Source organism: Harpia harpyja, chromosome 4, assembly GCF_026419915.1.
Source record: "Harpia harpyja isolate bHarHar1 chromosome 4, bHarHar1 primary haplotype, whole genome shotgun sequence".
Taxonomy (NCBI): domain Eukaryota; kingdom Metazoa; phylum Chordata; class Aves; order Accipitriformes; family Accipitridae; genus Harpia; species Harpia harpyja.
In genome coordinates this window covers 65,931,723-66,003,507 of record NC_068943.1, presented here as the reverse complement: position 1 = coordinate 66,003,507, position 71,785 = coordinate 65,931,723, and the positions used below count along the sequence as shown (strand labels likewise).

General features: G+C 44.7%; 2 protein-coding genes across 2 annotated transcripts in view; both read left to right on the top strand.

The window, feature by feature from the left end:
* Positions 1 to 2,757, top strand: part of CITED2 (Cbp/p300 interacting transactivator with Glu/Asp rich carboxy-terminal domain 2) — a 2,918-nt gene extending 161 nt beyond the window's left edge. Inside the window, exons 1-2 of the mRNA XM_052784533.1 lie at positions 1 to 109; positions 755 to 2,757. The exon at positions 1 to 109 is cut by the window's left edge and continues 161 nt beyond it. Of these exons, the coding sequence (XP_052640493.1) occupies positions 762 to 1,496 (735 nt within the window). The 5' untranslated portion in view covers positions 1 to 109; positions 755 to 761 and the 3' untranslated portion in view covers positions 1,497 to 2,757. The remainder of the gene's footprint in view (positions 110 to 754) is intronic.
* A 16,652-nt stretch (positions 2,758 to 19,409) lies between these two features.
* On the top strand, positions 19,410 to 57,755 carry TXLNB (taxilin beta). The gene is made up of 10 exons (XM_052784531.1): positions 19,410 to 19,561; positions 24,625 to 25,041; positions 28,161 to 28,252; positions 32,277 to 32,447; positions 38,840 to 39,034; positions 40,734 to 40,853; positions 46,112 to 46,186; positions 51,938 to 52,030; positions 53,162 to 53,257; positions 54,350 to 57,755. Exons 2-10 carry the CDS (start codon positions 24,639 to 24,641, stop codon positions 55,160 to 55,162), a joined length of 2,058 nt encoding a protein of 685 aa, XP_052640491.1. The 5' UTR covers positions 19,410 to 19,561; positions 24,625 to 24,638; the 3' UTR covers positions 55,163 to 57,755.
* The last annotated feature ends 14,030 nt before the right edge of the window (positions 57,756 to 71,785 follow it).

Here is a 71,785-nt window from a genome sequence, read left to right as displayed (position 1 = left end):
GTCACGTAAGCGCCGAGGAGAGAGCCGGGGAAGCCCTCTCTATGCTGGGTGACTTTTACTGACTGATTTCACCGCCACCTTTGAAGCAGAAGAAGAAAGAAGCCGGGAGGTGAGTGCGGCGGTTCTCGTAGCTGGTGCCGGGTGTCCCTTTTGTGTGCAACAGGAAAAACGGGACTGTTGAAACACGCGAGGAAAGGTGTTCCTCAGCTGCCTGGCTTTACCTCCTTATGCGTGCATTACTGTATTTTTACCGAAATAATTAGGACTTAATTCCAAAAGTTGCTGACAGCGGCTAGGTGGGACTTCCCAATTCTTACTCGTTCCCCGCAAGTTAGCGAGAGCGCCGTGGAAATCCGCTGCCTTCCCTGGCGAAGCCGGGGGGCTCGGCGCCTTTGGAACGTGCGGGGAGGAGGCGGCTGTTGCCGTATGCAACACTTTCCGCTGATAGGTATGCACAAGTTGGAGTGGGGAGGCGTGTGTGTTGCTCGCCGGATTAGCGGAGGGGACTGGGATTTTCGTACCGCAGGCTCCGCTTTTATTTTTCCCTTTGTACTCCACGGTAGAGCCGGGGTAGGAGATTTTGCGTTGGTTTTTCCACCCCCCCTCCCTCCATCCCTCCCCCCCGGGAAAGAGAGGACGGCGGGACCAGCGAAGTCGTTTCTGCCAGGGCCGGGCAGATGCAGCCGGTCCGGGCGAGGGCGGCTGGATGTCCGAGGGTGTATTTTCTTAACGTATTCCCACGCTAACTTTCCAGGTGGGCAATGGCAGACCACATGATGGCCATGAACCACGGGCGATTCCCCGACGGATCCGGCGGGCTTCACCACCACCCCGCGCATCGGATGGGCATGGGGCAGTTTCCCACCCCGCATCACCACCACCAGCAGCAGCAGCCGCCGCAGCAGCACGCCTTCAGCGCCCTGATGGGCGACCATATACATTACGGAGCTGGGAATATGAACGCGAGCGGCGGGGTGAGGCACGCCATGGGGCCGGCGAGCGTGAGCGGAGGGCACCCGGCCGGCAGCATGCCGCCCCCCGCCCGCTTCAGCGGCTCCCAGTTCATTGCCCCCCCCGTCGCCAGCCCGGGAGGGCAGCTGAGCGCCAGCATGCAGCTCCAGAAGCTGAACAACCAGTACTTCAGCCACCACCCCTACCCCCACAGCCACTACATGCCGGACTTGCACCCCGGCAGCCACCAGCTGAACGGCAGCAGCCAGCAGCATTTCAGGGACTGCAACCCCAAGCACGGCGGCGGCGGCGGCGGCGGCGGCGGCAGCGGCTTGCCGCCCGCCGTCCCCCACGTCCCCGCGGCAATGCTGCCGCCCAATGTCATAGACACTGACTTCATCGACGAGGAGGTCCTCATGTCCTTAGTCATCGAAATGGGGCTGGATCGCATCAAGGAGCTTCCCGAGCTGTGGTTGGGACAGAACGAGTTTGACTTCATGACAGACTTCGTTTGCAAACAGCAGCCCAGCAGGGTGAGCTGCTGATTCATTTAAAACAAAGGACTTTCTATCGGTGCGAATGAAAACATTCCCCTAGACACGGTGTCTCACTTTTCAGGGCTTGAAAAGGTGAGAATCTGGAAAGCAGAGTCAACTATGCGCTTGTATAAATTCTTTTTTTTTTTTTTTTCTCCTTAAATCGCTGCCACTTTTTTGTAGCTTCGACATTCACGTCCCCTCCCGTAGTAATGATTTCTAGTGAACTCTGCCTTTTTATGTTGGCCCCCCCCTTCCCTCCTCGCTCGTTTAATTTCCTCGCAGTAACGTGCCCATAATTCCCACAGTGCTGAACTGTTAGATATTAATCTTGGCAAATTGCTTAATCTTGTGGATTTTGTAAACCATAATTTCCAATGACTGAACTGCATTCAAATTCTGAGTGAACAGGGAAAAAAAAATTGCATTAGTTGGTTGCATGAACTTCGAAGGGCAGATAGTACTGCACAAATGCTGCCATCTTGCTTAATTTTTAACTATGCATTGCAGTGCAGACTAATAATTTTTTTTTTTTCTTGAATACGCTAAACTGGAAGCTTAACAGATGTGGGCCAAACCTTTCCAGATCAGGAAAAGTAATACTGTTACTTAAGTCTGCTACCCATTCCCCCTCCCCCATATGTACAGACAATAATATGGTGTGGATGGAATGTTGACTAGTGGCAAACATTTCACAGATTTTTTTTTTTAATTTTGTTTCTGTCTTCAGCATTTTGACACTGTGCTAATATAGTTTATTCAGTACATGAAAAGATACTACTGTGTTGAAAGCTTTTCAGGAAATTTTGACAGTATTTTTGTACAAAACATTTTTTTGAGAAAATATTGTTAATTTATTCTATTTTAATTTGCCAATGTCAATAAAAAGTTAAGAAATGCTTTAGTTTTTCTAGAAGTCATTTACCAGTATTTTTCTTCAAAACTCTTCCCCACTGTCCATGGTAAGTAGAACATCTATCTGTACAACCGTGTTGGTGTGCAAAAAGACATTCCAAAATAGAAAGTACACTACACCCATATATATGTCATGGTGAACTCGGTAGGTAAGCAGGATTTGAACATACTTACAGCATACAGCCTCATACGTAACATTGTAATATGCCTGTCAGTGTGGTTTTATGAAAAATAAAGTTGCCGAGGCGCAACTTTTTTGTGACTTGCCAACATATTTGCTTTAAATGTAGTTGTCCAGAGTTATGATGCATAAAGTATTTATTATATTTATCTATTAAACTTGTAATTTTATAAATCTGCTTTCATTTATATAGTAGACTTTGTTCTTTTGTACATTTATTATCTCTCCTGGAAGAGCTATGTAAAAAGACCAAGAGCTTAACGTGCAAGTATTTGTAACTTGGGATAGGAGGGTGGTGGTGGGTGTCGTCCCGGCCCTCTCACCTCACAGGGTTAACGCAGGAGATTGCTGCATCAATCCAGATCTGCGTTGCACCAGAACTGATAGTGTTTCATTTCCAGTGACTTAGGAGAAGGGGCATATACCCTTAAAATATTCCTCCGTGGGACATCTCTGACCCCTCTCTCCCAGAAATTGCTACCAACTAAGGCCACTGAGACAAATCCATACTGGTTTACTTTAAATATTTGGGAGAAAAATGCCCATTATTATAAAGCAATTGACATCTTTCTCCTTTACTGCCAACTGTTGCAGCCTTCTGCCCCCACTCAGCCTTTGGCAAAGCTCCCGCACAAGTTACTACTTCAGTGAGGACTGTGGGATCAGGACCCTAATAATAACAACACATAATCCCGTTTAGCCACGCTTCCCAAGTTCGGTAGAGGAGTGATACCACTGTGCTTTCTTTTTGCTTACTTTTCCAGCCACGTCTTCTGAATTTATTAGGAAGAAAAACAGCATGGTGGATGTAGTTAAATTTTAAACCTGGGCACGTAAACAGGGGAGGATATCACCACGCAATGGGAGTGTAAATAGCAGTGTTTTGAATCAAGCTGGGAAATTAAACTGATTACTATTGCTAAAATTGTCCCAGCTGGTGAGAAAAGTGATACTTGGCCTTCTTTGCCTTACAGACATGAAGCAGCTAATATGTTTTATGAACATAAAAAAAAAATAATGCTTGTATTAAAGTATTAGGAAAAGTAGAAAGAAGGAAGCGTACACTTCTGGGAAAACCTGACGACAAAATGCTCTCTGTAGGTGGTAACAGCCTGTTCTTAGACAACTCTCAGCACCCAAGAATTTAAAAAAACAACCTTTTGGCTTCAGCCAGTGATCGCTAATGTTTTGTGACAGTAAATTTAACATTAAATGGCAGTGAATCGTAACTTACCAACTCACCAATAATGTAAAAGAGTGTTTAGAAGAATACAGCTGTAGTTTTAAGAGCCATTGCCCAGCTTGCCACTATATAAATCCTTTTTCCATTTTAAGGCTGTTTGATCTGCACACGTTGCATTGCCCTCTTCTGCTGGAGTTTGGGAGGGTGATTTTCCTGATTCTAATCAACTTCTTATAAAACAGACTATCAAATTATGTGCATACCAAATTGCATAGATGTTTAAAGCCTCCACTATCTCCTAAAACAAAAGGGAATACTCTCGCTTTAATGATGAGTACTTTTGCTTCATAAAGTTGGTTAAACAACAGATTCTTCACAGTTGAGACATCACTATTTAAGTCTGTCAACATTAAATCCTTCCATATAAGCTTTTCTAAGAATAGGCAGTTTCACGGGCATGCTGGTAGAGTCTATTTGTGTACGACTCCTTGTAAAACTCCTGAGAGCTGCTGCCTCTAAACAACAGCAGCTACCGAAAGCACTGGCTTTGAGCAAGGCATCATCAAGGAGTTTTACGATTTCTTAAAAGTAGACCCTGGGGAAATTTGCAAAACAATCATATTGCCTACCTCGTCCCTTAATTTCTAATGAAGAGTCAGATCCCAGTGGATAGCACAACTACATTGTTTTCTTATTCATAATATCATCCACCAAGCAATATTGGGGGCCTGACCCTTATCCTCCCGACGTGAACCCCTTGGCAACGCTCCCACGGCTGAAACTGTAACAGGCCTTCAAGTAGATCCTCTCTAGCCTCCACACTGTTTAGAAATACGCTGAAGTAATTTATTATTTGAACTCAGCGATTAGTGAAAAATGCACAGCGACCCAGTTTTCTAGCTACCGCCAGATCCTCACGAAGGACATTGCAGTCTTGCGTCCCATTAAGTTGCTCTCAGTACAGGAAACTTGACCTCTGTACTTTGGCTGTTTTTCAAGAACTTCCAACATGGTACATGAGATCTGCTCCTCTTTAAGCCACGGCCATAAATAGATGCGCTGCTTTATTTGGAAGGGAGATCAGCCCTAAGCCGCCCCGCCGCTCAAGACACGCTCGGCGGAAAATTAGGTGCCGATTAACGCAATCCTCTGCCTTTTTTCCCCGGGAATAAAGGATTCACGGGTGGGCGCTGGGGCGGGAGGCCGCAGGGGGACAGCTGCCCCCTCACCGACAGGGCTCCGCCCCTGCACGCCGGGGCCGGGGGCACCGCGGGAGGCCCGGCCCGGCCCGAGTCCCGGTGCGGCTCCCGGCCCGGCCCGGCCCGGCCCGGCGCGGCTCCCGAGGCGGCTGCCGCAGCCACCTGCGCGGAGCGGCCGGCGGCGCCACGGCGCCCCCGCGTGGGCGGCCGCCCTCCCTGCCGCCGCCCTCCCGCGGGCGCTGCCGGGCTCCGCGCAGCCGCCGCCGGGCGCGGGGGGGGGGGCGGGGGCGAGGGGACCCGCGGGGCCGGGAGCCGCCCCTCCGAGCCGGGGAGCTTGGTCCTCGCCGCGGCCGTGGGCTGTGCGGGGCGAGAGGCCTGCACCGGGGCGTGCGGGAGGGAGAGGAAGGGCACGGCCCGCAGCGAGGGGAGCCGGCCGTGTGCCCTCGCGGCGCCGGTGCCCGCCGCAGCCCTGCCCGAGGCGCCCCGGCGGGTCCGGCGGGACAGCGGTGCCCGCGGGCGGCGGCGCTGCCCGGCACCCCCGGCACGGGGCACGGCACGACACGGCACGGCTCGGCACGGCACGGCACGGCGGCCCGAGGGGTGCGGGGCCTCCCGAAATTTCTCGGCGGGGGTTTAGAGAAGAAGCAAACAAACCTTGTGAAAACATGCCTGTTGGTCTCAGGTTTTAGTTAAAAAAAAGAAAAAAAAAGTTATATAAACGAGGATTATCCCCTGCTTATCTTGTCTTGCTAGGGGGATTGGAAAATTCCAACATCTGGATTTGCGGAGTTCCTTTCATTTGTTCCTTTTTTTGCTTGCTTTTTTTTTTTTTCTTTTTCCCCTAGGAGATGTTTTCCACACTCCAGATCTGCTAGATAAGTTGGATACGAAGCCCAGCAGATCACTCGTGTTTGGCCAAAGGCCATGGCATGTGTCTGTGGAGCCGCACCGTAATACTTCTTCAGGGCATGGGTAGCTTCTGCATCAACATCTTGGTATAGGAGCCTCCTGTTGCTCCTGCCCTCTGCCTCCGCTCCCTCCTGGCTGTGCGGCACAGCAGGGCTTAACCTGTGAGCTGGTACCCAAGGGACTGATAGCCCCTCGTATTAGAAACCTCAGCAAAATCAGGGTGGGCATGGGCATGGAGGGGAGGGAAATGAAGTCGGAAAAAGCAGTTCTTCTCCCTGACCGTACAACTATCCTTTCTGAAGCCCCCATTTCTTCCAAAATACTCTGTGCGGGGCTACCGCAGACAGGAATAAGAAATGCCAATGTTACAGATCTGGGCTACACACACTGACCTTAACCTGATCTATTTCTCTATCATCACTCATAGGGATAGCAGTGTGAACAAGGACTAAGTAACATTGGCAGGAGCTGTTTAAATGATAAGACAAAGTATTTTTTAGATAGTCAGGCAAATATATTTGTCAGATAACACTGCATGTGCAATAAAACTAAGATGAGGAATCAAAGGAATTTGGAACCCAAGGCAGCAGCATTTTCTCAGGGTTTCATGTATTCTAAGTGTATCATTTTGTCAGTACAGAGGAGGTGTTTTACATAGTTTCTGAAAATATATTTACACATTTCAATATGGCGGCACTATTGTGCTCGCACACAGGATAAAGCTGCGTCTCAGTAACTGCGACAATAATGAGATACCTCACATGACTGAACAGATGAGCCACTGTTGTGGTAGGCTCTCTTGTTACTCTCTTTGTCTCATTTTAGAAAGAAATTTGCAACACCACTTTTTTAATAGAGATGGATCAGGTATTGCACTCCCTCTCCATCTGCTGTGCCCTTCCTCCTCTTAAAAAATTACAGAGGGTCAATTTGATCACAAGACTGAAACAGATTTTGAAAGAAACATATTTACCATATTGAAAATAAACAAAAGATTCTCCAGCTTATCAGGCTCCCTAAAATGCTGACTACTCTTCTCACCTTTTTCTTTCACCGGGACATTTTGTTATCTCTGTCTATTGGTGTGTTCATTTGGCAATATGTTCCCTATTTTATCAGCAATAAAGTAAAATAAAAGACACTTTCAGAACTGTCACGCTCCTAAAACCGTGGCTGAAGTTACTAGTGTGAGTACACAGCATTTCTTAAGCTCAAAAGCTAAATATTTAGCAGATGCTCACCCCAGTAAGATGCTGAAGGCGCACCTACTTGTGTTTAGTTTTGCCCGAGCCTCCTAGCAATTGCACTGTGAGTTTTCTACTGCAGCCTGATTAGCTAACGCTAGCGCAGGAGAGGGTGGAGTTTCTGAAAGTCTATAAAAGTGTCTTACCTGCTGCTATTCAAACAGAACGAACACAGAGAATTTCAGATTTCACTCTCTCTCTCTGCCAGTATAAGTATTTAAAGACTTGTTACTCAAAATCTTCTCTCTTTTCTTCCAGCTACATTATTTGGTCTAATAATTGATACTATCTTTACAAACCTTGTACAGCTATATGTCCTCCATCAACTTTGTGTGAAGTAAAGTATGTATTTGAAGACAGGAATGGATTCCTGGGATTTTCCAATGATAGGAAATGACACCAAACCTCTGCACACATCTGCTTTGTACAGAAGCTATACAGTTATATTTTGGGTTGCTTATAGGATTATAAGCATTACATAGTGATATTTTGGGTTGCTTCTGGGTTGTTTATCAGCAGGCTGCACTAAGGCTAGCGTGTGATCTGACAGGGTGATGAAGGGCAAGGTATGAACACAGGTACGGAGATGAATATAAAACCTTTCTAAGTAGTAGGCAAAAAACAATTAGTTATGATCATCACTGAGAAGGTTTTAGGGATAGGTCTAAAAACCCATCAGCCCTAACCCACAAACTATAAAGAGGTGTCTGTCTGTGGAATGATGGGGACAGCTTGGTTTTGCTTGTCATGTCTGATGGGGCACAACATTGTACACTGGAGAAGTGGAGAATTTGAGAAAACGTGACATGTTAATCTTCTCCACAGTCCATTATTCACAACATAAACCCGAATTTGCTCTGGCGGAGATAAGTGAGCAAAGCTGCTGTCGGATGGAGCCAATGAAGCCTGCAGTCCTGTGTCCTCTGCCTTTGAGGACGGACACGGGATCCGTGTCTTTGCTCCTGGAAGACGAGTAGGGAGCAGTCCCATTCCCAGTCAGCCACCATGCTGGAAGCCGCTGTAGCCAAAACATGGACTTGAAGCCTGTGCTCAGTCCTGCTTCTAAAAACCACCTTCTCTCTTTTTAAATCTCCTGTAATCCAGTATCTCAGCCTCATCTGGTGGGATTCTCTTTCGGTGGCCAGGAAGCACCATGGGCCCTGTGCTTTCTCATGTCCTCACTTCAGTTTAATCAGGGCAAAAATAAGCCGTTGCAAGCATTTGAGGCGGTAGCATGTTTGCTTTGGGATGCGCGGTCAGCCAGGGCGGTGGTTTATTGCAGCCGTGCCCTAGGATGGTAGGGGAGGGTGACAGCTGGTCTGTCACAAGTCACCTTGTGTGTGACTTTGCCCTATAAGGACAAGAGCAACCTCTGACGGGCGTCTCGCCCCTTCCCCGGCTTCACAGATAGGGACCTGCTGCAGGGCAGCCCGCCATCCCATTGCATGGCTGCTTCTTCTTCTCTTTCTTAGCTCTCGCCTTTTGAGACAGGGTCCTCTTGCCCGACCTTTTAATCAAGCGCTTTATATGAAAGACAGCAGTGCGCAGATAATCACACAGGTTTTTGAAAGGAGCTGTTTAAATTGTTGATACTTACTTGGAGGTGCTTAGTTTCAATTAATGGGTTATGTATTGAAACAGAGCAGGAGGAACTTCACATGACAGATAAACGGCTGCAGAAAGGCTGCAGTACTGAGAGCTTGCCCACTAGGTGTAGCTGAAGCCTTGCCTTTCTTATTGATTAAAATCTTTAAAAGAGCAGCCTTTTAATTTGATTTATCATATATGTTCTAACCGAATGAAAGGTAGTCAGAGTGAACAGTGATGGATGCTTATGGAGTAGAGCCTTTACCTCATGCAAGAATTACGTCTTGGCAATTCCACAATGCCATCCCAAAAATTAGGTTAATATGCACAGCGACTCTTTACTCTGGTTCCTCTAGTCCAGAACTTCTAGTCCAGGAGTCTTTTTTGACATTGTTCGTTTTACATGTAGATATCGCAAGCAATGGAGTCCTCTACTAGGGGACCTGGGTTTGCTTGTGCGTTTTTCCCCCAGGCTCTATTCCAAGGACTGTGTTTAAGAGGAGGTTGGCTCCACAGAAACCAGTGAAGCAGAGCACTTCTAAATTCCAAAGCTGAACTCTCAGTTAGTAGTTTGGCCTAAGGAAGAAAGGAAGAATACTTTGCTTCTTTGCCTCGCCTTCAGATCTCTTTAGCTCTTTCTATACATAACAGCTTTGCCCTGAATGGTATCCTCATCGCTTTGATTGGAGATAAGGCAAAACAAGAAAAGACCTGGTGTGTAAGCCAAATTCAGGAGGTCCATTCTCCATTTTGTTGGGTTTTTTTATGGTTAGCTTTCAAAAGGCAGCAATCTTGATTTATAAATTGTGAAGATAAACTGGAATTAATGTTACTATCCACCTGTGATTTTCCCAGATAAGATTAATCATCAGAATCTAGGTCAATGGTGCTCTGAGTCTAGTTCTGACCTAGGTAACTGCTTGGCCAGTGGTGTGCAAGTCAAAAATCAACATTTGACTGATGGCTAACGCTGTATAGCCATACCCTTGGGGTCCCTTTCGGAGTGCAGGCAGTACTTTATGCCAAAACTGCATTGCATATTCTGAGTCTAATGCAGTTCTAGTTTTCTCCTAAGTCACCCCACCAGTGTCAGCGAGCCTAGAAGTGCTCTGAACACATTATTCATTTTAGGAGGACTATACATTGCTTGGCCAGGTTACATGATAGTGGTGTAAATCAGTCTCAGGTCTTGTAAGTCCTTCTTGAGACTCTGGAGTGGTGTTGCTGGAGTCCCTGCTTGGCCAAGTTAAAGCGTTGCATGAGCACAGCACTGCAGGTGCAGACGTGCACCATCCTCTGTAACTCCAAAACCTCGTGTTACAATGATAATTTCAGATTCGATGAAGGCAGAATTCACGATCACTATGATGACCAGAAGCCTATCCGAGGTCCTTATTAAGTTAATTCAAATATAACATCACGTATTTGAGTATATTCTTAATGTGGTGTTTAGGCCAGGAATGGATTAGGGTATTTTCTGATCCGGATTTTCCTCTGACATTAGCTTATTGGTACTGTTATAATCATTCTAATAATGATTTAGTGGGACTTTCTGATGACTTTTTTTCCTCAGCATAAGGTGAAATAACCTGAAAATGTCTTCTTTCTTAGTTTGGGGGGATTTTTTTGCATCAACCTGGTAGCAGGTGGCCTTTAACTACTGAAAGGGAAAGGAAGGTAGATGGAAAGGTGAATTAGATGTTTTCTGCTAAATCTGATTGACTAACATTTTCCTAATTTTCTTTCCTCCCCCACAAAAATGAAGAGCTCCAAACTGCTTTTAGTCAGTGGCTTTTGCCAGCCTCTTTCATTGTGAGGAAATTGCATGTTACTTTTTAAGGAAACCTAAGTACATGCATGCTGAGTACACTTTCATGTATGTCACATCTTAGGGGTATAGACACTTTTCTCTTTCTGGTTATTCTCCCAAAATAGGGAAGAAATAGATGTATATAGTATTTAATGTCCCAACCAATTCAGGCTCCCAGTAAAGCATCCATTGTTATCGAGGGAGGTTCGTACTTGCCTTTAGAAAGGTAACTTGCCAGCTTATGCCTGCTTGTGCCAGCAGTTACTGGGTTCATGGTTCCTCAGCGGTTTTGTCGGAGATGGATGATTGTGCTGAAATGCTGCATTTCTCTCTTCTTCCACTTTTTGATGAAGGTTGCCTGGAAGATTGATGACCTGTGGGTATCCTTGACACCTGACAGTCTGGAAGGGAACAGGATGACAGAACAGGACTTCAAAAGCTGATAAAGCCTCACAAGGACCCAGCTAGTCAAACGTTTGTTGGCGACATAAAAGGAAAGAGAAGACAGAGCAAGTCAGGTTTAAACAAACTGTATCTTCTCCTTGTTTGCCACTGGCTGGCACATAGGAGGTTTCTGGGGGACTTATTGCTCAGTGTGCCCTCCAATAGCTTTTTCTTTTTTGTGATTGTTTGGCAGATAAATGAGAAAGAAGAACAGGACTAAAGACAGATTTTATTTTTCCCGTTCTCTGGTTGGTGCAACAGTCCACAGTCTTACAAGTAGTGACTATCCTTCCTGCCTGCTCTGCTAGCTGATCTCCTAGTGAGAAAAGACTACCACACAGAAGATAACACTGAAGAGCCTGGAGGGGCAACCAGAGAGCAGGAACCTGCTGTGCCAGGAGAGTACAAGCATGCAACAGAACGGTGGCTCTGGGGGACTTTTACCCACTGGCTGTCTTACAAGACAGGGAAGGCAGGTGGGAGACCAAATGATGAGAAAAAAGAAAACAAACTGAGAAAAGGTAATATTTATTAGTCATTAGAATAGCAATATGACAGCCCAGGGATTTTATTTACATTGTCCTGTGTGGGTTGTCGTAGTCACAACCCCTGAAATGGCTCAGAGATCTCACAGATGTCTTATGAATTTAATGAAAATCAGAATTTCAGTTTTCCATGGTCATGTAAAGTACAGTTCCTTTGTATAGGGAAGATGACTTTATACTGGCTAACATTTAGGCCCTCCAGTCCTATAATTTACCTGACTTAGCCCTCCTTTGTGCAAAGCAGTGTGGTTTTTAATCCATCTTTATTCAAGCTGACTAGACAGGTCCTATTAATTTCACAACAGACGCAAACCCTTTGTAGAAAGTGAAGGCACATAAAGCACATCAAGACACTGAACATTTTTGTGAGGTGGACCTCCCCTTTTCTCTAATCATGCAACTCTGGTCCTCGTATAAAGTAAGCACGCCACAATTAAAGTAGAAAAGAATCTAAGCACATCTTGTTCCCATCTGCATGACCTTGGGCATGTCATTATTTATTGTGTATTAACATGTAACACTTTATGTCTCAGTTTACCCTTTCAAATAATGAGTACAACGTGCTTTTTGCAGTTCATTGCTTCTTGATGTTGACCTTGCTTAATAGATTATATTAGATCCTTGCATACAAGCTACTACACAACTGGAAATCACTGCCACAGAAGTTTGTTCCTACATCTTTAATTCTAAAAGTTTGATTTAAATATTTTAACCACAGATAACCATGATTTGTAGTAAAATACATTTTGGGCTCAGAAAACAGAACTAATAGCCAAAGAAAAAAATCATTAATAGGTAAACAGTAACTAGTGATGTATCTTGCAATGCTATAGGAACACAGACAATATTACAGATTGGCTGATGATGATTTCAGAGCATCCAAGTGAACTAGAATTGTTCTCTCTGATCCCAAGGAGGATGCTAAATAGTTGATTTTTCCCTGGTTCAGCAGTTCCCCATTCTCCGCCTGGTTTGGGAGTCTCCATATTATGTAACTGCTCTGAGGCTATTGAGAAGCACTGCAATCTAACCCATCCTCTCTTTTAGAGTGCCATTAGAGGAAAAACACTTTTTAAATTCATAGTAGTAGTAGTAGTAGTAGAGTTTTGGAGACACATCTGAAGATACCTAAGTCTAAATACTGTGCATATATCTGTCTGTATACTCCTATTCAAGTCCAGGATCTAAATTAGAGACCCATTTGCCTTTCACAATAAATATGGCTTGCATAGGCTTTCTATGTACACAAAAGGAAGATTTACTATGTTCTAACAAATTGGTGACATTGGTGCCACCTGTCGTATTTGTCTTTCAGCTTAGTAAAATATGAAAGTCACTCTCACCTGATCTTTTCTTTATTCACCCTTTCATCTCTGGGGTTTTATTTTCTTCTTTACTCATTTGGTCCCCCTAACATTGTTATGTTTAATAAGGTCACTCTACCTAGACAGCTAGAAAACCCTTATAAAAAAATCCAATTAACACCATTTCACAGGTTTGACCTGTTAATGCCAGTATACCTTTTGCATCCTTTTGCGTTTTCCATGTAGTGATTCTCTTTCCATGCATGTCTTAAAATAGGTCATTGGTGTTTACATCAGCAGCAGTTTTAGACATCACACAGTAGTGCTGCCAGCTCTGCAGATCACCGCGTGCTTCTTTCTGAACTAAGGGTTCATCAGCCACCCTGTCATTATCCTATAGAATAAGGTTCTCATTAGGACTTATTTCACTATCACTGTCTCTCTTATTTCCCCCCTTCTTTCTACACTTCTTTATCTTTCAGCACAAATGTCCCCCTCATTTTCAAGCATTGTTTAAGTGTTACCTCCATCTGCGTCGTTCCCATTGTGTCAGTCCCTATTCTTCCCTCCTGTAGTCTTAGACAGGTTAGTCATAACCTCGGTGTTGCTCAGCCCCCCGCCCCCCTCAGCTTACTTATGATTGTCAGCAGAATTTGGACCTTGTCCTTTCCAGAGAAAGATGTTTGGCTCCAATTACGAGATGCTTTACCGCCCATGTACAGCCCGTAGAGCTGAGAGAGCTAGCCTTCAGTTTCTAATTTTCTTTATTCTCTGTGCTGCTCACCAGCAGGTGCTGCTTGGGAAATCAATGGCAGTTCCACACACGGAGCAGCTGCAGGACTGAGCCTTTAATAAGTCTTTTCCATTTCTAATTTTTGCAAGCCAGCTCTAGCAGCAATCTAAAAAAAAATGTTGCATATTGATAATGAAACTGATGCAAGTGAACATTACTAGCAAATGGAAGGCGCTAGAAAAGGGAAGGAAAGACAAAAAGCTATATCATACAAAGCAAGTCAGTTTACATTATCTTACTGGAATAGATAATCTCTACAGCTCACCCTTGACCAATGTACCACTGGCATTTAAAAGACTTCCAAATTACGCCTGATATGTGATTTACAGCATGATCACATCTGAACTGAGCCCAGAGATTTCCCCTGGCAGGTTCACAAAATGTCCAGGGTTGACTTGGCCCAATTCTGTTCCCACAGTCTGTTGATAGAAGATCATTTCTAGCTAGAGGAGCATCATTTTAAAATTAAATTAGCTTAAAAATAGACTGTTTCAGGATTCAGTACCTTTTTGAAGTTTCATGCTAGATTTTATGTTCACTTATAATGGTGTAAATCAACAGTAACTTCACTGCAGTACCAGAATAACTGGAAACAGCTAATACTGTTCTTTTCCTTCCCAATAAATTACCTGTATATATTGGAGAAGAGTTGTTTCCAAACTGCAGAGATGCATTCAGGTGTGACTGCATGCCTCACCTGAGGGATTCCTTTACCTTATGTGTGATTTTTCAAGTGAAGCTATTCTCCACTTTGCCAAATTCTTCAAATAGCACATAGCATAATGTATTTATGAAGAGTCTATCTCTTGGGCAAGCTGAAGCAGTGGAAATTGCCTGGAGAAAATTGAAACCCTGATAATTGATTTTGCTTGCTCTTAAGGTTTCAAAAGACTTGAATCTTTCCAAGAATAAATCAAAAACTGTTCCGTAGCAAACCATGGGGAATTCCTCCAGATTCTTAGAGTGGTTTCCTTGCTAAAATTCAGAAATTATATTCTTACTGATGTAGATTAAGAATTAAATTATTTGCTTAAAATAGTTAAGTCTGTTGCCTGTTGGGATTTTCTGTGTCAGCTAATTTGGCTGGGTTATTAACTGCCATTTGTAGCCAGGATCTTTGAGCTGTAGAAGAAAAAAAGCTGGCAAACCTTAGGTATATGACAAAACCTTCAGGCCATAAAATCTTATTAAAAGGCAAATCATAACCTCCCAACCCTTTTGAGACTGATTTGGAGCTAGGAAGTCTGTAGAAAATTGATGCAGTGTAGAACACCTGCTTTGTGTATGCAAATAAATGCAAATATGTTATTTTTTCCCCTTTTTTTTTCACTGACACAGGACTAAGCAAAACAGAAATGATTCCCCAGAGGTCACCATGCAAAATGTCTGATTGGCCCAGATGTTTACGACATTTCTACTGAAGTAAATTAAACCCAGTGGAGATCAGTCTTGACAGACTTCGCATTGGGACCTCATAGGAGTCTCCCAACACTGGCTCAGCTGTAGCTGTCCACTGCAGGGAAACGCTGCTGGACTCAGCAAGCTTCTGACTTCTAGACCACTGCTTATAGCTCACTGTGCTTCTGTGTCTCAAGACCTTTATGAGGGTTCTTTCTAAATTCTAATTATACGTTTTACGTTACAAGCATTTCTAAATTCTTCATACATGCTATACTTTCATTATATACATTACATGTCAGTTTGCTACCATATATTATCATGTTGTAAGTATATTTATAGAATTATGTAATGACATAAGTATATTATGGTACATATTTAAACAGAATGGATCAATTTTATTTCCAATATAATTGACTGAGGTAATGGTATTAAAGGAATTGGTTCTGCCCAGGTACAATATAATTTGAAAGACTTGTATCTTTCCAAAAATAAACCAAAACCTGTTCAGCAGGAAAGTCGTGAAGTACTCCTGCAGGTTCTTAGTGTGGGTTCTGTGCTAGAATCCAAAAATGATGCTCTCACTGATACAGATCTGGCACTGAAGTGGCAGACTATGGCAGTCCACTTCAGTCTGCATCCCCGTGTATGACGGGACCTGGAATGGTTGTCTCCAGATTTTCTTGTGCTGCTGGCAAGCAGGGTCTCACGGAGCAGAGCAGCTACAATTTGCAGAGGGGTGCAGACAGTTCTTTTCTGGACAGTGCAGAAGGCAGGAGACCCTCCCCAGCCTCTTCACCTTCTGCCAAGAGACTGGCCTACAGGCCAAATCAGTCTGTATGGCTTCCAGGGGATATTAGGGCTTCTGGAGAAATTAAGCTTTCACTTGGGTGGAAGAAGAATTAAGGCTTGCCTTTGCTTGTGGTGAAAAAGAAACCCTCAAAACTTTTTAAAGTGCTTTTAACCAACACAGCATTGCCTTCAGACATTCTGCATTTTTTAAAGCCCTTGAGCATTTGAGAGACAGACTCTAAACCTGAACCATCGGTCTTTCGCCTAAACCTTCCCATGGCACGCAAAAAGAATACACAAAAACCCTGTAAGTAACTGTTTCAATGCCAATGACATTAGCACCTGAGGGAGGGGGGAGAGCATCAGCGGGGGAGAGCATCAGCAGGTGAGAGCTGAATGTTGCAGTTGAGGAAAATGGCCTGGGGAAAGAAAGGGAAAAATAAGTCGGAAAAAGATAGGAAGAAAACCCAAAAGCTTCAATAGCATTGACTTAATGATGAACTTATCCTTCCACTTGGTAAGACTGAATGCATTGAATATCATATAGAGCAAGTGATAAATATAGGTAGACATTTACTTACTAGGTTTTTTTTCCCCTGCAAAGCCTATGTCTTCAGTAGATGTATGCTGCTTATGATTATGTTTAATCCAGAAACAGGCAATTTCTGTGTAACATTACCAATGACCTCAGCTGAAATGCCACTGCACAACAAGGAGAGTGTAGGGTTATGGATATGCAATCAAGCTCACAACTGAACACAACTGAAAAACAAATTCAGCCTTGTAACAGCAAAGTCTCAAAGAGTGGTCTAGCTTTAATATGAGGAAGGTACATTTCTCCTTTTTTCTCATGGATTAGAGAAAGCTTTTCTTTCTCTTCCCCTAAACAGGGACATGCAATGCCCAAAGCATTGCAAAAGCAGAAACCTCAGAAGCAGTGCAGGTTTCACAGAGAGTGTTTTCAGCCAGCTCTCTCCTCAGCTTGCCAGATGCAACCATCCCAGCGTGCAGAGTCCCAATGCCAGTCGGTCGGTTGTCCTCAGCATGTAAATTGCCGGCATGGCCGTTTCAACACACTCCTTTGAATTTCTCAGTCTGAGTTTCCTTTTCCATTCTTAAGGTGGTTGTTTCAATTCACAGGCCAAAATCCAGCCCCTTTTAGTCGTTTGGAGCTACACACGCATACTGCCCACGTACTCAGGAACACTGCTTTTATCTGCTCCTTTGTGTTCCCTGACTGTACCAGAGACTGTTTTCTTTACTTGCATATTTAGGAGCAATTCAGAACATGTAGCTTTGCATTTCTTGTAGCTAGTTTTTACAATGATGACCCCAGCTAATTTCCTGTTATCAGTACATTCTCATGTCTCAAGGACATGACCAGGTTCCCACCGCCTAGTGAATCCTTGCATGTCATTTGAGCTGCAATAAGGGTCTCTGTGCATGCTGTCAGTCTGTTGCAAAAATGAGCTAACACATAATAGCTTTAGCCTCGGTGAAAGAAGGCAAAGCTGAACGTGTCTTGCCTTGTGTTTGCGAAGGAGTGAGGATATGCTGGAGTAACTTTCTGCAACTCAGCTGTTGCTTAGCTCCTTGGTAGCTCAGTTGTGCGTTTTGATCTCAGAAACCCTGGAGCTGATTTTATTTCAAAAGAAAAATGAACAGGGGACTGGAACAGGAGAATTCTCCAGTCAAAACAGGAGGAGCACAAGGAGCCCACACAAGCACTCTTATCTTCACTGGTATCCTGTTGGCTCGCTCTGCCCTGTCACAAACAACCCCAGAGCTTTATCTTCTCTCAAAACACGTCCAGCCAGTTTCCAAACCCCTCCAAAAGATTCACAGAGGCAGCCCCCCACCTTGCAAACTGCCTTTCATTATCCTTAAAACTGTGACTTTCTTAGGAGCACTACCGAGCCACCACCAGTGTCTGAAGAAGGTTTGAAGAACTGATTTTTTAAGCCACAATGCCTACGCATCCACAGATAGTATGAGCTGCCTTTTCCAAGTAGATAAATAAGATTAATGAGAAACCACCCCACATATGTTCTTTCCGCCCCGCAGACACCATCTTCACAAATATCGCAGGACCTTTAGTCCTCTCCAGTGAAAGTCTGGGATGCTGCTAACATATGGACTATTTCTGAGCCAGTACTTCTTGATACTGAACTGCCCAGTACTGTTTTTTCATATATCCCTCGTAAATCTGGTGCAAAACATTTCTGGATGCTCTAGTGCCATGCAACAACGGGTCCATTTGAGGGCTTACTCCAAAACATTGTACCATATATGTGTTTTTCCTCCTAATGTTGTTCTAAGCATTATTATTTTTCACTGGAGCCAAAGTCCTATTTCCCTTCTTATAGCACTGGCTGCCACTTCTGCTACCAGCCTATCAATTCTCAGTTGTTTGCATATTTGTGCATTAAACTGACCTACATGTCTCTCTAGGGAGTGGGCAGCAGATGGTCCTGAGGCCATCTGGCATCTCAAGATGCTGCCTGAATGGCTTGTGGGTCACAGAAGTGGGAGATGCTGGTTGCTGGATAAACAGCGTTCAGCTGAGCTCCCTGGGGAGTGCTCTGTTTGTTTGTATAAACGACTTTGGGCCAACGTGAGCCGGTACAGTAACGTGCAAAAAGTAGGTCAGAGAGGTTACCTTGGCAGCAACAAGAACATTTGTTTGGGAGCTACTGGGATCAGGGGGACACCTATACCAGCCATCTCTATTAGCATTGCTGCCCCCATGGGAGAAGCTGGTCAATTCACTGGAGGGGCACCGCAGTGGCTGGGGCTGGAGCATTTGTCCCATGAGGAAAGGTTGGGGGAAGTGGGATGTTCAGCCTGGAGAGGAGACAGCTTTGAGAGCCCCTAACAGCAGTCCCACAGTACCTATGAGGAGATTATCAAGAAGACAGAGATAGGCTCTTTGTAGGGGTGTAAGGTGGGAGGACAGGAGGCAATGGGCACAAGTTGAAACAGGGGAAGTTCAGGCTAGGTATAAGGAGAAATTTTTCCACCACGAGGACAGTTGGGCAGGAGAACAGACTCCCCAGAGAGGTCATGCAGTCTCCATCCTCGGAGGTTTTTAAGACTAATATAAAGTCCTGAGAGACCAGGTCTAAGCTCACAGCGTGAGCTTGCTTTGAGCAAGAGGTTGAACTAAAGACCTCCTGTGGTCCCTTCCAGCCAGGGAGTCTATGATTAAGAATCAGTCTGGGTTTTAACAAATCCTGCCCAAATCCCAGGTTGCAAAGGGCAGTCACAGCTGCGAGCTGACATTATGGAAAGCCATCCCGGTCTTTCTGGTGCAGACAGAAAAATTAGACCAAGTTTGACCAATCCATAGTCAATACAGATAAATTTCATGCAGTGCAAAGTGTCAAGCCATTGAAGGATTAAGACTTAACTTTCAAGGGTAGCAGCCGTGTATGAATCCCTCCTTTATATTCTCTTTCTGAGGGCCCGAGTCTTTAATCTCTCATGCTATCTCTGTCAGAGCAGGGAATAGCCAACATAGCTGGCTTACACTGCCAACTAGCAGGCAGCCTCCCTGTTCGCCTATCAGAGCCTGTCCCCTGCAAAGCGCGCATTCAGTCTCCGCCGTGTTTGCTCCTGCTGTGTCATTCTGTCCTTCCCCCGTCGCTTAGTCTTCCTGTCCCTCTTCCCTCGGTGGCAGGATTACAGTACCAGTGTCCTGCTGCTGGCGTGCCCTTGTCTGAGCTTTCTGCCTGACTTTTTTTCTCTGCTCAGCTCTTCTCTTTGCTCTGGTAAGTCTGATGAACAGCTTCCTTGCTGTCACTGCTTGGTGGCATGGTGCAAGGGTTTTAATCTAAGTACTTCCCTTTGGGACTGTCAGCCCACATTTTCTAGGAATAGCCTTAAAAGCCTAGACACTGTGTGATGTGTGAGGAAAACAGGTGAGTATCTAAGGCTATTGGTGAAAGTAAGAAATGCTTCTCTAACGAGTGATCAAAAAGATTTAAGCTGACTTTGGTAGAGCTTGCCTTTAAGTGAGACTAGGGGCCATGGCTGGTTTGCTACAACAATAAGTGATCAAGACTCAGGTGCCACATGAGACTTCAGAAAGTCTCTGAGTCTGGTTCTTTCCATGCTTGTATGGAAACCTGCCATGAAGCCTCCAAACCTTTGTTCAGTTTTGTACTAGAAAACTGTGCGTAAATCATAAAGCTATTAAAATGTAGCATGGAGTTGATAAAGCTGATTTTATCACTGCTTTCTGAAGTAATACATAGGACAGTGTCTAGGCTATAACAAGGCACTCCTATTTTTCTGGAGGGTAATTGGAGCTACAGTAGTGTGGGCCATTCCAGAGTTTAATATGTGCTGCTTTGAGGTGTTATGTTCAATCTGGTGTTATGCTGAGGTAAAAATTCAGAGTTTATCAGCATATGCTGGCTGGTGTAAGTGTATGGAACACTTTGTTTTAGAGAATTGTGTGTGTGTATGTGAATTTTGAGCATAAAGTGCTAAATACCATTACCCGTTTTAGAAGTGCTTAAAATAACTCCTGGCTGCAGAGCAGGTGCCATGTGTCCTTCTGCTGGATACATGGAGAGGCAAGAGCTAAATATAGACCAGTTTGTAAACCCTCCAGAAGTTCAAGCTGCAAGAAGGGAAGGAGGAAGCAATTCCCGTGAGAAGGAAGGGGAAGCGCTCTGTTTAAAAAAGATAAACAAAACTCTGCAACAGCATGCAAGACATTCTGCAAGAGAAGCTAAGAAGACAACGTTTATTTTGTGCTTTGTTCGTGCCAGGACGGTGCCTTGGCAGGAGTGTCCGCTCCAGCGGTGCGAGAGGCAGGCTGACGCAGCCCAGCACGGGGGATGGTTTTCCCAGCAGCAGAGGGATGGCTATTGCAGCTCTGCTAAATCAGGCGCTGGCTCTTGCCGACTGACCTTTTACTTCGGAGGTACTGGCTGATTGCAAAGCACAGTGAAGGCAAATCGTGCTGTAAATATGAAATGTTAAGGGATGTGGTCAGAGACAAACAAACTCAGCACTTTACCAGACTGAGCTTAGCAGCACACCTTTTTCTGTTGCCTCTAAGTGCAGCTGTGGCTGTGCTGTGTGCTCAGCCCTGTTTTGTGCCTTTGGGGCCAACTGCCGACTGCTGCTGCCCCAAGCACCAACCACATTGTGGGATGGCAGGCATGGCCACGAGTCCTCCTACAGAAAGGCATCAGCCTGGGACCAGTGTCTGTCACCTCCCACCTGAGACTGGAGGTCACCCGTGCCCCAGGGTGCTCTATTGCTCTCCTGGGTTATCCCAAGTTTTTAACGGAGGAAGGAGGAGAATGGAGAGGAGCCGCTCCTGCAGTGGGGAGGCAGGAACACCCTCTGGCTCTCGGGGTTGTTTCCCACTGGAGGAGAGGAAGACCAGAGTGACTACCTGTAGGCAGCAACCACGAGTGTCTGGGATCAAGCTTCCATCCAAAACACCAGGGCCACAAAAGATACTGACCTCAGGGCTGTAGAACACGTCTGGGATTTGGGAGCGCAGGAGGAAAAGAGTAAACAAGATGCAATGCTCAGACTCAGTCAGATAACTGGTCAGTCCTCCCCCTCGCCATAAAACAGGATAAGGCCGTGTTGGAAATTCAGGTGTCTGGAGGCAACAGTAATGGTAGTAGAAGTCGCAGACCTCAAGAGGTGGATAGTCTAAAATTGGGCAAGTCTAAAATTCCCTAAGGAACCAAGGAATTCCTCTTCTGGGCTCAGTCACCTAATTTTTAGGCTTTACTGTGTCTAAGATAGCGTATAATGTAAACACTTTCGGTCTTGCTGAGATTGGCGCTAAAAGTCTTTTATGGCCTGATAAGGAAGAATTCCTGATGTACATCAAGGTGAAACAGGCTGGAGCACGAGGAGGACTGGGCCAACTGCAGTAAAATCTCCCAGCATCAAAGGCTGTAAGTGGCCTGCTCTCAGCAGATGATAGCTGCCCTGCCTCCCTAAATATAAACTCCATGACATTGTGGAAGCCGTTATGAAAAACAAAGTACAGACGGCTTAACAGGCGTTTTGAAAGTAATCAGAGCTCTGGTTTAGCCTGAAGAAGAATGGAGTAAAACATTAAAATATTTATTTGTGTGTGTAAATACAAACCCCAGTATGACCCAGCAGGTGGGCACCTTGGGTTAAAGGTTCATCACTGAGTATTTTTGTGGTTTCTGCCTCCTCACTGTTCCAGGATGGTGGCCTGAACCTCAGCAGATGTGAATTGCCATGGTTTCAGAGACTGATTATAACTAATCCCTTTCTAGCCAGCAATGTATGTTAGGGAAGATTTCCTGCAAGGCCAGCTTTTAAACATCTTGTGTCCTTGATTCCAAACATCCAGTTTCTCTTTCATTCACCTGTGTTTTTCCCTTATTACTGAGAAACACCGTGCATAAATCGATCGCCGCTGTGGATTTAAAGCCTACTGTGTTTGCAGGCATGCTTCATGATTCACGTAGGAGGAAGCCTTTAGCTGGATGGTGCCGCTCCATGAGCAATGCAGCTGGGAGTTGGGAGGCAGCCAAGAGAGAGAGTCAGGGTGCAGTGAGAACCACGTCAACTTGTGCCATCTTACAAAGAGGGGGAGATAGTCGGAAGAGGAATTCATATTTGGAAATGGAGCATTTAGTGATCCTGTTCTCCTTCTGTGATGAAAGTATTACAAAAATAGCTAGTTTAAATTGGGGATATACTTTGTGAGACTTTTGTTCTGTCTAGACAAGCGTTGGTGATCCTGGGTTTTCTAGCTGATTGATCGCCAATTGCCAATTAGCTCAAATTAATTAATACAATTGTAAACACTAGTCTGAACATGTCAGAGAGAAACACATATTTTGTGGGGCTTCTAGCTTAGCATTTACAATAATCTTACTGACCTTGAATTAATTGGCAGTCAATTAACTCTAGTTAAAACAAGATCATAAACTGCAGCCTAAAATTCATGCTATATCTGGAATTATTTAAATAAATTGCACATGTAGCCTAAGCCTAATCCTTCAATATAAAATAAACTAAATATGACATACAATCAGACAGATATAATTTTACAATCACTGTGCAGTGATATAATGACCATGCCACAAGCAGGAAGGAAAGAATGGGATGCGTCTGTCTAACAGGGTCTGTGAGACCAGGTCCAGCCGCCTTCCCAAACTGTTCCTGCTGGCAAGTTGTACCTGTGGGAGGAACGCAGGGGCATGGATTTATAGCTAACAGTTTTCAAGCACATCCTGAGCCTCACTCAAAGTTTTCAATTATTTGCTTGAGAGATGGTAAACCATAATATTTGACTATCTATCTTCTCTGTAAGCCCAGTCAAATAGCTAGACAAGCAAATCTTGAAAAACATTGCCTTAGCGATGGCCATCACTGTACTTCCAAACATCACTGTGAGTGGGGAGAGTTTAATAACAAACACTGGGTCATGTATTACAATAAATTAGATCTCTCTTATCATATACTGCCCTTGGCCAAGTTAGTTTATGATTTTGAAAGCTGTAGAAATTTAGACACCATAGAAGATAGACGTTAACGGCCAACTGAACAGGGAAGAAAATGCTTCCCAGTTAGCTCCATGTTTTCAAAACAAGTTGTCTTTTAAAAAATAAGAAAGCAACCACCTCAGACACTGGAACAGAATGAAGAAAGCAATCTTCTTCCTTTCTTCATTCCCCACTGGCACCATTGTAAATTGTATCGTTAAAGGGATGCTAGTTGCAGGGCGAGACCCAGCTGTGCACCCTGCGCCTCTGCACTACCTCCTGAGGGCAATGCAGTGGTGACAGCAGCTCTGCTGGCACTCTGAGGAAGAAGGAGCCTTTCTACACTGAGTTTTCCAGCCGCACGCAGTCAGAGATGCTGTTTCTGCTGGCCTACACCTTGCAGGAGCTGGGAGCAGGTGCCCAGGATGCTCTCACTGACACCCTCATTGCCAGGTCCTGGGGAAGCCAGAGCAGTCTCCAGAGGAACACAGATACATTGGAGGCTCTGTATTCACCTGGCTGAGTGCAGCCGCTCAATGACATGGGAAAACAAAAGCTTCCCTTTGCAAATTGGGAACAAATTAGCTGAAATTCACCCTAGAAAACAACACGGACTATCAACCCATGTTACGCCTGGTCGGTTTTTCTTCGCTGTGATTTATTCCGTATTTTGTATTTTGTCAAACAAGCTGTCAGCAGCACGCAGCGAGTACAAGAGAAGAGTGGTTTATAGCTGTTTATCTTATTCTTTGCCATTATTGTAACAGTGCGAAGCCAGGCCTCTTGTAGATCAAGCACCATGCTGGGCCCTCCAAGAGCACAGTGCAATTTTCGGTGCACTGATTTCATTTAAAATATTCCTTTTTCATGATTATTGACTTAAGATGTGCCAGTGGGGGAGAAATAGGAAATGAAATTGATGCAGCTCTGAAGTGAAGCTGCCCATATCAGTAACCAGCGTTGCAGGTAAACAGGTCAAGAAAAGTAAACATGTAGCAAATAGTATGTTCAGGGAGGGAAATGGTATAAATGAGTTGGGTGTCATTTCGTGTGTTATCGCTGGCAATGGGAATAAGAGGTTTTGATTTTTAAGTACTAGCTTTGGGCAGGCTTTTCCTCTTGGAAAGTATATAATTTGCTTTTCTCCCTGCAGACAAATCACCTTGGTTGTTTGTTTAAGTGTGACATATTTATCAAGCCAAAGCCAAAGGACGGGCTGCCGTCCCAAATTCCACACAAAATCACTCATGTGCTGGCTGAGCTTCCCTAACAGCTAGAAGACTAATTTCATGTGCTTTTAAATTAACCCTCCATTTGTTTGCTGTCAGGTACCACACCAAGCATGGAGAATGACCAGTCTTCCACCTCGCCTGGGCAGGACGTACAGGGGCAGAGCGGGGAGAAAGCTGCCCCCAGCTCCCAGCCCCCTGCTCCAGCCCCCACGGAGCAGCCGAGCCCCTGGCCCGAAGCAGCCGTGTGCGACATCTCGGAGGAGCTGAGCCGGCAGCTGGAAGACATTATTAAAACCTACGGGTCTGCCGTGAGCCTGATGGAGAAGGAAAGTGCCGCTACAGGAACCGACAGACCTGAAAAGGGAGAGCCGGGCAGCGTGGAGGATGCCGAGTATGAGGATGCAAATGAGGAGAGTGAGAAAGAGAAGCTGGCTCCTGGGGATGCTTCCAGAGCAAAGGAGCCCAGCTGCAGCAAGGAGCAAAAGCTGGAGAAGAAAATCCTGAAAGGACTAGGCAAGTACTTATGTACTTTAACACAGCGCTTCTGTGAACAGAAGTAAAACCTCCCTGGTCCTTGCTCTTTCCCATGTTAAGCCTCTGCCGTGGAGGTAACCTCTAGTTACCACTGAAAATTGCAGTATAACTTTTCTCTAATTGATAATTATTTTCAGCAATTACCTGACAGACACATATAGGCTGTATCAGATATTAGTCCTTTTAAAAAGACAGAAATCTAGGATTATATCACACAGTTCTGATGTACTATTGGGCCACCCAAACTAGTTAGCCAAAGCTGTGAGCCTGACAACACACTGCAGAAAGCTGCTGCTTAGACAAAGGAAAACCTGGCCTTGCGTTTGTGCCTCAGTAAATTTTCTCTTCCCCTGTGTCGTGGTTTAACCCCAGCCAGCAACTAAACACCACGCAGCCGCTCACTCACTCCCCCCCACCCAGTGGGATGGGGGAGAAAATCGGGAAAAGAAGCAAAACCTGTGGGTTGAGATAAGAACGGTTTAATAGAACAGAAAAGAAGAAACTAATAATGATAATGATAACACTAATAAAATGACAACAGCAATACTGAAAGGATTGGAATGTACAAATGATGCACAGTGCAATTGCTCACCACCCACCGACCGACACCCAGCCAGTCCCCGAGCGGCGAATCCCTGCCCCCACTTCCCCGTTCCTATACTGGATGGGACGTCACATGGTATGGAATACACTGTTGGCCAGTTTGGGTCAGGTGCCCTGGCTGTGTCCTGTGCCAACTTCTTGTGCCCCTCCAGCTTTCTCACTGGCTGGGCATGAGATGCTGAAAAATCCTTGACATTAGTCTAAACACTACTGAGCAACAACTGAAAACATCAGTGTTATCAACATTCTTCGCTCTGAACTCAAAACATAGCACTGTACCAGCTACTAGGAAGACAGTTAACTCTATCCCAGCTGAAACCAGGACACCCTGCTTCCTCGGGTATGACTTCTCAGCGGTCCTAACAGTGCTAATGGTGCTACTGTGCGGCATGGGAATCTGCAGAACAAATTCTCTGTCATGCTGTCCTGGTTTCAGCTGGGATAGAGTTAACTGTCTTCCTAGTAGCTGGTACAGTGCTATGTTTTGAGTTCAGAGTGAAGAATGTTGATAACACTGATGTTTTCAGTTGTTGCTCAGTAGTGTTTAGACTAATGTCAAGGATTTTTCAGCTTCTCATGCCCAGCCAGTGAGAAAGCTGGAGGGGCACAAGAAGTTGGCACAGGACACAGCCAGGGCACCTGACCCAAACTGGCCAACGGTGTATTCCATACCATGTGACGTCCCATCCAGTACAGAAACGGGGAAGTGGGGGGCAGGGATTCGCCGCTCGGGGGACTGGCTGGGTGTCGGTCGGCGGGTGGTGAGCAATTGCACTGCGTATCATTTGTACATTCCAATCCTTTCATTATTGCTGTTGTCATTTTATTAGTGTTATCATTATCATTATTAGTTTCTTCTTTTCTGTTCTATTAAACCGTTCTTATCTCAACCCACGGGTTTTGCTTCTTCTCCCGATTTTCTCCCCCATCCCACTGGGTGGGGGGGAGTGAGTGAGCGGCTGCGTGGTGTTTAGTTGCTGGCTGGGGTTAAACCACGACACATGCCCAGGTTATTTTTCATCTAGCAGACCTCCAGCCTCATGATGGACTATATGAAATAAGCCAATACACTTATTCTCTCTAAGCACAGTGCTTAGAGAGCACCTTGGCCGCGGCAGGGCTCCGTTAGCAGAGCTAGAAACAAGTCTCAGGGAGTTTTTGTAAAGTATGTCCTTTCTGCTGGACAGCCACTAGAGAGCAATGTAGTTACATCCCAATCTAGTAAACATGTAATTTATTTCCCTTCCTACTTTAACTCCTGCCAATCTTCAAGCCTTTCTTCGTGAGAACCCAAACCCAACCACAGACGAATCCTATAGAAAAATCACTGCAGGACGTTCTCACAGGCAAGGGACTAAGCATAGGTCAGAGCAGGGATTTTTCCCCAAATTTCTTGAATGTCCAGGAGAAAGTAAGTTCCTCAGTTTCTATTGCCTTGGCTTTGGTGCAGTTATTGGTACCTCTCCAAGATCAGTGAAAACACTACCAAAGCACAGTTCTCCAGCTGCACTTGCAACAGTTTTCACTCCAGGATTTGATTTGAGCTCTCTTCAACTTATTTATGCTGGTGCTGTAGAGGGAACTTAGTGTGAAATAGTGGATTTTCTCCCCAGGCAGTACTCCTGGACTGCACTAGAAGTAGAAAAAGTCCAGCCTAAAGCAGAAAGAAATTTGGGAAAGAGCCTTGGGAAAGAGGAGCATTTGGAAAAGCACAGCCAAGCCCCTGGCACCACCGCCATCCTTATCTCCAGGGACACCGGGGACATTTTGTATTTGATGAACAAGCAGTGTTCAAGCTCCAGCTCATACTCAGGGCTGAAATTAATACCAAAAGGTATCAGAAGAGAAGCAATACATAAATGGCTATGCAGTGATTTAGATAAGCACACCCAGATAGTTACTAGACTGTCTCTGTATCCATAGTCTCTTCACCAAGTCAGAGAACTGATTTATCACTATCATGTAGCCCTGACCTGGCTGGCAGTACCCCCTGCTCTCTGATTGTTTCCATCCACACCATAGTCCCCATACCTAACTTAATTTTTCTTATGTCTTGTACAGGTTGAGCAGCACAGGAGCTGAGTACGCCAGCTTTGATCAGTTTTTGCCTGCAAAGAGATCTGGTTTCTGAGCCTTTGGGGTCCAGGCACTTTCCATCCTATTTCAGTCAAATGTGCCATATATGTGACCCAGTCATGTTGCAAAAACATTAAATGAAAATCAGATTATACAGGACAAAAGCATTTCACAGCCAATGCCTTTGCTAGAAGACAGCACATTACTGAGGTCTGAAATGGAGGAAAATTCAAGCATGTTTGTTCTTATGGGGAGAAGAAAAACCCAGAAATTCATAGCAAAAACTATTCCCTTCCTTCCAAAATGCCTCATCTCTCCCTGAGTTTTTACAGATCCATGCATGAAACAACCAATTTCATAACAGTACATCAGCTACAAACTACCTCTACCATCAAATCTCTGCTTCTTTGTTTTTTAAGGGAAGGAAGCTACCCTACTGATGCAAAGTTTGAACAAGCTGAATACTCCAGAGGAGAAGCTGGACCTGTTATTTAAGAAGTATGCTGAGCTGGTTAGTACAGCATTGGTTCTTTTCTGTGCAAACTGTCTGTGCAGGAAGGTATAAAAAAAATATGCCATGCAGCATGGTCAAACCTCATGTAGTAGTAGTGTCTGTCCTGTTAAGTGAATCCCAAAGTAATTGTCAGGGTCAAATAATCAATTACGGGTGAGAAGGAGTAAAAAAGCAAAAAGTAAGGAAAACAAGCTGGACTTGGGGTTAAAAAGTTGATGAGGCAGAATATTTGTACTTAAAGGCAAATCTACCAAACCGACCCACACTGGAGACTAGTGTCTAGGCTCCTGCCTTCACCTTCTGCAAGGAGTTTTTCATACCTCTATATGCAGGTATTGCTTTAAATTACATATCAGTGTGGTGGGTTGACCCTGGCTGGGTGCCAGGTGTCCACCAAAGCCGCTCTATCACTCCCCCTCCTCAGCTGGACAGGGGGGAGAAAATGTAACAAAAGGCTCGTGGGTCAAGATAAGGACAGTTTAATAAAGTGAAAGCAAAGGTCGCGCGCGAAAGCAAAGAAAACCAAATGATGTTATTCTCTACTTCCCATCAGCAGGTGATGTCTGGCCACTTCCTGGGAAGCAGGGGTTATGTGCCCTCCCAAGATCTTGCCCAGCCCCAGCCTGCCATTCGGGGGGGGGCAAAAATGTTGGAGAGACAGCCTTGAAGCTGTGCCAGCACTGCTCAGCAGTAGCCAAAACACTGGTGTGTTATGAACACCTTTCTAGCTACCAATGCAGAGCACAGCACTAGGAGGGCTGCTATGGTGAGAATTAACTCCATCTCAGCCAGACCCAATACAATCAGTGTTTTAATCAAAATGAAAATAATACAAGGCTTAGTATAAAACGTTAGGAAGCAGAAAATCAGAAAATAGAGAACTGAAGCTAATCGTGAGAGAAACCACAACACAGTGAAGGGTCAAAGACCCTGCCACCATAATGTCACCCCTGTAACAATGCCACCTACCTGACTCTGTTCTTTCCACACTTAAGAGGAGTTATTTTCAGAACAAGTATTTTCTTCTAAGTAGTTAAAGGACTCTATGGCCATAAGCTGTGGAAATCTTACAAATGAAAAGGCTGCAGCATTTTACAGTTTGCAGAGTACTGAAAAATGTGCCAAGCAGAACATTGACTTTATAATTGGGTTTATGCACAGATGTGTCCATGTCTCAACATAATGTGAAGTTCAGCTTTTCCTTTTTTTCATGTAAAATTCTCTGATTTCATAAATTAGGCTCAGGCTGTTTATGGTTTAGCTCATGCTTTAAGGGACTTCATGCCCATGGATTAACTGAAATAGGTCATTTTCTTCCTCTATCATGTACCCTCCCCTACATTCAAACATCATCGGAGCACTGTATAAAACAGGGGCCATATTGCCAGTAACCCATGCAGGAGAAAGGTGCTAAAACATAAATTCAGAGCATTCAGTTTTGACATTCTGTGCAATGTCACTAAAATAAATAATTTACTAAATACAACTAAAAGCTTGTTGGAGAAAGCCTCACACTGCTCACTCAGCGCAGCTGAGGGGTGTAGTGTGATTAATAACTTGTCAGCAGTGGGCTGTAGTAGTTACCACTCTCTGCTCCCTCTTGTCCATCCCCATCACACACCTGAGGTCACTTTTTGCCTTTGCTGTGTTGTTTTCCAGCCAGATCAGCTCCCTGGTCTGGTGAACTGTGTGCTGGACGAGCACTTGTTGCAGCACAGCTCAGGGGAAGGTGCAGCCGTGTGCCGGGCTGACCTGGGTGCTGGCAATGGCTTCAGCTGCGTTAGATAGTGCTGCTGCGGGCTGTGGCTTAACAGGTTGCCTGTACTCGGGGACCCTACGCAGCACCAGTGCCTCCCCACAGCCACCCAGCTATATGCTACTTAACTGTTAGCACGTGCCTTGGCACAGTCTATAGCGACGGATACACCAGAAAATGGAAGGCATCAGGGAAGAGCATGGGCTGGTTTGAAGGAAGCCATGCCTGCTGGGATGGGGAAGCAAGATGCGGTCGAGATAAAACTTATTTTCCTAAACTGAGAGTTTATCTCTCTAGGTCAGCCTTCCAAAATCAGAATTCCATCTATTATAGCTAATAATTCATTAATTATTCTTAAAAAATTATCATTGGCGGCCCTTTTGTCATTCCTATTTACCAGTGAATTCCCTTCTTCAGTGCAAAAGTAACACCATGTCTTAGACGTTCCTGAGAACTTTGAAATATAAGTTTCTAGTGCAAGTCATTTTTAAGGAAAAAAAGAGCAAAAAAATGCTTGGAAGACTTCTCATATCACGATTAAGACCTGTTTTATTCTAAGCCCCCTATCTCAAGCACGGCTTGAGGGAATCATCTAAAATTTGGATAAATCATTATCTGCTCAGCACAGGCTCCGCATGCAAAATGTGAAGCAAAAAGAACCTTTTTTGTGTTTTTAAAAGGGAAGGGGAAGGGGCCAAAATCAAGCTTATAAAGGAAAACAAATCTCAGCGTTAATTACAGAGAGGCTATTTTTTCCCTACAATACTAGAAAAATGATTTCAGCTAGTGCAGCTTGATTAGATGCAAAAGCCCCTATTCTGATCTACAAGAGTAAAAAACACACAATACACATGCTGAAAGTTGGGCATAAACTGTAAATACACTCCAAGCTGGTGATTGCATTGTTTTGTGGTACGCCTAGCTGTGATTTGATTGATAATACACAGAGCTCTGTACTGTAAGCATAAATTACTGAACATCTGCAGAAAACAGATCCTCAGGCAGACAAAGTGTAAAATATGATGCCTGTTAACTGTCTTGTTTGAGCTGCACATCATTCCCCTGCACTCACAGACCTTCCCAGTCATACTGGGGTTAATAATTAATACTAGAGGTACTGTATTATTAGATAATGTAATTTTAATAGCAACTGTTATTATTAAGGTTTGCACATTGCAGCTCATGTGCTGCTGGTTTTCAACCAGCAAACATCTGGACTTCAGAAATATCTTGCAATGTATGCATGCCTGTGATACAGCGAGGAGGGCTGCTCTTGTGTTGGAACAGGAGATGAAATCTTTAAAAGCTTCAGAGGTGAAATGCTTCTTTGACATGACTGTTTAATTTGCAGTGCAGGAAACTTTTCCAAAACAGCCGGTAATAGGCACATGTCAGAAGATATGACAAGTCTGTGTGGGGACTGCTATTACAATTCTGTTGCTGTCCCTCATTCCCCCTCCAAATACACCCTTCTCCCCACGAGCCCTCTGGGGAAGGCAGGAGCCATGCACCCACAGAACAGCAGGTTCCCAAGTGAGCCTCAGGGACTGTTCATGTTTTCTTCATTAATTACATGGAGCCAAAGAGCCCCAAAGAGGTTTGATTCACCATAACCCACCCCTGTTGACGATGGGCACTCCAGAAATCCAACTGACGGACGGTCCCATGTGCACCCACGAGCAAGAGGAGCCTGGCAAGAGGAGGTGCCCATGCGTCATTTTGGGGAGCTCTTCCCTGAAGAGCATTCTCCTCCATCAGCAGCAAAGCCCACACACAGATGGCATCCCTGCTCTCCAGCACCTCTTCTGCTGTTGTTTTTTTCCAGCAGGTTCCTGGTTATCTAGGAAGCCGTTTCTTTTTCAGGAAGCTGCAAAACAGAATGAGCGACTATTACGTTATCTCATGCTCTGGAGAAATCTCACCGCGTAAAGCACTACCGGCTGCTCCAGTTCCTAACGTTGAAACAAAAATAAAAACCTCACAGATGTCCTTCAAAGAAATTCAGACCAAAGAAGGAAGGGCTGAAATGGTGTGACGAGTATTAAAAATTATGTTCACCCACCCACACTACAGCACACTTGGGACTGTTGCAGCGAGCAGGCTTAGGACACCCTCCAGGTTGCTCACTCCTCTCCCATTAGCACTGATAAATACAGAACATTTTGAGGTTAAGAAAGTGTGAAGACTTTCCCAAAACCAAAAGAGCTCATTTTCTTTTCTTTCCTGTCCCTCTTTGTTTAATTTTAAACCCTGTTCCCTGCGCAGCTCGAAGAACATCGTGCTGAGCAGAAAAAGCTCAAGTACCTGCAGAAGAGGCAAGCCCAGATCACCAAGGAGAAGGACCAGCTGCAGAGTGAGCACAGCCGAGCCATCCTCGCTCGCAGCAAGCTCGAGAGCCTGTGCCGGGAGCTCCAGAGGCACAACAAAAACCTCAAGGCGAGTGGTGGCCTTACCAAGGTACCCGGCAGTGGGGGGGGGTGGAGAAGGTGCTGATGCCTTCCCATCTTGCTGTAGTACCAAATTGAAGAGATGTTTCCATCTCCATGTGCAATATATAATTATATATACACTCTTGTCTTGAGGCCTATTTACACCAAGACCCCTTTATTCCTCATTTGGAAATATCCAAGCACTTTTGGACACTGAGTTTGCCCACATTAGCTGTAAGGCCTCCTTGTGTTATCAGGGAGCCCAGCGCAGAGAAAAGCAGAGGTGCTAACAGGCCAGGTCCCTGAGACTGCAGATGCAAATGCATGTGTATGGACAGAACAATAGGAACACCAGCTTTGCTCCAGGGGACTCACAGAAGGCTGGTGGGCATTTTCATGTAATTTGGGCACTTGGGCATTTTCAAGTGATCTGTGAGGGTTAGTCAATCAGGACATTTGCCTCAAGACATCAAACCTCAAGACAGGAAGAATGGCAACACTGTTTGTGGAAGTTGTTGGGATTATGAGAATCAGTTCAAAAAGGAAATTTTCAGGAGTGTCAGAAGGCTGGGATCCATATGCCATGTCTGCCTATTGCTTGGTGCCTCACGCCATTTAAATGTGAAATCTATAATATGATTATGCTTCTTGAAAAATTTTAGGTTCAAGAAGCATATTTCTGTTGTGATCTTCCTTTTTTTCCGAGTACATGTTAGTGATAGTGGTGGTATTATACAAAAAGCCTCTGCTTTGATCTATTCAAAATCCTTCTTTATGGGGATATAGTTTTGTATAGAATTACACATATGAATTGTCAGCAGCAAGAATTTCACCTGATATAACCTCTATTAACTGTAACAGATTTTCATTCATTTCCACCAGCTCAGGAGCAGGCCTTCAGGGTCTAGCTCTGACTTGCATTGTACATTGGTAAGAATATAGCTGGGAGGGGGAATGGCCACATGTACACTCAAATTGTGCACTAGTAGAAAGACAAAAGCAGTTTAACAGATAGTTAGGAAAACTAGAAGCAAATCTCTGTGTGCTCAGTTATAGTAGCACAAAACGGGTAGTGCCAATTAAATTTGTGCCTGTCATTTGTGCCAGACCTAAGCTATACCTCGATATTGATCCACACTTCCTTGGAAGCATTCAAGGCCAGGTTGGATGGGGCTTTGAGCAACCTGGTCTAGTGGAAGGTGTCCCTGCCCATGGCAGGGGGGTTGGAACTAGATGATCTTTAAGGTCCCTTCCAACCCAAACCATTCTATGATTCTGTGATTCTGTGATTCTATTATTTACCGGACCATCATTGGGCAAAATCTTTCACCAGAAATACAAGCCAATATTAAAGTGATTTAAGAGTACAGTGTATAGTGCTTTGCATGGACTTAACTGAGATTTCTAAAACAAGCAAATCATATCAGTGGAACAAATCAGTAGAAACTGGGCTATAGAGGAAAACTAATCATATTTGGAAAACATATCTGGAACAGGTTTTGTTGAATTCCTCACACAATTTCGCAGCTACCATATGCTTATTAATCTCACTACTAGAAAGCATGATTTTTCCTTTCTCTTTGCATATAAATACTTCATTACACATTTCATCTTTACGTTCAGGGAAGTCTCTTTCCAACATCTTTCCACTTGTTGGACTGTTTTACTTTGGGATTAGGTCCCCTAAATAAACGTATCAATTTCAGACTCAGTTCTGATTTTTATCCTGTACCTATGCCAGGTGAGCCAGGAAAGGTACCTGCGCTGACCTTGTAGTAGGAAGAAGTGTTCAAATTTTGGCCACTTCTTTCTAAGAATTTGGAGACCTTTTAAGAAACCCTGAATACTAGCTTTCCTCTGGTTCCTGTGCTTTCAGTTTAAAAAAAACAAAGTTAAATAAGATAGTATGCAGAATGAATGAGGATTAAATTAATAAGCAAAGGCATTCAATATCTTTATCTGGTTTTGCCTCTCTAAGAATTTTAACATAACTCTTGGAATATTTGCCTTTAAGCTTTAGCTCCTCGAGATCTGTGAATCTCCAGAATCTCATCTTTTGTTTATTCAAATGAGTGCAATTTTTTTCGCTTATGACTGTACTGAGAGGGCCCCAAACAGGAGAATCCATCAAATGTTATTTTTAAAATCTCCTGCTTAAGTAATTTTTATTTTGGTTTTGGCAGGACAGAGAAGCTGATTCATAATTTTTTAGCACTTGGGCTTAGCGCTTCTGCTTATGTTCCAAAGCGTGGAAACTAAAAACTGTAGGAGATTGTGTCATTTCAATAGCAAAGGAGAAACCTGGCCTGTCCAGATCATGAACCTCCTCTGACTTGCCATGTGGTACATTATATGCACATCACGTCATGTAAATGTCGTCTTCGCTCATCTGGTGTGTGGAATTCCCATTAACTGGAGTTCGGTGCAGCCAAGAGGTGATGAATATGCAATGCAGAGCTGTGCTGAAAATCCGCAGGGCAGATCAGAGAAGAAAAATTTCGGGTTAGTATTGGATACTGGCCTCAAAATCTGACTTACTTACAGTCCAGCTATTCAGATTTCCTTGAAGTTACACTTCATAGCAGAAAACAGATGTTTAATTTTCTCTCCAAGAAAAGTGGAATAAATGTTTGTGAAATAGCAGAATGTGTTCCCACTGCAATAGAGAGTAGCTCTGCTAAGACCAACAGCAACTCCTTTCTCTGCATGGTGTTCATGCTCTGCCAATTATCTGACAGGTTGGTGGCTACTTAGCATCTTGTAGTGACATGAACATCCCAGGTCCTTTGTCCTTCCTGCTACCGGGCATTAAGAAATGACTTTCATACAAATGTCACAAAAGTCAACAGCTTCGATTATGGGCTCAGCTCCAAACTGGCTCAGACTGTGGTGCCTGGGAATGAAGAGAAAGGTTCATTGAAAATGAGGAGTCCACGCTCATGTCGTCTCAGCTGATAAGACTTCAGCAGACCAGCGGTCTTCTTGGGTTGCCCCAGAGAGGAATGAGGACCAGAGACAATCCTGCCCTTCAATTTGCAAATTATCTCACATTCCAGTGATAAATCCCAGACTGCAAAATATCCTTGTCTTAATTTTACAAGGTTTTACTTAACGCGTTCTTACATTTTTGGCAGTAAAACAAGAGTGGTAGCAGTATTGCAGTAGGACACAAGAATGAATCTTCGATAGGGTAGATATGGAGCACAAAGATTAAGAAAGGGCAGAGGAAAGGGAACAGTAGTTTATGGCTGGACTTTAGTCTTCAACAAGTGGAAATCTAAAAAGAATTTACAATGCTTTATTTTTCCCACTAAGAACACTTAACACTTAACACTGAACACTTAATTTAATACTATTAAAAGAATAAGCACAGAGCGAAGCAGCTGACAAGGCCAAGCATGGTTTGCATGTTATGAATTCACCATGATGATGCTGAGAAGTCACTACCCCAAACACCCTCTGCTCTGCTCCCTACAGCCAAGCAAGCCGGGAGCTCTGGACTCCGCACAGCTGCTTCAGCTGCAACAGCAGTAACACAAAACAGAAGTCAGTCTTCAAGCCTCCAATTTGGGGGAAAACTTAAGGATCTTACTTTACACTATGGGGTCTTGAAATGGGAAGGACTAAGGAATCTATTGGAAAAAAGTGCATTTTCACAGCTTACGGGGAGAGGTATAAGCAAAGAGTTGGGGCTGTAGCCTTGTGATAACAAAACCTGGGTGATGCCGATGATTTGGGGTTTGCCAGACTGCCAGCACACAGAGGCACTGAGGCACAGGGGGTTTTGTTCCTTCCACAGGGATGAGGCAATGCCTGCAGGTCTCTGCACAGTGCCATAGCCAGAGCTGCTTTTCTGTTCAGCCCGCTCCTCGCACCCACACCCACCCTTAGTCTGGAACTGGGATCTCAAGGATTTAACAAATCACTGCCATTTTATGAGGGACTCTGAGGAGCTCTCTGGGACACACCCCAGCCCCCCCCAGCCCCCCCCCCCCCCCAGCAAATATGCTCCTCAAATACCTTTTTCTCCGAAGCAGAAGAGGTTGAGAGAAATACTGTGCCCTGCAACTAAATGCTTCCTGGCTCAGTGTCTTTGACCATGAATCTCTGTATCATCTCTGTGTTCTTTATAATTATTCTACCTCAGAGGAGAGGATGAGCAGGAAATAAGTTCCTCTGAGTAACACATGCATGGGTTGGTTTTTTTTTTTTACATTTGCATGATTGCTACTCTCAGGATGTCTTGTTTCACCTTGTAACAGAACTGTTCGGTGTGACGTACACATAATCCACCAATTTTTTGTTTTACATTCAGCTGGATTTATTGCTCCAGAGAGCTTTAAATCACAGCAGGGACACGTTATAACACCATTTGGTCCACTGAAACAATGAAGTGTTTTAGAGGAAGGATGTTTTGAAGCCATAGAAATAGGACTCCAGACATGCAAGTTCGATTTGTCACTCTGTCTTTGACTTCTCGAGGTGAAAGCACTTGGTCACTCCCTGCTCAGGGCTGCACCTATACAATGGAGAACTAAGAGGCATGAGCAGTTTTTTAAACAGTATATTAGAGGTAAAATGGAATTCTGACTTGACCAAAACTATCTAGGAATTCAAGTTAAATTTGGCAAAGTCTCAAACAAAAATAAAAAGGACAACATTGTTTGTAAATATCCGCTTTCAAAAGAAAATTCAATGTTTCATTTTGGGAATGCTAAAGCAGTTGATTTAAAACACCTTCTGAGTAGCATTTTTAACTCTACTTTGGAACAGCATTTCTGTTTCAATATTGTACTAAAAAGAGTTAAACAAAAAGTAACTGCAAACAGAACACAGCTCAATTTCTGGCCAAGCAAAATGTTTCAGGCTAAATCAAAATCATTCTCATAAATGAAAAAGAAAATAAAATTAGATTCCTTCTCTTTCACCCTGCTGCACATTTGTCGTGTGTCCGGTTTCCAATCGAGGTACTGAACCAGGACCCCCCCACGTAATTTGCCCACCTGCATCTGAAATTCTTTCTTCCTCTTAAGAGTGAGAGTCCTTGTGGGCTCACATTTTGTTTTACTCTATTTGTGAGTACACACATGTGTTCTTGTGTAAACCGAGAGCACAGCAGGGCTTCATGGTGATTTCTGTGTACTACGTTATTATTAGCACTAATGGCTCCAATACTTTCCTCCCGTCATCCAAGGCATTGTCACCTCTATCACTCCCCGGTCAGCAAAAGGACAAATGTTCCCTACCATGAACAGCCGTTGTCCAAGATCAGGATTGTGCTGTGCATGCTAAGTAGAAATTGGGTCATTTGGTATTCGCCTTACTTTAAGAGTAGGGCCTGAATCAACACCTTTTATGTCACATTTATGATTTAAATTATACCTCAGAGTCAGCTAAGGCTTTATTCAAGTATATTTATAGAAAATATCCATATGCAGTGTTATAAGAGATTTTTATGTAGATGACTATGCTAGTTGAAACCTTATTAGAGTATGCCATTTGCATGCTGTGGAGTGGGTTCTTAATGTGATTCTGGCATGATTTGTAACTACAGCAGATAAGGTCCTAGCCACTGTACACCAGGATTACATTGCCCAGAAGGGCAGACTGCCCTGGAAGCAAATGAGTAGGGAACAAAAATAGTCCATATTTCTGGATCCAAAGCAATGAATCCATATTCTTTTTGCATTGTCTTTTATGTAAACAAATCCAAACCAGAATTTCAATAATTGGTAAAAAAAAAAATCCATTGATTTTTCCCCAGGCAAATTTCTGATTCTCTGCTTTGTTTCTGTAAGAAACAGCCCACAAGCTTTCCTTGATTCCACAGCCTGATAAATTAGTGCAAATGTTGGTGTCAGTTAAAAAGTTAGGGAAGGAAAATTGAGGAATTGGGAGGGATTCTACAGAAAGTGATCGTTAAAAATGAAAAACCCAGACACCATAAATTTGATATGAGGATTCCTAGTTAAAAGGAGGCATTTTAAAGGGTGAGTTTTTAATTCAATCAAACAGAATTTCGATAAAAGAGCTTTTAATTACTTCCACTAAATATCTTCTTCCAAAGCAAAAGCTGTGCTGCGGTATCATGAATCAAGACATGCATGTATGTCCCCTTTTCCAGGCTTGCTTTGATCTGAAACTCTGCTCTACATCCATCTTTATAAATGCAAATTCTTAGTTCCCTAATTTTTTCAAGGCCACTATGTAATTTGCTCTGTAAATTTAGAATCATGCCTAATGCTGGAGCAAATGAAAGCAAGAAAATCTCCAAAGAGGAATGCAAACATGTATAATCCTTCAAAGGGAAGCCTTATGCTACTCTGAAACAGTCTCTTTCTGGAACCGCTTATTATGCGTCTTTCTTACATGACTGCGTTCTCTCCCATTTAACAACAGGAGGAGACAATTCAGCGGGCACGGGAGGAAGATGAGAAGAGGAAAGAAATAACTAATCATTTCCAGGGCACGCTGAGTGAAATCCAGGCTCAGATCGAGCAGCAAAGCGAGAGGAACATGAAGCTCTGCCAGGAGAACACGGAGCTGGCGGAGAAGCTGAAAAGCATCATCGACCAGTACGAGCTGCGGGAAGAGGTGAGAGCAATGCCCTGGCTGCCCGTGGGGACGGGCAGCAAACCCGGGGGAAAGCAGAAAGCGTTGCCAGCCTGTCTTCCCGGCTGGCTATCGTTCGGGTGTCTCATGGAGGTAACGAGGGTAGCCCCCGCCACGCTTCGCCGTCTGAGCGGGACTAGGCATGCAGCAAGCCCGCCGGACTCTGCGTGGCAAACTCTGCGGGCAAGGAGTTGCGCAGGTCAGCACCCTGCCTGCGGCACCCACGGCGGCCTTGCTGCTGGGGGGAGAGGAACCGAGGCACCCGGGCAGCCAGGTGTGCCAGCTGCCTGCTAAGCTGCCCCCCCGGCCCCTTCACAGCTCCCCCAAATCCCCGGGGACCTCCCCCAGCACCCCTTTCCTCCTTCCCCCCAAGTCGCCACCGAGCATGTCCCAGCTCCCATCTTTTTGGACAGCCCGCTTTGCTGGAGACACCAAATACGCTTTTGTTCCCTTCAGACACAGGTTGCTGGGAAGGGCTCTGATGCAAATGCTTTGACTCTTCCCCAGAAGCAGAAAAGATAAAGGAGGCCCTTTGCATTGGCATAGATTCTTCTTTGCAGGCACAATGCTCACCATAAGACCTAGCAGATAATAGATAGATGGGAAATTATTCTTTCTGTAAACATTAGAGTTGGTCAGAAAATCTTGACACAAAAAAATCCCTCCAGTAAAATCCCAAACTACCTTTTTTTTCTATTTTATGACAAACACTAACAAATATCACAATGGGTCTTTTTATTGTTTCTAAATACGTTTACTGTGAGCCTCAGTGCAATCAGACAACTTTATCATACTGAATAAAACATAAGTAATCTGTCCTTACAATCTGGAATGCCCGATACGAGACATGCATTCCAAATCTGTTGCATCATGTATGAAGTCTTATGCTGAATGAAGGAAATGTGTGTTTCTGTCTGGTAGTTTCTATGAGAAGAAAATGTAAAGCAGAGGGATGCGCTCAGAATATTTGCTCCTGTGAATTTTATCTAAATGAATCAAGAGTGAAGAGGGCTATCAGCAACATTTACCTCCTGAAGGTCACCATGGAGCCAGATGTTTTACAGGCCAGAGGAGGCCTCTGGTTCATCTGGTCTGATCTCCTCCACATCCCCACTCATCTACTTTCACCCACGCCCTCCAAGCCCACACTGTGCATGTGCGAGCAGAGCAAAGGAGATGTATGGGGCTCGTATTTACAGAGTGTGGCGTGAGCTGTGCACATGCTCCCAAGTACTGCAGGTGCAGGTGCAATGTGTCTTTACACATTTATCCACACAGTGGCTTAGATCCACTGGCCACTTAACAGCTCAAAAAAAAGTGTCCCCCCCTGCATATTTATTATTGATGAGCAATTATTTGATCTTCAGTTATATTAGATTATACTGATGACTTCATATGTAGATGGTAGAACTAAGCAAAGATGCTAAGGCTTTTTTTTTTTTTTTCCCTACAATAAATCAAAATAGATAATGTAAACAGGTTTCCCTTCCCATGCAAATTCTGGCACGGTTTGTTCTTATCAGTGCTGTAGCTTTTTAGTAATTGCGATAGGTTGGGAGCCTTCCTGTTTTCCAATATTTTTGTCTTACGAGCGTTCCAGTAGTTAGCTGTACATGCATGAGCATGAAGGTCTGTGTACACAATTAAACCTGCACATTCAGCGGAATTTATTTTTTTACAGCACCTTGATAAAATATTTAAGCACAGAGAACTTCAACAGAAACTGGTGGATGCCAAGTTGGAGCAGTCTCAGGAAATGATGAAGGAAGCTGAGGAGCGACATCAGAAAGAAAAGGAATACGTACCTATCCTTCTAATCTGTCTGTCTTTTATCTAACTTTGGGCCAAAACGGGCCCTGCATGGTATTTCACTAATATATCGGTTCTTCAGGTCCAAGCTGGGATGCGGTAGCAGAGACGTTTTTATTGCTACTGTCAATGCTCGATGTAAAGGAACAGCCTCTGAAAGGCTGCTTTCATTGGCATTTACAGTTTTTGAAGCAAACTGCAGAGAGGTAGGTTAGAGCACAGACTGCTCTAGCTAACTCACCGTTACTACACAGTTGATTCAACGTGACGTTGGGTCATGTGATGCCATTAGTTTTCAAACGGCTCTGATATTTGATAGTCCATCTCCCCACATGATAAATGAGCACGTTTAAACAATCAGAGAGGAGACCAAGAACAGGAGATTAAAGTGAGATGGCTGAAGGCCGGTACCCCCCCAGGTTCTGAGCCTCCCCAGATGTCCCTCTGTGGGTCTGGTTTTGCCAGCGCAGGAGGCCACAGGAGCTGCTTGCCATGACGGAGCCTGCCCTTCTGTTTGGCAGAGATTCCCCTCCCCGCATTGGTCTGCTAGTGCCTCTTTCATGCAGGAAGGGTCTGGGTCCATTTAGCAGCCTCGTCTGCCGTCCTCCCTACCTGGCAGAGGGGACACCTCTAGCAGGGGGACAGGGGAGAGCAGCTCCAGGCAGGATGTCCCTCACAGGCACAGCTGGGACAGGAGGAGAGCATCCCTCCCTGGTCTCACACATTTTGCGACTCAGTCAGACCAAAATTAATGTTCTAAGGCTGCCTGGAACTTTCGCAGCAATCCTGACATCTACAAAGGATCAGAGTTCAACGCTGACACCTAGTCCTTCTTCTCAGTGGTGACAGCAGCTGAGACTCCTCGGCAGGAGTGACAGGCTCTCATTGGCTGGAAGAAAGCTTTAGTTCTCACCAGTCCTCCAGCTAACTCAGGAGCAGCATGAGAGAGCACTAAAGAGAGGATATTCCTCTCCTCCCCATATCTGGAAAGAGATACATTAGCACAAGCATGGCCAAAGTATCATAAAATATGGATGAAAATGCAGGGCTCTAAGCCCTGTGGATAGAGCACAAGGGAAACACAGCAAATATCTCTTACCAAAAATTGCCCGTAAGAGCATTTACCCTCTTTCTCTGCACTGATGTTGTGGCTGAGACACCCAGTCCTGCTCAGCTTTACTCCCAGCTAAAGACTGAGGGGGAAGAGGAGCTGGGGCTTCTCCATGTGCAGATCTGCATGTCACTGCATGACAATTTGTGGTCCAGCTGAGTCCTCCATTTCACTATGGGGCCTATGTAAAGCCGAAACCCCAAATTTCATTCATGACAGTTGATTCTTCGCAGATTCAAACCCCAGGAAACATTTCCAAGAAATCCCTTACAATGACAAAGCAAATTTGGGCTTCCTTTATTGCAGTCGCTGGGAGTTTTGCTACTGAGTACCAGATTTCAGATACTGGAAAAAAAAAAGAAAAAGAAAAAGAAAAAGATGCGAAAGACAGGGCATTAGCTCTGTGGAAAAGTCACATAGAGAGCTTTATGTCAATGACCTTTCTTGCTGTGCCTCACAGAACATGAGTTTTGGGTCTGCCCTTTGCCTCTGACTGGCCCTGTTGCTAGCCAAACCTTCTTTGTGTATTTTATCCAGAACTCATATGCACAGTTTTGTTATTTTTATTTCTTCTAAAGCAATGAAAGTCATCGCCATCTACATTTGGGAGTGGGAGATTCTCTTTGTGGCTTTGCTGTATGTATGACTAGCACCTATGAAATAACAGGTTCGAAAACAAGCTACAGAGCCTTTAAGTAGTGGGTGTATAATGATATGCACCATGTACAAAGAATGTTTTTCACACTGTCCAAACTAATGCTTAAAAACCCTGCCTTTGAGGTAGGCTGGTGATGTATGGCTAACATCACCTCAGAGCAAGGTAGATCTAGCTGAAGAACTGAAGAGACTGGCCAAAAGCCATGCAATGAGTCAAGGCACAATTAGCATGTCATGATTCATCACAGGTAGCCCAGCACCCAGAGTGCTGGCCTACACTTGTCTCCCACCTCAATCATATTGCTAGGTGCTTAGTTCCACCCACCCAGCTATTGTGCTAGTGTCTGTGGGAGTAATGTATATATATGTATGTATGAAATCAAGGTGTTTTTGATGGAGTCCTCTCCTTTAGCTGTATCTCTCTCCAGCTCAGTAATGTGCAAAGTCAGAGCCTTACAGCATTTCAGCATCCTGTCATTTGAGGGAAAGGCTTTCAGAACTATATATCAATTCTTTCCATATCATTTTTTTATATCCCTCTGCATGACATTTGCTGCAGGATTTTGAAAATGTCTTTAAATGAATTTTTTGTTTGTATTCTTTTATCTATTTGATTACTCCTTGAAGGCTCACTTTGATGTCTTCCTATGCAGTTCTTCCATGTAGAAATCTTTGCCCCTATATAAAACTTCTTTACCTCAGACAAGGAGAGATGTCCCCTCCTGCAGCCTCTGTACATCACATCTCAGTAGGCAGGTCATCTCATTGCTTACACATGCAACTAAGAATGTAATTCCCTATATAAAGAGCTATGGTTCATACTATGTAGCCTTCCCAAAGGGTCAACTCTATGTAAGGATGCAATTTTACTATCATCCCATAACTGGTCAGCACTACTAGGACTTCCTCCATATATCATACATTTTTAGCGCTTGTAATACAAACTTTGATGTGAAATTAATTGCAGTTTAAAGCCTCCATGGCTTTCAAGTACATGACTGGAAGGTATTGATCAGATTTCTACATAACTGGAATTTGCAGAGTCTGGCAGCAAAAAGGGAAGGTTAATTTTCATTAAGCCAGTCCCTAGCTCGATGTCATTAAACGGGAATGTATGTTCTTGGGGACTGGCTTTTTTTAGTCCTGAGCATGATGTGACTGTCTGGGCCTCCAGCAGCTATCACAGCTCTAATAATATAGTATAATATCACCACACTTCACTGAAGTGCTGCTTTGTAAACACCACATGCAATATTTATTCATTTCTTTATACTTCAGCCTCCTTGTTACCACTTCATAGCCTATTAATAAATCTATCAGTTCTCCTGATTCGTTTTCTCCCCGCTTGGTGTTTGCCGATGACCTCAGGCTGCATAAGAGCACATGCTAATTTGAGCAAGCCTCTCTGTGGCTTGCTTCCATTACAGAAGAGTGTATTAACTCTTGGATTTTTACTGGCTGCAGAAGCTATGTGGGGCAATAGGAGAGAAGAAGGATTTCATTACCAGGCAAAAGAAGCAACTTTTCTTTGCCTTTTCTGTCCATCTCTTGTGCTGTGGCAGAAGACATGGTGCAGGAGGTGGGACCTTTTCATTGTCCCAGGCACACTGGGTACGAAGGTAATCCTAGCTGAGATTTAAGCAGTACAGATAAAAGCCCAGTTCTTGGAAGTAATGACTGGCCTAGAGACTGGGTAGCTCTGAAGGTTTTCAAAGCACTTTTCATTAGATATCAAAGAAACGTGAAACTTAAAAATCCAGATTTCATCCAAACTTAAAAAAAATTAATTATGTTTGTGTGTGTAAAACATACCCTCTCCCAAGAAAACAAATGCATGAACTGAGGCTCATTTAACCTAGGCCTACTGATACCATCTCTTTTTACTTGCTGTGACACAACCTATTTGAAATTTTAGCCAACAAGATCTAAACTCAAGAATTTGACTTATCTCCATTGAACCAAACATCAAATTAAATTCTCAAAATAAATATTAAGAGGCAAGTATAAAACAAACAGAACGTGGTATTTCTTCATACAATGCATACTTGAGCTGTAAAACATTCTTGTCTAGGAAATTGTAGATGGTAAAAATTCAATGGGTCCATATCAAAAGGCCAAATTGATGGAAGAAATATTTTTCTAGACCTTATATATATATATATATATGGGCAACAAGTCTAATTCAGATAGTCTTTGTGCCACAAGTAGCTAGAGACAGGGAGGGAATTCATTATGTTGTTCAGTCAGCATTTGTAGGGTACACCCTCAGCTCTTTTGCCAGGTGATATTCAAGTAGTTTACATGTGTTATTTCCAACAAAATGGTTAGAATAAAAGTTTTTACTAGGGATCAAATACATTTTCTGCATGTGGTTCTACTCACCTTTCACCTCCAATATGAGATTAGGATCTATTGACTTACACAGTACTTTTATTTTCAGTATATTTTCAGAGCCCAACTGTGCTATTTTAAACAGTACAATTTAATCCAACAGAAGGAAGTCCTGGGGTAAACTAACTTGTTTATATCTCATTTCTCAAGCTATCATTAGCATTCTTTTTCTAAAATACATTTGGCCTAGCCAGTAAAATGCTTTATAAATGTTTGGTAGGTGATAGGCACATTTCTTTAACACTTCAGTAAATGTTTCCTGCTTTCAGATTAAACCAATTGCTAGAATATTACTACGTACTTTGGAAGTGCTGACTCAGAACTGCAGTCTGGAAAAGTCTCTGTACACCTCATTTGTACAATTCATTCAGCCTCGACTGACCCTCCCATCTGCAGCCTGCACATCAGAATGTCATTTTGCCAAATACCTTGAAGTAGGGAATCATATCTTCCCATGAGCAGCCAGGGATGCAACTGCAGTCGAGCTCTTCCTGGGCTGCCTGCTTGATCTAAGTGAGGCATTTATCACCCTTAGCTGGGATTCTGCACTGATGGCATGTCAATGCAAATGGAGCCGAAAGATAACAGACACCAGTAAATGTATGACATTTACTATGCATTCCCTTTCTGAAAGCTCGCAGATTTTTTGAGGCACGTCTGACTGTGACCATGCCTGTATGCCAAGTCCGGGTCATTAATGCAAAAGGGAGTTTGCCTTTCATTGGAGAGCAGGAATTTGGCCAGAGCTGTGCTGAAATGAAAGTGCCAGAACGTATCATAACCACTCTCTAGAAGTCTGTTGAAGATATGGTTAAATACCACACCTTTTAGAACCCACTGTACTGCACACTTCATTCCAAGTAGGTTTTGAACTCCTATTCAAATATGCCTTTCGAAACCAAATGCCCCGTTCAACGTCTCAGGATAGCACTAAATACTCTGTCTTGCCTAACTCCTTTAACTACATTCATCTGAAAGTTAGATCAATCCTCATCAAGGTAGCAGTGGCAGAAGCATATGTAGCTGGAGGATGAGGATTTCCAACTGATGAACTAGGGACCTAACAATTTTCTCTCTGTTGCCCAAAACAGCTCCTGAACCAAGCTGCAGAATGGAAGCTCCAGGCCAAAATGTTAAAGGAACAAGAGACTGTCCTGCAGGCACAGGTGAAGTAGGAGAGGTGATTGCATGGTGTGCCTTTGTTTCCCAGTTTTTAACCCATGAGGCACGTTCCAGGTAAAGTATCCAAACTACTTGCTATGTATTCCGTCTAGCCTCATTCTACATCCCATAGACTATTGCAAAGGAAACGGGTTATTTTCAAGCCAACTGTAAGGTAACGCCCATACTGCAAATCATACTGTGGCATGTGAGTTGTTTAGTCTGGAGAAGAGAAGGCTCTGGGGACACCTTATTGCAGCCTTTCAATATTTAAAGGGGGCTTATAATAAAGATAGCGAGAGACTTTTTTACCAGGGCCTGTAGTAATAGGACAAGGGGTAATGGCTTTAAACTGAAAGAGGGTAGATTTAGATTAGATATAAGGAAGAAATTCTTTACTGGAATTTGAAACATTCAATAAAACAATATTACTTGCCAAAGTTACACTAAGAGTCACACTGGAATGAAAGGCAGTAAAAACAAGAAACAGGCAGTATATACTAGACTTCGAGAGCAGTGCAATGATCGACCTTGAATACAAGTGAGAACACAAGATGACATGCTGGACTTTCACATGGAAAAGAGACAGCATCAGTAGATTTTCCTAGACTTACAGAAACAGCCATGTAGGTTTATCTTCTTTGACCTGTCTGTGAGAAAGGTCCCCCCCACCAGAACTTGGGGGGGGAGGGGGATGTCAGTCCTTCAGCACCTCTGCAGCTGCCCATCTCCTCACCCATCAGGAAGCCCCCTCCTAGCCCTTACTCACAGTTGTTCCAGCTTCACCTTTGTAGATGGTCTAATTCCTACCTGTTGAGCAGTCAAGAAAGGCTAGTGTTAAACTGATAACCTAGAAACACGTTAAGAGGGGTTTGGTCCTTCACGTGTTTTTTCAAAGGCTAAGATAAGCTGGTAGAGCACTGAAGAATATCACATAAACTGCTGCTGATACCAGTTTGACAGGTTCTGCAATCAAACCTCAAAGGCCTCCAGCTGAGTCTATCCTGACTGCAAACCTGCTCCCAATTTTCTCAGGGTGGTTTTAATTAAACTTTTATGTTCAGCCAGAAAGAGTTTTGTATGCAGGCAGACCTCTGTAGCCAGTTTAATGAAACTGAAGGTATTGATAAAAGCTAGAATATATTAAGCATACATTTGAAACGGTAAAATTGTTTTTAGAAAAATCCAGTCAAAGAAGTCTGCAAAGGCATTGATAATACATCTGCCCCTTGCAGACTTGTGTAGACAAAAATTAAGTGATCCACTTGCTGGAATGAAACATGCAGTTAGGTGTTCTGCTCAAGTGTGAGAGCTCTGTCACTTACACAGCAGCCTCCATTTGGAATTACTGGGAATAATGACATCATCATTATTATTATTATTATTATTATTTCCAGTATGGTAGCACTGAAGGGCCTCCCTCATGGACCAGATGCCATTGTGCAAGGTGTTGTGCAAGTGCAGAACAGAAAGAGCATAAAGAGGTCTTTGATGCAAACAGCACAAAAGAGCAAATAGATACTGAGAGGAACAGCTGCATAGAAATTATGAGAAGACATTGGTCAGTGAGATAAGGAGAAGCCATAATATAGCCCTCACTGCCTGCTACAGTGGGTGAGATACCACTCCATTTTAGAGGAGGTGATGAACACCCACTGCTTCCTTGAGCCAGAAGGAATCGGGGGACATCAGCTTCATGCCACCCTTTCTCTGGGCAGCACAGTGTGTCTGAGATGGCCAAATCCAGCCCTTCATATGGTGACAGGGATCGGGCACCAGCTGAGGGAATACACCCAAACCATGGTGGTGCTTCCCAGGACACTGCATATCCTCCCCCCGCATATTGCTTAGGCAGACTTTTTTAGCTTCGTGCTTTGAAACAAAGCGAGAAGACGAAAGTCAGCCAAGGCCTTTAATTTTTGGTAGCCAGTGTAGTGCAATCACTGCACTATGGCAACTGAGAAGAACATAACAGGGCCGAAGGGGTACCCTTGCTGTAGCACCCTCGCGGCATGGCAATGCTGAGATGCCCCCCACTTCCCAAAGCCTTGCACTTCCAAGTTCTCACCTGGCAGCAGCGCTGCCTCCCCTCTCCCTGCCCACGCTGTCAGGGGCACTGGGTGGGTGGTGGGCAGCAGCAAGCGGGTCCTCATCTCCCTAACCGAGGAGCACAAGTGCATGCTCCTAGTCAGAGACAGCTCTCACAGCCTGTTCCCAGGCACTATGGAAACATTTCTTATTCAAATTTTGTAGAATCATAGAATGGTTTGGAAGGGGCCTTAAAGATCATCTAGTTCCAAGCCCCCTGCTATGGGCAGGGACACCTTCCACTAGACCAGGTTGCTCAAAGCCTCATCCAACCTGGCCTTGAACACTCCCAGGGATGGGGCATCCACAGCCTCTTGGGGCAACCTGTTCCTCACCACCCTCACAATGAAGAACTTCTTCCTTACATCTAATCTAAATCTACCCTCTTTCAGTTTAAAGCCATTACCCTTTGTCCTATCACTACATGCCCTTGTAAAAAGTCCCTCTCCAGCTTTCTTGTAGGCCCCCTTTAGGTACTGGAAGGCTGCTGTAAGGTGTCCCCAGAGCCTTCTCCAGGCTGAACAACCCCAACTCTTCATAGGAGAGGTGCTCCAGCCCTCTGATCATCCTCATGGCCCTCCTCTGGACTTGCTCCAAGAGGTCCATGTGTTTCTTATGTTGGGGGCCCCAGAGCTGAACGCAGTGCTCCAGGTGGGGTCTCATGAGAGCAGAGTAGAGGGGCAGAATCACCTCCCTCGACCTGCTGGTCACACTTCTCTTGATGCAGCCCAGGATGTGACTGGCTTTCTGGGCTGCGAGCGCACATTGCTGGCTCATATTCAGTCTTTCATCCACTAACACCCCCAAGTCCTTCTCCTCAGGGCTGCTCTCAATCCACTCATCGCCCAGCCTGTATTTGTGCTTGGGGTTGCCCCGACCCATGTGCAGGACCTTACACTTGGCCTTGCTGAACTTCATGAGATGTGCACGGGCCCACCTCTCAAGCCTGTCAAGGTCCCTCTGGATGGCATCCCTTCTCTCCAGCGTGTCGACCGCACCACACAGCTTCATGTTGTCAGCAAACTTGCTGAGGGTGCACTCAATCCCCAACAACTTAAATTGCAGAAGCTATTCTTGGTGCTATGGTACTGCCTAGGGCCCCAGCTGAGATCAGAGCTTGCCCTGTTCAAACCTGAAAGGTTTTTAATCTAATTAAACAATAGGCAAATGTTGGAAGGGAAAAGCAGAGACACAGAATTGAAGTGAGTTTTTTTAAGACAATGGCTCTGGGCTAGGACCCCCGGTTTGCTCGCTTCCATCCCTGCTCTCTTGCCTGGCTTTGGGATGCTCAGGCATTTCTCCTTAGAGCCATGATGTCTATTCCCAATGACTCACTTGGTATCATTGTCCCGCTTACGCTGTGGCACTCGGGCTGCTAAAACAAATCCCTCTGAGTTTCTGTTTATGCATAGGTCACAGCTCTGGCTACAGCCTAGTATAAATACACACACGCGAGTTTCACGTCAGCTAGCTCCGACACGGGCACCACAGAGCTCTGCATGGATTAATCTCCCATGCCTTCATCCAGCTCAGCAGGGAAGGGCTGCAGCCAGTGCCGTATTCACAGCCACTGAGACCGTAACTACCTAGTTTAAACTTAGCGCGGGCACATCCACAGTACACTGCAGTTATGGCCATGACAAGGGGCATAATATCAACTAGCCAGAATGAACATGAAACATAATATAACCATATCTGATTTCAAAATCAGAATTAAACCCAGCCCACTATTAGCAACATTTTCTAAATTGTCTTTTCCTCAGTAACTGAAGAGTAGTATCAGGGGAGGGGGTGCGTTTGCTGGCACCACACAAAATAAAAGCTCCTAGCTAATCATTTAGTCAGCTCCCCGCCAGTGCGGAGAGGGCAGCTAGCCTCCAGCCAGATGCCTGAATACTGCAGGCTGTTCTTGAATGTCCCATTGCTCTGCGCCCACCCTGCCTCAGCCACTGCATGTTACACCAATGACTCTTTTTCTAATGAGAGCTGTCAGGCTGGACAGATGAAATGTCCGATCACCTAAACACTGCTGAGGGTGCTCTGGCACCAGAAGGAAGTGGGTGAGTTGGAGCTGGTCTTCTTTTCCAAAGAGCAGATAACCATGCTTTATCTATATAGTGTTCTGCATGATTTTGGAGCTTTGAAAGTGATTTTCCTACCCAGAAAAAGATGGAAAAAGCAGAAAACAAGAAAATCTTATGGGAAAACTAACCTCAGATCTTTAGAACTTTTTTAAAAAAAAAAATCCACAGATTTTAGATATAAAAATATGGTTTACTGACAAAATACAGCCACAGGTGAACTTTCAGGTGGCTACCAGGTGTAAACTGATAGCAAAATATGGAGCCCTAACAGTCTTAAATGCTGGCACATTGCAGCAGATGTTTTTTCTGCTCTGCTTCACAAAGTGAAGTGAAACTGGCAGAAAAGGCTGGCAGGGGTTTATTTTCTCTGCCTTTGCTGGCTTTGCCCACAGCTGCAGTCCACACGCAGGCTACAAAACAGAGCTGACAAGGTGCCCTCTCAGCTTGCTCAAGCCACAGTGCAGGGATGCAGCTTGAAGGAATCCAGTGCAGGATCACGGCGGTGTGAAACGAAGAGTGGGCTTCGCTCAGTGCTGGGGCTACCGTGCAAGCCAGATAACATAGGAAGGGACCAGAGATGCTCCTCTTCAACGGTGCAGTCCAGTGAAGCACAAGTGCTGCCTGGTGCAGCTCCTGGCAACAGCCTGAGCCACCGAGTGGGGATTGGAAAGATGGAAGAGGGAAAACTGTGGCTGCAGCATGATGTGCGGATGCCTCTCCCCCCCCCCAGCTCGCTCGGACATCAGCAGCAGCGTAGCCAGGGTAGGACCCAGCTCCCAGCCTGGCTTGTTTGGTAATCAAGAAGGCAAGTAACCAGCTGGGCAGCCAGGCTGTACTGAGCTCCTCTGCTAAAGCCTGCCAGAGCTTACTCCCTCAGGTTGAAGTTGGAATTTGGCAATGTCTGCATGGTGAAGCAAGGCTTAGAGCTCAGGCACAGCTCTGACCACGCTGGCTCTCACCTTCAGTTAATCCCACTGCCTGGTCCTGCACAGCATCAGTGGTCAGACCAGCACAGGTTAGTCCCTGCCCATGGACATGGCCCAGGGGTCACATTATCGTTTTCTATTCTGTAGGTCATCCTAGGAGTCCTTTCCTGTAGATGTCAGCCACAATTGTACAAAAAAAAGTATACAGGGCTTGTGAGGAAAGGCAGGGACTGGAAAACTTTGCAGACTTTAATGCTGCCCTCTTGAAGTCTCCACAGAGTTACCAAGGGAAATGTTTTCACAAGTCTCCACTCCTAGGGAATTCTTTTGCTTCTGGCCACCCTGTGTAGAGACACCATAGCTGCAACATTCAGGATAATAGGGCACCCATAATTCCAAGGTCTTTTTAAAATCACTGGCCTGGGTCTTTCTATTCTTCCTCAGTTTACCTTTCTGCAACAGAGGAATCATAGAAGTTTGCAGTCTTAAAAAGATGCAGAGAGTTTCAGTTCCCTGAGGTTTGTGCTTCATGGTCTCGAAACAGAAGCTAATTTCCATATCCAGACACAGTACTTATTTTATTATCTTCTACCAACGTAGAAGTTCACCATCCCCGAGACTCTGAAATTACTGTGGGTTTTTTTCTCTGTTACTGCAGATCACTCTCTACTCGGAAAGGTTTGAAGAATTTCAGAAAACATTGACCAAAAGCAATGAAGTGTTTGCCACGTTCAAACAGGAGATGGAAAAAGTGAGTAGCAGCTCATACCTGAACTCAGTGCTTGAGACTTTCCTTTCAGATTTTGATATTTCTCACTGCAATCATTTTATCTGAGATGGGACCATTTCTGCACATTTTGGAGAACAATCTCATCAACATCCAAATAAGATGTGGGGCACACTCGGCCACCACTGACAGCAGCTTAGACTTCAGCAGTGCAAGCTGAACATTTCACACTCTCAGCTAAAACTGAAATTGCCTGCAAGAATAAACATTTTACCTAATAGTAAATATGCCTAATGTGGAGGTTGGATATAAACCCCTCAGAGATACCAAAGGGGGAGTCTGGAGCAGGATTTGTCAGCCTGTGTCTCCAGGAGTGCTCAGAGCCTCATGGGTGACTGTCAGTGCTACAGAAAGGTTGACATAGGCTACACATCTTCCCACCGGAGCGCGTAGGCAGAGCTGAAGCCCACCAACACCATCCCACCATTAAGCCCAAGTGACTGTTTCCTTGCAGCTGGTGTACTTATTTCCTGTAATGAATGGGAGTGAAAAACCAAACACACCCACATGTTGTACCCACTTTCATAATAAACAATGTTCTGCTCTGCCACCAGGGCCCAAAATCCTGGTGCCCTGATGCAGGCAACCTCTAATGATCTTCACAGAGAGTTCAGTCTGCAGAAAACCAAAGGGAAAGATGGTGCTATTTAGCCGGTGTTGTGTTTTGGAGGTAGTGTAGAGGTGACTAATCCAGAGGGAACTTCCTTGGCAGTGCTGGCTCAGAAGATACAAGCCCTTCTTTAACTTCCCAGCAATCTAACGCTGTGGTCTGGTAAAGGGACAAACAGAATAATGCCACCTTTTCTTTGCCTTTTGTTTTTGTGATAGTTTGTACTCTGGGAGTTGGCTATACTTTTAACCACATAATCAACTGGTTCTACTTTAGGACTACAGACTGCAGGCTGAAAGTTATATGGCAGCTACTTGAAACTAAATCCATCCCTTAACATCATAAATTATTACTTAGCACAGCCACTACAGCTGCTGGTAGCAGAGTTATGAGGACAGCCAAAGACCTGAATAAAAGGGCTGCCCTAATTTCATCTGCAGCATGGAATTCCTGTTGTGATTCAGCTTTTCCTCCTGCTTCTATAGATGACAAAGAAAATGAAGAAGTTGGAAAAGGATACTGCTACATGGAAATCCAGGTTTGAGAACTGTAACAGAGCGTTACTGGACATGATTGAAGAGGTGAGCAGTCTTTCTTCTCAGGATGCACCTCTTCCCCACATAAAGCTTTAACTAGGAGATGAGATGACCTGAAACTGCCAGAAGTCAATGAAAAATTTGTTCTTGAATCTAAGGGTCTTTTTTTCAAGCTACCTTGATAATTAGATATCTTTAAAGAAAAAGACAATCCCAACTGCTGAGGCTTTTAGATTGTGCAGAGACATTCATTACATCCACGAGAAACTGAATTATGTAACTGTGAATTTTACGTGCTCTAAAAATGTGTGATTGTTAATGCTCTCACACAGAAGCAAATTGGCATTAGTTCACTTCACGCTACTTTCTTTCTGCATAAGAGCCTCCACCCAGGGAATTAATGTGCTCTAGCTAATGAACTTTAAATTCACGCCTTTCATTAACTTCCTGTGTAGGCAAACTCTAAGAGCCAAAAGCAAGTACTGTGGCTCACCATAGTTTTAAACATGCTGTCACAGGGGCATTGCAGAGGAAATTCATAAGCGTGTTGGAACTCGTTCAAATAAGATAAGTGGCTGCCTGAAATTTCACCCCAAACTTACACTGAACTCGGACCAGGTCTTTCTGGTTAGTTTTGTAGCTCTGTGCTATTGGCATTTCTATGGGTTTCTGTATCTCTTGTTTCCTCTCTGGGTGTAGAAGCAAGAAAATGTTCCAATTCAGGCTGGTCTCGCAGAACTTAGAAGCAAAATAAGCAAAAATTAGAATACAGCTTGTTTTCCCCAAAATTCACACCCACACCCACCAGAAGTCCAGGCAGGCTTCTGTACGCACATCCACTATGTTCTTCCATCTCTACAGATCATCAACAGCTATTCCTGCAAATATTTTTGAGTGAAATTGATCTGAATCTGTATGGAGAATGCTAATACACTGCAGTAACAGGGGTGAATTTCCTCTCGAAGCTTCTGTACAAAAGACCATAGTTATTGTAGAACAGTTGGTGAAAGCCAGCTGCCTGGCAGAGTCCTGTGAGGGCTGCCTAGATCTCAAATTGTTTCTAAATTGCCAGTTCCACCAATGAATTGCATGCACCCAAACTCAGTTGGCACCTTTGTCTGATGTCTTTGACCACAGAAAGCCATGAGGTCCAAGGAATATGAATGCTTCGTGCTGAAAATCCAGAGGCTAGAGAACCTTTGCCGGGCTCTGCAGGAAGAGAGGAATGAATTGTACAAAAAAATAAAGCAAGCACAATTCCCTGAAGAGGTGAATGGAAATGGCATCTTAGAAGAAGAAGATGACGCTGATACCAGCCCTTCCTCCTCTGAGCAGTCGAGCATTGACCTGCGCACTACTGATGAGAGGATGCTGAAGGAGCTGGCTGAAGCTTTCAGGGTATCCCACAAGGCAGGGGAGTCCCTCCCAAGCAACAGCAGCAATCCAGAGACCTGTGACGCTCAAACATGTAGTGCCATCCCTGTGCCAGAGCTCCCCTCCCCTCTCACCCCACGGTCAGAGGCCGGGAATCACTGTGAGCAGCCCAGCACAAGCACACCAACACCCACTGAACACACGCCAACACCTACTGGGAGCACGCCAGTGCCCAGTGAAAATATGACAACGCCCACCGCGAACGTGCCAAAGCCCACCAAAAGCATGGCTGTGCTCCCAGAAAGGGTGCCAACACCCACAGAAAATTCGCCAATACGTCCCGAGAGCGTGCCAGTACCCACTGGGAATATGCCAAAACCCATTGAAAGCATGCCAGCAACCCCCGAAAACGTGCCAGCACCCACACAAAACATGCCCACTCCCCTTGGGAATATGCCAGTACCCACGAAAAGTCCACCAAAAGCTGCAGAATGTGTGGGTGACCCAGCGGAGCGGTCTGTCCAAGGTCAATCTGCAGAGCAAACAGGGGACACAGACATGGAAGCAGTGGATTGAAGACACTGGTGTGTCCAGGCTTGTCTTCCACAAACCACAGCTCTACTTTGTCCTCTAAATTGATACCTTTTTTTTTTAGAGAAACAAAAAGTGGGTGCTAAAACACACTCACATATCTGTAGGTAAATGTAATGCACTTCTCTTTGCTACCACTCTCCAGTAATAATGGGGCTGCAAATTTTGCTGTCCTTCATCTGCTTGAAGCATAATATTTTCTTAACGATAGGAAAATACAACAAAATTACAGGATCTTTTTTTCCCAGGCATAATGAGTCATCTCATTCAGCAAAATAATTTTAAAGTGTTGAAGTTTCATGTTTCAAAAATCATTGCAATTCACATACATATATTTAAAGACTCATAATTAATTGCATCTATTTGTTATGACGGTGCATAAAAGATGGCCTACATGGACACACAGTGCTTTTAAAAAATGAGGTGAATCTGTAATTACAAAGTAAAATAGTGAAACCATCGATGTGGTGAGCCATATCCAAGCAGAGGTGCAATAACAAAAGGTGAATTTTTGTACAAGTAAACTACCACTCAGCACTGTGGCCTGAACACCCACAAGCTCTTAGCCTTACCTTGAATTGGTCTTTTCTGCTTCATGTTCCAAAAGAGGTTTTGTTTTCAACAGAACTGCAGGGGAGGGGAGATCTTTTCTAGATTCCTCATAAAATGATTGAAAACAGCAGCAATTTCCGAACTGATGGCAATTCCCAAGGTAGGGGTCACAACTCTCTTTCTGCATCCAACAGAAACCTGCTAGTTTGTCATGCTGTTTGGGATCAGGAGCCCAACAGAGGGGCTGACAGCTGTTTCCAGCTCACAAATGAGGTCGGAAATTCAGCAGTTGGTTGCAGATCCCAGCTTCTAGGCCAGGAGCAGAAAGCAGAGTGGAGATACACTAGAAGGTAGCAGGATGTATTCCAGAAGGTACCCCTGAGATCATGCTTCTGAACGGTGCCATCTCTCCCAGTCACAGCCACACGAACCTCTTCGCCACAGCTTCCTCCTGGCCCTGCGGCATGTGCTGATGCTCCCAGGAGAAGGGTGAGCACACTCGCCCGTCGCCCCGTTCATTGGCGTGGAGCACAAGTAAATAGCCCAGATGCAAATAGGTACCAGGAAAGCAGGAATCCCTCTCACAGACACCTTCCAAGACTCGCTACATCCTCATCCCCTCTCTTGCCTAACCAGCTTTTCTTGTCTGCCTGCCAACACACCGCTGCTTAATAATGTAGCCACCTCGTCAGAAACTGGTTGATTCTGGCACCAAGAACAAAGATGAAGAAGGAAGGGGGTGGGAGAGGGTACCTACCCAGACTGCTGTATGGTCTCAAGCAAGGAGATTAAGAAGGCTTTTTGGAAGAAGGCTAAAAAAATCCTGTTGGCACATTTCTTGTTTCTCATGCCCTTCCTCCGAATTCAGTCTAGGCCTTCTGGAATCTGAGCTGGATAGCTTAAGAATTTGAAATGGGCAATTAAACAAGATGTCCAGAGGCTGGAAAGGGAAATGTTACAAGCAAACCAACCCCTGTTTGTAGACGAATCCCAAGAAGCACCTGAAGACAGAGTGACTTACTCAAGCTAGAGATGAAATACAGGTGAACCAAGAGAAAAGACAGCATCTTGGGCAGACCGTGGGAGACTGTGGTCACAGCGTCCTTCCAGCGCACCACCCTCCAGAAGTGGGGTTTAAATATTTGCTTACTGCCAACATGGCCCTCACATGGGTTAAGTATGTCTGTGTCTGCACTGCTTGCTCCAGCCTTTTCGAGAGCTAACCATTGCAGCATACAGAGCATGATTTGCAACAGTTTGTTTTGATATGGCCTTAGGAGTAGCTATTACAGGTACAGTTTTCAAATGTGGATGCCTTATGTTAGATACCAAGACTGACAGGATTTATTTCATGTTTTTAATCACCTGAAAGTAGATCATTCAGTCTTAGTTACCTTAAGCTCCTTTTACAAGCAGTAGAGAAGAATAGGCATCTTTCAAGGACAAGTCATCTCATGGTAAGACTGGCATCCAAGACAGAAGAAATTACTTTCTCTCTGAAGATGCCATTTCTCTTCACTGATTCTAGAGCCAGTCTAAGACAACTAGCTTAAATTTAAAATGTCTTTTATTAGGTGTCTAAATTAGGCAAGATGAATCCCATCAAACGTTCAGATTCCAAGCCCTAAGCGAATGGTCATCTCTGCAAACCAAGCCGGTTATGTGCCTGTGAAAATGTTAACCTATAACAAATCCTTATCCTAAGATAAAGAGTTATACTCACCTGATTTACTTTTTTTAGTTTCCATTGACTTAAGTCTGTAGAAATATAGTTTCTATTACAAGTACGAGTTTTGTTTGTTGTTAGGGTGACTTTTAAAATTAATGCAATTTATATACCTGTTAATGTTTTTTTTTCTTTCTTGGTCTTGTTTGATTCTGTTGCCATTTTAGTAATTACCTGCATGAAACCAACTTCTTTTTCTTCAAGTAGGCCCTTAGAATGCCTTTAATTGTTGAAATTTTCTTATACATTCAAATATTCAATTACATAATAATAATGGTCGACATAGCCTTGCAACTTTAACTGGTTCCATTTTGCATAATCATTATGGTCGCATCTTTAATTACATAATTGTTGCCTCATACCTTCCAACTTCAGCAAGCAGGGAGACAAGCATCCTACAGATAAAAACTTCCTACATAGTCATGATTGATTCTTACAGCATCATCCCTCATGAATAATTACACAGCCTTCTGGGAAAATCACTCCCACTCTATTACACCTTCCTCGTTTTGACCCTTTTAATTCTTGCATCTAAAATGGCACTCATATACTTGCAATTCCTATTACTCTGTGAGTTTCTACCCACATACCTGTTGCTTCTCTTCTTCCATACCATCTACCAACTGCATTTTATCCCAGCAGTTTCCTCCTCATTCTCAGTGCATACATACAACACTGAAAGCACAGGACAGTGATCCTGCCGGCTTTTAGTTCCAGGATTTGGCCTCACGTGTTTGCAAGAGTTGGGAGAAAAAAATTGCAGGGAAAATTCTGGCTGATCCCAGGCTGGATAGAACATTTAGAGTCAAACTATGGGGATGGTTTATGTGTAATCTCCTGGCCTATAGAGCTGTGGGAGACTGGAGTACCCTCTGTAGAGGCAGAAAATCCATAAATTTTAACCATGCACCTGTTCGTCATCCCTTGCTTCAGACTGGCAGTTTAAACCACCATCACCATCACAGATTTCTGTGTGTTAACCTACTTTCTCTCATTCTTCTTCAACATTAATTGCTGGCCTCCACTTGCTCTCTTCTTGTACTGGTACCCAATACAAAACTGCCTCTGCATGGTAGCAGTGTCCTTGTGAAAAGTCTTTGGGACTGCAGTCTGTACGTCAGCTCTGCTGCACTTCCCTCAGGTACCTCCACACTCAAGACACAGAAATCCACTACGCTTCTGTGATCATTCGGAGGCAGTAAGTAGCAGTGAGACATGTGTCTTCCCTGCTGTTCATCCTTATCATCATTGTCCTACTGATACTGCCAGTCTCATCAATCCTGGTGTGTGCTGTGGTTGCTTCCTTCAGTCTTGCTTTTATTTCACAGTTATTCCCATACCACCAGGCACAGATTTGGGGGCGAGGAAAGGTGGTGATGGTAGCTATATCCTCCTTACTAAAACCATCCATTGCTGCGCTGCTTCCAAACCAGCAACAGCCTTTATTTACAGAAGTTGCAAGGAAAGAACAAAAATATTTACCCTTTCTGCATGTCTGACCTTTGTCACCTCAAAAATTTAACAGCTCCCCTGCTGAATATGTAAAATACAACATTTTTCAATAACCCTGAGTTTATCCAAATGTGAGGGGATTTTCATGATGACAGCTATAATCACATCCATGATGCTAACATGACCCTCTCACCTAATTTCTGAACCCCGTGGCAGACCACAGTAATGATAAATCTTGTTGATGAGTGATTAGTAAGAAACAGCTGATCTGTTTCAGCTTAACTTTTCCCACAAAACTGAACAGAAGTAGACGCAGGCGTGGAATATACAATCCAGATGACAGAACTGCAGCAATACTGCAAGTGACCCAGAACAGGGACGTATGGTAAAATACAGTGAAACTTTCATTATAGGTTTCACTATTAATGTCATCTTTAAATTCACTTTCTCAATCAGATTGCAATCAACCACATATGCAGTGGTCTCCGGATTCATACTGCCCCTCTCTCTTTGCAATGAACATCATTGTACTCATCAGTATTGAATTTAGACTTTTCTTTTTACTTTATTAGGAAATAGCAGCAGGACTTGATCCTCTCCCAGGCCCACACACTACCCCTGCGTTGCCGTTCATACTGACGTTCACCCATGGCCTTTGCTGAGCCAAGGGGCAAGCATAAGGAATGGAGATAACCCTGCCCGCGAGTCAGCCTGCCCAGCAATGCAGCACATGCCAGCTGGATGAGGGAGCTGGGAGGACAGGGAAGGGCAGACATGGAGAAAGGGTGTTTGCTGCACTGGCGAGCTCCCCTTCCCCTGAATTTTTTGCACTTACATGGTTCACTACTGTGCAATGCTGGTTTTTCTACTTAGAAAAGACTTATCACATCCCTTTCAAAGATGCAGGAGGAGACGATGGTTGTGGCTGTGGCAGGACGGTGCTGGGCCAGCGCTCAGACCCCAGGGAAACCCAGAAATGTCAACATCCACAGTCCCCACCAGCTCACAGCTTCCCATGGCTGATAGCTCAGGTCACCCTGCAGCCCTGGCCGCTCATCACACTTGACCCAACGCAGCGAGTCAAGTGGTAATTGCTTGTGGGCCACAGACAGCTGAACAAACCATGGGCCAGCTCCCCCTCCGCCAGCACGGCGAGGAGTGGCAGAGGTTCTTACATTTCGGTCCTGAGCTTGGGAGAGGGGTGGCAAAGAATGATGCCAGAGTATATGCCATTTGTGAGCAATTTTCAACATCAGCAAAGTAGCTTCCACACTCCCTCTTGTATTTGGAGATCATCTGAAAGAAAGGGCATATGAAGAGCCAAAAGAGGTAATGGTTCAAGGAGCCCAGAATAGTGTATTTTACAATATCTAAATCACATGTGTATGGTCAAGGGTCTAAAGGGAATGCTCTTTGGTCTTTGCCCCTATGCAAGGGAGCCACATAATGTAAACATGCCCAGACAGAGCAACTGAAGTCACGCATCCAGGCTAGGGCAGTCCTGGATTTACCCTGAGGATGTGATGAAGGTGTGCACATACGCCCATTCATGTTGCCTAATGAGGCTTGTGCTCTGTGTCCCATAAGGAAGTTCCATAAGGAGGGAACAACCACATCATCCTCCCTCCCTGTCACAGCTGCTTGTGGCCCTGACTGGAAGACTGGGAAAAGCTTTACATTTCCCTGTATTTGGATCCTAGCTTTTTTTTTTTTTTTTTTTTCTCCCATGCATCTCTGATTTGATGTTACTTTCTCTGTTTATCCCATTGAAAATAGTTATATGCTTAAAAGAAAAAAAGGGAGAGGCTAAAGTGCAAGTCTGTCTCTGACAAAGTTAGTAGGCTTCGGCTTCGAGGTGCAGATGAAATACTTGCAATCCAGCCTGAGAGAAAGGCAGCCTTAGCAAAACTCTCTATGCTCAGCACAAAAAAGGATTCTAAAGTTGGGCTAAGATGTTGCACCTTGTGGCCATGAGCCATGAGACAAAGAAGAGATGAAGAAAACAGCCCATGTTCACTGATCAAGAAAGTAAGTTCTGCAACACAACAGCAATACACTGCAGAAATACAGAGAGTTAGGGCAGAGGCTTTCACTAGGTACAAACCTTCAGAGCAGAATCTAACCATTAACTGTCCGGTAATAGAAAGAAACCTTTTCAATGACCAGTTTATTCCCTAATTGCTTATTGTTTTGTACCTTGCCCTGATAATTCTGGCGCTGCCATCAGCAGAAAATAAAGGTCCAGCTCTTTGCAGGTGTAAATCAGAGTAGCTCCTTTGGAGCCAGCTGAGCTCCACACATTGATGTCCAATGAGAATCCCATCCAAGGGGCTGAATTACTGGGCCATTAGCCAGTCCTCTGTTCCTATGAAGTGAACATTTTACCCAGCCGATACTTCAGGGGCCCTGAGAGAGACAGAATGGATTTACTCAATTAGAATTTGGCCAACACATTGCATTTAATGAAGCTACTTTTAGGAAAAGTGCCAAAAAAGCAATCTTTAGTGACCACAAGTGGCCATGGCCTCCACTTTGCAGCTCATTCAAACACCAAGTGCTGCAGTGCTCCAGCTCACATCCTCTCCTCAGAAAGGGTGAAAGGCAGAGCACCATTTCTTCAACCACTTTACCTACTTCCTGCAGCTCTTTGCTCTTTCTCACACTTCTCCCACCCAATGACGGGTCTAAACCTATTCTGCTTGCTGCAGCTTGCTGGATAGTCCTTGTTAAAAATAGAACAAAATATGATTAGATTCAGGTTTCATTTCACATGAGATCTAGGCCAGGGCTGACAATACCGTTTAAGCTGTTGCAACAGCTTTCTTGTCTCCACAACAGGGGAGGTCCTGCTCCTCTCATCAGCTTATGGCTCTGCAGACTCTCCTCTGCCCCCGCTCCAGCGCTTGTCAGGCTCTCTCATGAACTGATCTAACTCACTAGCCCAACAGAAAAGTAATCCAACTAAGGAGAAAAGGATTTTTTTCCAGCATGTTAGAGTGCCAATGGTTAAAGTAGGAACAGTCCTTGTGGCTGCAGCAAGCTACTAGGTCAGCTCAGATGTACCAAAATCCTGCTCACTTACTACTTAATCGCAGCGCTACCTGAAGTGTGATCATAGAATCATAGAATCATAGAATCATTTCGGTTGGAAAAGACCTTTGAGATCATCGAGTCCAACCATTAACCATGCCCCCTAAACCATGCCCTGGAGTACCCTGTCCACTCGCTTTTTGAATACCTCCAGGGATGGTGACTCAACCACTTCCCTGGGCAGCCCATTCCAATGTTTGACAACCCTCTCAGTAAAAAAATTTTTCCTAATATCTAACCTAAATCTCCCTTGCCTCAACTTGAGGCGATTTCCTCTCGTCCTATCTCCAACCACCTGACAGAAGAGACCAGCACCCACCTCACTACAACCCCCTTTCAGGTAGTTGTAGAGAGCGATAAGGTCTCCCCTCAGCCTCCTCTTTTCTAGACTGAACAGCCCCAGATCCCTCAGCCACTCCTCATAAGACTTGTGCTCAAGGCCCCTCACCAACTTGGTTGCTCTCCTCTGGACACGCTCCAGCACCTCAGTGTCTTTCCTGTCGTGAGGGGCCCAAAACTGAACACAGTACTCGAGGTGCGGCCTCACCAGTGCCGAGTACAGGGGAACAACCACCTCCCTGTTCCTGCTGGCCACACTGTTCCTGATACAGGCCAGGATGCAATCTTCCTATTGCCACAGCCAGAGACAGAATACAGGACCAGATGGATGACTGTTGTGAGCAGCAGGGTATTTGTTATTTTTTAAAGACTAGCTAACACCAAATGAGTCCTCCTTGCCTCACTTCTGCTGGATATCACAGCCTCCTCTCCTATTTGGGTGCTGGCACCCCTCTGACCCAGCTGTGGCTGGCTTGGGGTTTAACCTGACAGAAAACCAATCTTGCAAAAGAAAAAAAAATATTACTTTGCTGGTGTGGCTCCCAAAACTGGCTTACTACGGGGTCGGGGTGCTAGTGTTTCACTCAGTGCGGAAGCTGAGAGGAGCTGAAGGCTTTTGAGCATCCATGTGCCCCTGCACATCAGTAACACTCAGGCCGTGAAGAGCTCCTCTGGCAGATCACTCTTATTTCACATCACTTCCAGTTTGCAAAGCTGGGCAGTTTTCTAGGCCAAAAAAACCCTACCTTGAATGGCAGGCTGTGGCAACATCTGCCTTTGCAGCCCAGAGGGAAAAGGTGTGCTATACGACACCAGGGACCCCTTAAAGAAAGGGTTATGGTCTAGGCACCAGGGGACTGGAGAGATCTCTGTGGTCCCATCACCACGTGCCAGGTCAGTGAGGCATGCTGTGGACACAGGGCCCGGTACTTTACCAAAATAACAGGGCTGGGAGAGCTGGGTGGTGCGGTTCAGGCACATGGACCACACCAGACCTCACCCAGACAGGGAACCTTTCAAGGTCCCTCCTAGCTTTATTGTTCCGTGATTTACCAGGTGTCAGCAATGTTAAAGTTGAGCACCGTGATGCTCAGTCCTCTTTTCAATCCATCCCTTTGGAGGGTATTACTAAAAAAAACAACAAAAAAAGCAACAGCATTTTTAAATTCAGCATTTGCTGAGATTCATTGGTTTTCTGGAATTTCTGTCTTCTCAGTTTAGGTGGTCCCAGTGCCCTATGGTTAACACCAGAAAGCTTCAGCCTACAAACTGCCAGCTAGTTCAGTTTCTGAAAATCAAAGTCGCAAGCTGAACACCTCCAGTGTCACCGCAACGGTACACAGAAAAAAACCTTGAGCAAGTCCCAAGGGGAGAGTCAAGTTGTGCTAGTCATCATGTTACTCAGCTCTCTCTTCCCAGGTGTTTCCACCAGTTTTCACAGAATTAAAAATAAAATGACGGCTCTAGCAGTAACATGACTTACAGCTTCTTCCCGTACCCCTGTTAAGGGCATCGCTCCCATCCATGCGCTGCACCCACTGCCCTCGCCAGCGTGCTGCTGCACGGCTACACTTGAACTGGGTCGCTCAAACGATTCAGGTTAAAAATACCCTACCACCACCACCAAGACGAGCTAATTTTAACTCAGATCATTGCAGTGATCCAGTTGGGGGGGGGTTTGACAGTATCTCATGAAACTATGACCTGAATTCTGGTCACAATAACTGCTAATTGAACTTCACCCATCCTTTGCTCATAAAGGAATCCACACATTTGGACGTTAACTCTGGAGCATAATGCTGTTCTCAGAGTTAATGGTAGTCTTTCCATTGACTATTTTAGCAGATATCTCCTGGAGTGAAAACAGAAATTGAAAAGTTGTATTTTAAATCTCAGTCTGACCCTCTACACAAAAGACAGGGAAGACACAATATCCAACACACAATGATAATGACCAGCTCCAGCGTTTGGAACTGTGTGTTACATCTTCTGCTCACAAAGAAAATGAAAGCTCTCGCGCCTCTGTACGGACACCCTGGGTTCTCACACACGAGAACAGGTCATGTGCCAGCAGCAAGGTGACTGCTCAGATTTCAAGGATCATTTCTCTGCTCCCAGTCATTCTGGTAGATCCTAACTGGCAAATTCCTTCAGCAATATCAATGTACTGAGTTTCTTTCTTTCTTTGCTTATTGTACTACAACATGCTATTAAATAGACTACAGCATCCCACAACACAAAAGACTCATCTTTCTATTACACGGGAGACTGAATGTAATGTAAAGAAAATGAGGCATTTGTTTCAAAGAAAGAAAAAAACCAGTGTGGTCCGTGCCATTTTTATTAGAAGCAGCCTTTTGTTGTGGGTTGGTAATGCAGTGTTATCTCCTGAAATTCAGGGTCACATCTGAATTACATTAACTGGCGACAGTTTTGGTTTTAAGTTTGTGCTTGTAGACCATTGCTAGACTGCCAGACCACTGCACAAAACCACACTTTTGACTGGTGCTACTCTGCACGTCTAGAAAGTCTGTTCAGAAAAGACTTGACAACAGAAATGGCAGCTTGACATAGGGTCAGGAAGAGATGGACCTGCCACCTCAAGAGGTATCTTACTCAGCAGCGGTTCTCTGCACCTGCCTCTGTCGACCCATTCCTCTTCACCTATCATTTTCTGCATCATTAAATACACCCACAACACTTTAAAATATAGATTAAAATAACTGCAATTTACAAGCATGGTACACAACAGCATGGTATGTTCAGCTGGCACCCCAGAAAGAAGAGTGAACTTTTCCTTCTATAAAAGATCACATTTACCTTGTGTGTGCAGAGCAGTGGCTGCCATTAACCCACCCAGGCCTTGCACATCTTCAGTTCATGCTATTATCTGTTTCTACATCTCTATTATACACGTACCAACGGAGATTCTTGATGGAACACAGCTTCATCCGCAGTTACCAGTAAATTAACATATACCATACTAACATCTTAATTATATATTAATGTAACATATCATATGATGTAGCATGTTCTGTTATAGCTATGAAGCACATAGACCTGCAGAGCTGTGGTAAGGCATTTTAATGGTGCAAGCTTTGTAACACCACAGCTGCAGGGACACGCTGCCACATCGCTGCTCTGCTTGGTGCCCTTCTCCCCCCGGGAGCTGGGATCCTTGCTGCACCCTGGAGAATCCCATCAGCACTGGTAGGTAGCAGAGGGAGACATACAATGTGGACACCAGGTTGTGCACCTGAAACCCCTGCAATGTTTGCATTATAATCCCTGCTCTTGGGACCCTGTGTCTCAGACAAATGAATGATCTGTCTGCCTCATCTTCCTGCATGTAAAAGTCGGGTAGTGAATGTGGTGGTGAGTTATTTTGAGTGCAAGCAACATTTACTTCTCTGTAAGATTAATTGCTTTCATCTAATTTAAAATGCCATAAAAAAATTATAATAATAGAATATTTTATGTTGGTAGGGACCTCTAGAGGTCACCTCCCCTTCCTAACAGAAGCAGGACCAATTTTGAAGTTACATCAGGTTGCTCAGGTCTTGTCAGTTTTTAATATTTCCAAGGATAGAGATAGAACATCTCTGGGTGCTTGTTACCATGTTTGATTACCTTCACAGTGAAATTTTTTCCTTCTGTCTAATCTTCTTTGGTGCAGCCCATGCCCTCGGCCTCTTGCCTTGCTGCTGTGCACCACTGTCTTCCATGGCCTCCCATCATTAGTTGAAGACAACAGTTCATTCCGCCTGAGCCTTCTCCAGGCTGAACAAACTCAGCTCTTCTTCTGTTGAGATGACATGGGACACCCCTATTTCATGACAAGAGAGCCCACATACATGCTTAACTGCAGCAGTGAGTTCCCTGCCTGCTTTAACTGCTGCTATCCAAGTGAAGCAGCCACTGCTCCCCATTCATCCCCCAGTTTTCCCAGTACTTTACCATGAACTCCACCACAGCTTAACCCCTCACCGATTTTGCCAGTGTACCAGCTCGTGTGATCATTTCCTAATCCAGCCTGGTGAAAATATATCAGGCAGCTTTAGATTCAGTTAAGAAAATGCTCAAGCAAACCAGATCATTTTGACCTGGCTTTGCTCGGGCCATGCCTACGTAGGCAGCTGTGCCAGCTGAGTAGAGGAGCAACTGTTGGCAAACAGGTGGGTTCATCCGGCTCCGCTGGGAATGCAAAATCCTCACCCCCCTGCAGCTGCAGCTCTAACGGGATGTGTGACACAGCATCAGCTACTTGGGCCCTACCCCCCATAAGCTGAGGTTCCTACACTTGATAAAGTTCTTCTCCTGAGGCTTTGGCAAATCTTTCCAAGTCCTCAGCAGAGTAGTAATTGTTAACAACAACATTTACACAGGTGTATGAACTTTCTGTATGTACTGTTCCTACTTGCCAGGCAAAATGTTACAAGGATTAGTAAGAACAAAAATGCAGCACCACGAGAACTTGGTTAAAGCACACCCATGTGCGTGTTACATTCAACCAGAGAAAACAAAACAAGCAAAAGTCTTTTCTAATCCTTAAAGGTTAAGCTTAAGTCAGCCTTGTCATACCAACCTACCACTGAGAAGCTGCTATAGAACAGAAGAGAATAGAATAGAATAGAATAGAATAGAATAGAATAGAATAGAATAGAATAGAATAGAACAGAATATTTCAGTTGGAAGTGACCTACAACAATCATCTAGTCCAACTGCCTGGCCAAAAGTTAAAGCATGTTATTAAGGGCATTGTCCAAACGTCTCTTAAATACTGACAGGCCTGGGGCATTGACCACCTCTCTAGGAAACCTGTTCCAGTGTTTGACCACCCTCAGTAAAGAAATGCTTCCTGATGTCCAGTCTAAACCTCCCCTGGTGCAGCTTTGAGCCACTCCCATGTGTCCTATCACTGGATCCCAGGGAGAAGAGATCAACACCTCCCTTTCCCCTTCCCCTCCTCAGGAAGCTGTAGGGAGCAACAAGGTCACCCCTCAGCCTCCTTTTCTCCAAACTAGACAAACCCAGGGACCTCAGCCACTCCTCATAGGACATTCCTTCCAGCCCTCTCACCAGCTTTGGCGGTTGCCCTCCTCTGGACACATTCAAGGACCTTCACATCCTTCTTAAATTGCAGGGCCCAGAACTGCACACTGTACTCGAGGTGAGGCCGCGCCAATGCTGAATACAGTGGGATAATCACCTCTTTTGACCAGCTGGTTAGCTGTGTTTGATGCACCCCAGGATGCGGTTTGCCCTGTTGTCTCCCAGGGCACACTACTGGCTCCTATTGAGCCTGCTGTCAACCAGCACCCCCAGATCCCTTTCTGCAGGGCTGCTCTCCAGCCACTCCTCTCCCAATTTATACTTGTGCCCAGCATTACTCCATGCTATGTGCAGGATCCAGCATTTGGACTTGTTAAATTTCATCCCGTTAATCATTGCCCAATGCTCCAATCTATCTAGAACCCTCTGCAAGGCCTCTCATGCCTCAAGTGTCAACAGCACCTCCCAGTTTGGTATTATCAGCAAACTTGCTAATGGTGCATTCAACTCCTGCATTCAGATCATTGATAAATACATTGAACAGAAACATACCCTACAGGGCATCTCCCAGGAGTACTCCAACCAGAAAAGTGTGAACAATAAATGTGTGACAACCATTTTGAAGTCTGTTGGTTATGTATTTTTGTTTTACAAACTTCTGCTGAAACAACTTAGCTAAGAGTCACAGCCACAGCTGATGATTAACCACTTAACTGCTAAGACTTGTGAGGTGTCTACTTGGTCCCAAAGGCCAGGAGCAAGGTTAAGGCACTATGATGAAGTTCACATGGTTTGTGCCCTCGCACTACTGACTCAAGGACTCAAAAGCCTGTCTGAAATAAATACCTTTCACTGTGCCAGTACAGTGTGCTCCTACAGCAGTCAGAGGGAGCGACGGTACTATGGAGGAAAGTCAGGCTTATTTTGGGGTCCTCACCACCACGCTACAGGTTTTCAAAAGTGCAGTACAGACATTTCTGGGTCTTGTTCATGCCTGTCCATTTTCAAATTCATGCAGTTAAACCAGTGCAAGTTCTCACATGCACGATTATTGTACCCTGACCTCCGTCAAAACAATAAAAAAAAAATGAGAGTTCACAGTTGCACAGTATTTTTTCTGAAGATTATACACACCCACTTTAAAATTTGGCCCACTCTCTCTGGCTTGGCTCACAAAACTACGTTTCCACTAATCGGCAGCTGAGCGCAGTGAGGAGAGAGGATTCAATAATAATCTGGCCTGGAAAGTCCAGCTGCTTTAGGTGTAGGTGTGTGTTTGTTTGCACAGAGGTGGCAGCCGAGCAGCAAAGGGACAACAGGGCAGCCGTGCTCTCAGCCCAGGAGCGGAGCAGGGCTGGGCTCTCCCATGCTCTGCTCCTGCCAGCACATTTTCATTAGAGAAGGTCAGATGCAGAGCGTGCCAAAATCCACACAAATAACAGACCTCCAGTGAGGCTGCGACAACACTGCCATCCCCGCGGAGGAGAGTGCCAGCATGCAGACACAATCCTCAGCAAAGGCTGAGTGCAACCCACAGACTCCCCTCTCTAGGTGTTCTTGCACTGGGCTGTGCTCAGTGCTACCGGTATTAACTCCTAGTGATGGTAATGACAAGAAAGAGAGACCAAAGGAAGCCCTTTGTACTTGACAACAGTTTCTCCCAAGCCAAATTTTATATTGCAAGTAAACTAAACTAGTCATCAAAGACCTTCACTGAAGCTCTCCCCATCTTCACCAAAATGTTAAGTCCACCTTTCCCCCAGTCTGTTGCGTCAGGACATTCCTCCCTGCAGCCATGCTCTGCTGTATGCTCTCCAGAGGGAAAGCGAACTGTTAATTCTCCCATCACCTCTTTCATGCCTTCAGCCTTCAGACAAATGTCCTCACCTTACTGTATGAGTCAGATTTCTGATTCTTTTCTTCCTGTGAAAGGGATTTAGAGGGTAATTCCTCATTAATAAAAACATTATAATTCTTATTAAGAACTCCTTGTTAATGAGAGATCTGCCAAACACATGACAAGTAATGTATAAAGTGCTTGTTCTCAGCAATACCTATACTCTGAATTTCTGATGTCCAGCAATTATCTGAAGCGCTAGTAGAAATCCTCTTCTGGCATAAACAGGCACACCACCATTTCCACGGACTTCAGGAGACAGAGGACAGCTACATTGCCAAAATCCTGGCTTGGCTTCCCAGCTCTGCTGCAAGCACTCCTTTCTCCTTTGTTCCAGCCACAGACGGGCAGCTCCTTGAAAGCTCCTTCTATTAGGATCTTCCCAAAGAGCAGAAAGATGCCTGGGCGATCCTGCTCCACCTGCTGCATAGCTGCTCCACCTCCATGGGCACAATGCCTCGCACTAAGCAGGCACATCACAGCAGTAACAGTATGCCCCCACCGATCTTCTTCCAGTGCATGAGTAATGAAGCAAGGACCCTCACGAGACATCCGTGTGGCGCAGGGAACTTGAGCAAGCTCGCGATGCTTTATGTTCCCCTGGGCAACAGGTATTATGCCATTGACATGCAGCAGTAGGGGCAGTTAAGGGTCATTCCTCTTTTCCTTCCTTTTCCATGCAAACCTTTAAGATAAATAGTCCTCAGAAGCAGGTCACAAGCATATTACAGTTGAGGGAGGCAGAACAGAGAGGCAAAATCACTCAGCTCAGTCATACCCATGCTGGCCCTCTCCAGGGCTGGCTTCAGCCTCTACGCGTTGCATGCTGTACCTGCAAGCACTGAGGTGCCGAGCCAGCTCGGTGGGTCTGGAAGGAGCCAGGTCCATGCCCCAGCACAGGTGGGAGGGAAGAGGTGAAGAAGCAGAACAGGGACTCTCCCAGTCACAGCCCCAGGAAGTTAAATTGAACAAGGTACAAGCACTGCTTACAAAAACATCAGGAAAGTCTGCCATAAAACTTTTGCCAGAAAACGCCCCTTACTCTGCACTTGTACTCCGACCAGCCAAGCTGCTGCACTGCCTTCAGCACTGGATTACAGCTTGCGCCGTATTTTGCTACCGACCGTTCAGTTCCCATGTCCTCCCCGGCCGGACGCCAAGGTCTGCAGCCTGCTCCCTTTCCGCCGTCAGGCCGGCCAGCCCACCTAGCGCTGACTGCGCCAATGGGAAAGGCTGCCCGACGGCGAGGAAAGACTCCCACGCAGTTCAATATATTCTTTGGCAGAAAATTGAGATTGAAAAGCAGGCTAAACTCAATTACTATTTGTGTAACTGGAGTATCCTGGTTACAGAGCTTGCAACCATAGCAATCATTTAAACAAAGCTTTAAAGAAAGTATTCCCTCGTTATTAAAATGTTGATCCTTGATTCTGATTCAGTTTCTTGATCCTCCTCTTGCCTCTGATCTCAGAGGTGCTGTCTGCCTCCAGGTCTTACAGAAGACACGGGAAAAGAAGAGCTCAGCTCAGAACCGCCGAGTATCTTCAACTAGTATTTGTGGTTTGTGCCAATAGAATGATGCTTCCTAAACATATGAATACAAAAGGATCAATTTGTCATGTGGGGATTGGAAGGTTTGTGAACATTATACAAGTAATCAGCTAGCAGGGATGTTTCTTAGAACAAGTCCCAGGCAATTAAACTGAGCCTACTATTAATCACATTCCAAACACAATGTATTACTTAGGTTGGAGCCAAACTCATCTAAAAGCTCAGGCACTGGAAAAAAAAAAAAAGAAGAAAAAAAAAAAAAAGGGCAGAAGTATTGGGCAATTGGCAATTTATATTATTAAGTCTCCTTGATTTTATAGCCGGATTACCTTCTATCTCCAAAGACTCCATTCCACAGCTATGATCCTTATATTAGTAAGAGTCATGCAGGCATCATACAAAGGCAGCATTGATTTGTTATTCTGTAACTCTGTCTGGATAACCAGGGAGATTTTTATTTTGAAAAGATCCTTCCGGAGCTTTTTATTTTTTCAACTGCTCGTTAAATGAGTATGTAACCAGGAAAATGGGACACAGAAGCAGCAAGATGGATTGATCTGCACACGTGTTTTTCTCATAAGAAAACAAGTGCAGTGCACGTTTAACAAAAGGGAGTAGCTTCGGGGTTATATTATATAAAGGAGCAGACATAAACTCTTGAATATACAGCACTCCAGGCAGCTACATTACAAAAATGAGATGTTTTTCTTCATGGGAGGAAAGAGCAAATTTCTTCTTGGAACATGGCTTGAGAGCTAGTCCTGGATGCCACCACAGCTGGTTCAGCCCTGCAAGCTTTGCTGACGTGAGCATTGCATCAGGCGGTCTGTGGGTTAAGGAGCTATACCGGCCACTGGAGTTTCTCTGCACATCCTGTTGATGTTGGTTGGACATCACTGAATGAAAAGCAAATGTGCAGGAAACCCAGTGACTAATACACGTATTTAAG

Excerpts from the sequence above, each read along its gene's own strand:
- TXLNB (XM_052784531.1), top strand. The coding sequence starts at position 24,639 with ATGGAGAATGACCAGTCTTCCACCTCGCCTGGGCAGGACGTACAGGGG. Across the intron at positions 46,187-51,937 it reads AGACTGTCCTGCAGGCACAG|ATCACTCTCTACTCGGAAAG; the intron begins GTGAAGTAGGAG and ends CTGTTACTGCAG. Across the intron at positions 53,258-54,349 it reads TACTGGACATGATTGAAGAG|AAAGCCATGAGGTCCAAGGA; the intron begins GTGAGCAGTCTT and ends CTTTGACCACAG.